We start from the raw sequence: 72,089 nt of genomic DNA, 5'->3' as shown, positions 1-72,089 counted from the left end.
CTTCCAGAACTGTCAATAAACAGAACACAAGGGAATTAACATGACTCATTCCAAAGCTTGGTTAAACTCTCTTCCTTCAGTGTGCTCATCAAGCTATGGCTCTAAACTGAGTTCACAAGCAAATAGAGAGGATTAGTCCCCTCTGAAGGTAAATCAGCATCAGACTTTCCTGCCCTGCCCTCATCCAGCCCTCCCTCCTGGAGTGGAGGACTGGATATGCTCACCTCATTAGCCTGCCATAAACTGAGCTGGATTTGTCTCTTCATTGTGTGCTGAGAACTCTTACGCGTCTGTTGCCTCATGTTGCATAGTGTGGGGTTTGTGTACCCCATCACAGATCTGCACTACTGCAAGCCATCTGTGTGGAGACCTTTGGCCTCCGCATTGGCTCCTGCATATCCCATGCCTCCAGCTCTCTGACATGGCTCCATGAGTCTTAGTCTTTCCATGGCTGACCCCAGACATGCCTCCAGGGTTCAAAGAATAGACAATATGGCCCTGATTCGCAAAAGCTCTTAACTTCCATTGAAAGCAGTGGAAGTTAGGAGCCTAAATATCTTTGAGGATCTGGGCCTACATCCCTAGGCGGCATTCTGTCTAACATCCACATGACCAAAAGTAGGGAGGACATATATCCCACTCCTGTCCCCGGCCCTCCCACTCTCCATCTCCTTCCCTGGCCTCAACCACAGAAGCCTTGGGGTGGCTGTGGTGGAATAGGGAAGATAAAGTGTTGTTGATCCCGAGGGTGGGGAGTGAGAGAGGTTATGCGTAAAAGGGTCCCTTCTGTGTGTGTGTGTGTGTGTGTGTGTGTGTGTGTGTGTGTGTGTGTGTGTGTGTGTGTGAGTGAGAGAGAGAGAGAGAGAAAGAAACACACACAGTGTTGGGAGGACTCCCACCAAGAGTTACTTATCTGTTGGTTTTCTATTTAGTCTCATTTACACTTCAGGAGAGAGGCATAAAAGAAAGAGGCTTTATTTAGGCCACAGTTCAATGAATCCTCATTAAAACAATGTAAAGAACAGTGCCAGGGTTTAAAAAAACAACAACAACTTGAAGTGCATAGTACCAAGGCACTATGCAGTATTTTATGTATTTCAGCGTTAGATCAGTGATATATGTGATATATGTACTTTAAGGATAACAGAAAGAAAAACAATACATGATACCATTACTGTATATCTATCTTTACAAGTGAACAAAGTGGACATTTAGGAGAAGAAATTGGAGTAGCTGGAATACAATTTTTTTTCCTTTTAAGTTCACTTGAAGAAAGGTCCCTGAGCACTGAAAAAAAATGCTAATATAATATCATTACTTGACCAGACCTAAGGGTACTCCAGAAAGCATAGATTGATTAGCTTCACATCAATTGTGAGAAAGTCTTACTTTATTTTAAAGGGTCAAAAGGAGTGAACTTGGAAAGACATCTTGATGAAGAGAGCAATGTGATTTTTTGAGGAAGTGAAGGTCATGTCTTACTAATTAGTAGGAATTCTGTGTCGAACTAGCTGCCAAAAATGATGATGAGAGGTGCAGTAGACATTGCATGCTAAGATATTTTAGACAGTACTTGTGACAGTCCACTTCAAAGGCTAATATATAATATGCTGAGTCATCTTCAGATAAGGAAAAGCTGACGTAGCACACTGCATATGAGCTAAAACAAAGGAAAAATATGTGTACTATGAATTGAACTACTTGGTCTAAGGATACTACAAGGATTCCAATTTCTAATTTATGAAAGTGATGCATACTGTAGTGTGTGTACTAACTTCAAAATTTCCAGTGTTGGATATAATAGATCATGATTAATTACAAGTAACAAAAAATCAAATAAAGATATATTGTTCATTGGTTGAATATCTGCTCTGAATTTATGTCAAAGGTTATAAAATTTATATAGTTGTCACAAAAAATGCAAAAATGACCCATTGCCAATAAAAACATAAAACCACAGAGAAAAAATGGAAATTAAGTCTCTTCTTCCAGTTTTTTTCACCTACTGATGATTCACAGAGAAAAAGCCTAAGAAACCAGGATGTAACTGAACAATTGATCCAGCTGAGATGGAGATGAGAATGCAAGATGCAGGGTTTCACTGGATTCACAGTGACCTGCTCTTGGATATGCTTTGTCCCTCTCTCAGGCTGAGCCTGCAGGCCAAACAATTGAAAAAAGATGTAGAAAAAGAACATGTCTTTCCTAAAGATAACAGCACTTTTCTCAGGGAGAGAGACCTCATCCCTTTCTCCTAAGCATTTGGGTTTTCTTTTCCTTCTTCCCTCCCCCCACCTCTCAATTGTATAGAGTTCATGGCAAATTCCTTTTTTCAAGTCCCACTAAACTGTTTGGGGAAGAGAGAAAAAAACATTCAAGAACTGAGCAGAAAGACTTGACAAAGTAAAACTCCAAGAATACATGAAGTTAGTGGAAATGGATTCTTTTTTTCAGACAGGAAGTGAAACATTTCCTGCATCTTCTAAAATACATATATCACAAGACCAACTCTGTTTGCTTTGCTCATGCATCCCTTGAATATCTCCTCTGTAGCCAGTGAGGTTACACTGTGGATGAATTTGACCATTGACACTACCTGAAGGAACAAAACAGGTGAGCATCTGAAGCAGAATGAAGAACTGCATATCACCTTTATGGCAGCTCGAAATTTTTACAATTGAATGTTTTTCTGTCACAAAAGGCTTATTTGACTAATTTGAAACATTCCTCAGGTATTTATTGATTTCTAGGGCTGTCAAGCAATTAAAAAAAATTAATTGTGATTAATCATGCTGTTAAACAACAATAGAAAACCATTTATTTTAAATATTTTTGGATGTTTACTACATTTTCAAATATATTCATTTCAATTACAGCACAGAATACAAAGTGTACAGTGCTTACTTTATATTTTTATTACAAATATTTGCACTGTAAAAACCAAAAATTATTTTTCAATTAACCTCATATAAGTACATTTTTTAATCACAAAAGTTGTACTTACAAACATAGAATTATGTACAAAAAACTGCATTCAAAAAGAAAACAGTGTAAAACTTTAGAGCTTACAAGTCCACTCAGTCCTACTTCTTGGTCAGCCAATTACTCAGACAAACAAGGTTGGTTACAATTTGCAGGAGATAATGCTGGCTACTTCTTGTTTACGTCACCTGAAAGCAAGAACAGGCATTCGCACGGCACTGTTGTAGCTGGCATTGCAAGATATTTACGTGCCAGATGCGCTAAAGATTCATATGTCCCTTCATGCTTCAACCACCATTCCAAAGGACATGTTTTCATGCTGATGATGGGTTCTGCTTAATAATGATCCAAAGCAGTGTGGACTGACACATGTTCATTTTCATCATCTGAGTCAGATGCCACCAGCAGAAGGTTGATTTTCTTTTTTGGTGGTTTAGGTTCTGTAGTTTTCGCATCAGAGTGTTGCTCTTTTCAGATTTCTAAAAGCATGTTCCACACCTCATCCCTCTCAGATTTTGGACAGCACTTCAAATTCTTAAACCTTGCATCAAGTGCTGTAGCTATTTTTAGAAATCTCAAGCAACCTTCTCTGCATTTTGTCAAATCTTCTGTGAAAGTGTTCTTAAAATGAACATGTGCTGGGTCACCATCCGAGACTGCTATAACATGAAATATATGCAGAATGCGGGTAAAACAGAGCAAGAGACATTCAATTCTCCCCCTAAGGTATACAGTCACACATTTAATTGACGCATTATTTTTTTAATGAGCATCATCAGCATGGAATGTCCTCTGGAATGGTGGCCAAAGCATGAATAGGCACGTGAATGTTTAGCATATCCGGCATGTAAATACCTTACAACGCCAGCTACAAAAGTGCCATTCAAACACCTGTTCTCACTTTCAGGTAACATTGTAAATAAGAAGCAGGCAGCAGTATCTCCCGTCAATGTAAACAAACTTGTTTGTCTTAGCGATTGGCAGAATAAGAAGTAGGACTGAGTTGACTTGTAGGCTCTAAAGCAGGGATCGGCAACCTTTGGCACGCAGCTCATCAGGGTAAGCACCCTGGTGGGCTGGGCCGGTTTGCTTATCTGCCGTGTCCACAGGTTTGGCCGATTGCGGCTCCCGCTGGCCACAGGTTGCTGCTTCAGGCCAATGGGGGCAGCGGGAAGTGGCGGCCAGCACATCCCTCAGCCCCATCCATGGCGGGCCATGTGCCAAAGGTTGCCGATCCCTGCTCTAAAGTTTTACACTGTTTTGTTTTTCAGTGCAGTTATGTAACCAAAAAAATAAATAAATCTGCATTTGTAAGTTAAACTTTCTCAATAAAGAGATTGCTCTTAAGTACTTGTATGAGGTGAATTGAAAAATACTATTTCTTTTGCTTATCATTTTTACAGTGCATATATTTCTAATACAAATAATAATATAAAGTGAGCACTGTGCCCTTTGTATTCTGTGTTGTAATTAAAATCAATAATCAATATTGAAAATGTAGAAAAACATCCAAAAATAGTTAATAAATTTCAATTGGCATTCTATTGTTATAAGTGCAATTAATTGCAATTAATTTTTTTAATCATGATTAATTTTTTTGAGTTAATTGTGTGAGTTAACTGTGATTAATTGACAGCCCTATTGATTTCATTTGAAAATTTCAACGAAAAATTATTGAAACATTTAGATAAAGTCAGAATGTTTCATTTCTACTTTATTGGTTTGACTTAATTCATATAATATAATTTAAGACCAAAACACTTCAACTGTTGTATCCTCTCATTTCATAATATATGTTAGATCATGTTGTATTGTATGGCATGATATGATGAGTTATTTTATTATCTAATTTGATTTATATATATACACTATATCAGTTACAGAACAAACAAGGTAGGTGAAAACATAAAATACTCTGTCAGAAAAGCTGAAAAGTAACACTATTTTATGTCTTAAAATCCAGAACCCTAACACACAAGAACCAAAAACAGAGCAGAGAAAGCAGGCTGCTCCTAAGGCATAAAGGCACAACTCCATCTTGCTGCAGGATAGCTTGTAGCAGAACTGTCTCTGCTCTGTACAGATTGCATGTGTCTCTGCACAGTCCCACAGTCCGCATATAGGACCAGGAAGAGCCTCTGAGCATTTAAAGTGATATCTTACAAATTTGTAATACAGTTTTCAATACACAATACAAATGTGTTACCGATTAGAATACTGCAATTACCAGTGAACAAACCAAGTATCTATTTCCAAACAAATTACTATAGTAAATACAAATTATTAGCAATGCCAATAATTTTTTTAAAAAAAGGTATATAAAATTAACCCTAATTTTCAACAAGCTATACAAGAGATTATAAATGTGAACTATATGTATGTAGTTTATTTTTAAACTATAAATGTAGATTGTTAAATATATCAACCACTAACATATTAATATAACAAAAGTAAAGATGATAAAGTCTAAATGAAAATTTTGATGTAATCAAAACTACTTTTTAATAAGGTCAAAGCTAAAGTGTTGTGTTGATTTTTTCTGAAATGGAATATTGGAGTTTCATTCTGCGGAAAATTTTGATTTTTCTTGCCAATACTGAACACCAAAATAGAGGGCAAGGTCCATGTTCTGACCCAGGGCTGGAAGAGTGGCTAGGAAAGAGCTCAGGACGTACCCTACCATCCTACACAGTTCCCTTCAAAGTACATTTAGTCTGGCTTTATAAGTGTGTGTAAGTGACTGTGAAGGGAATGTCCTTTACCTTATGCAAGTAAATGTAAAACAAAAGTTAATATGTAAATAAAGGGTCAAAAGGGAGAATTATTTACTGAAGTTGTAGCATACAGGAAAACAAATCTTTAGTGGAAGTGGACAGGGTTTAGACTGAGATGAAATGATAGAAAGTAGTATTTCTATGCAGGGTAACTTTTCATGTACAGTAATGCCTCACTTAACGTTGTAGTTATGTTCCTGAAAAATGCAACTTTAAGCGAAACGATGTTAAGTGAATACAATTTCCCCATAAGAATTAATGTAAATGAGGGGGTTAGGTTCCAGGGTTTTAAACAAACAATTTAATACTGGTACACAGTGATGATGATTGTGAAGCTTGGTTGAGGTGGAGGAGTCGGAGGGTGGGATATTTTCCAGGGAATGCCCTACTGCTAAATGATGAACTAGCAATTGGCTGAGCCCTCAAGGGTTAACTGTCACAGTCTACAAGGCAGCAGGAATGGAGGGAGGGGAGAGAGCATCGCAGACAGAGACAGAGGCACACACTGTGTGTGTGAGAGAGAGATACGCATTTCCCCTTTAAGTACACTGCTTTGTTAATTAGATCAGCTTGCTGAGACCACAGCTGCTGCTGCCAGCAAGTTCCCTCAGTCTTGAGCCTTGTCATGTGTCCCCTCGCTCTATGGAAGATGGGGTAAGCAGGGTGCAGGAGCAGGGGAGAAGAGGACACCCTGACATTAGCTCCCCACTTCCCCCTGCCCCCCCCCGCACAGCAAGCAGGAGTCTCGGGGAGCAGCTCCAAGGCAGAGGGCAGGAGCAGCACATGGCAGTGGGGGGAGGGACAGCTGCAATTGCTAGCCTGCTGGGCAGCTGCTGCACAGGGAACGTAGGGGAGCGGGGAGCTGATAGGGGGACTGCCGGTCCACTCTGGTTCCAAGCCCCCACCAGCTAGCTGCAACGGGCTGCTCTTCCTGCAAGCAGTGGACAAAGCAGGCGGCTGCCAAACGATGTTAGAAGGGAGCATTGCACAACTTTAAATGATCATGTTCCCTAATTGATCAGCAACGTAACAACGAAACAACGTTAACTGGGACGACTTTAAGTGAGGAGTTACTGTAGTAGGATCAGTCATCTGGAAAGAATTTTAAAGAAAATGGCCTGAAGTTGCCAGGTTATCCCTATCAGATAGGCCGCAATATTCAAGTAATCAGTTAAAGACCAGAAGAAAGGATGTGTGTCAGCTGTCTAAGCCTTTTTTTTTTTTTTTTTGCCTTAATCAGATATAGTTTTTCAAGCCTGTAGACTTACACAAACAGGATTTGGCCCTACAATGAAAATGATGGATAGTACAGTTTGAAACATAGGAACTTGCCATACTGGATCAGCCCCTGTCTCCAACAGGATCAGTATTAGATGCCTCAGAGGAAAATGCAAGATATGCATTAAATGACAAATATCTCAGATCACAAGGCTTTGTGATAATTGTTTCTTTACTTTTCTTTTCTGTTTTCTGGAGATTCAGAGTCTAACAATCTCCAAATTCAAACTGAAATTGAATCAAAACTCTTAAGTTTTACCCAGCACAATGAAAACAAGCCACACTCAGCATTTCACAGTTTTGCTGTAAAATAATAAATTGGTTTGCTGAAAATATTTGCAAACATAAGCGGAGTTTTCATTAATGCTGGGCTAAGTTACAAAATCTGAAGTCAGGTTAATTTCACAAGGTTTTGGGTTTCCTAACAAAAGCATCATACAACTCTAGCTATGTGGCATGATGATCAGTTGTGCCACCCTCCTTGAAAAATATAATAAATAAATAATAAAAATAAATAAATTAATTAATAGTGATAATGATAATAAAAGAGAGCTTGTGAGAACTCAGAAGCAGCAGCAATCTGTCCATGATAGAGGGACCTTTCAGAACAGTCCAGCTATAGAGGCACCTGGAGTTACAGAAATGAGGGATGGAAGACCAATTTCTTCTATCCACCTCATATCCAAGATGGTGTTCTCTCCATGGCTCATCAGATTCAGGGTTATGGTCTCAGACTTTTTACAATATTTTAGAAATGGTGGGCCTGATTCATCATTGAGTCCAGTTTTACACAAGTGCAATTGCATTAAAATCCTAACAGCATGAAATTGGAGCAACCGGATAAACTTCTTACAATCATCTTGCAATAGAAAGAAAATTCTGAAATTAGAAGTGTGCAAAATATTTCATGAGAAAAGCAGGACAAACATATTTGACATTTTAGAGCTCTACCATCCTTTTTAAAGTAAATTTATGATAAAGGACATCTTGATTGGCTGAATTAGCATTCCCAGTGTCATTTCCACCTCTGAGATGGACTGAATGTACTTACAGACAAGGGCAGTGGCACCTCACATAAGCCATTGTTCTTTTTCCTAATTGTATTTCTCAGACCACTTGCGAGTGAGCTCCGATCATAGTTGGTTTATGAGGCTTGTAATCCAGGTAAGTTACCTGTCCAGTTTTCTTAGGAACAGCTTTTTCAATCTGAGTTCCAACTCCCACTCTGACCTTAGGGACTGAAGTTCTGACATGCCTTTGGAAAGTGTGCACAAATGGAACCCTTATGTATTCAATTTATCTTTCACTCTTTCACAAAAGCTGGTCCAAACCTCATCTTTGTGTAAAGGTGAGAAAAAATAACAATTTTTCACCACTGTTTACAATTCTCTAGCTATTGCTCCATTTGCAGAGCTAAAAGCAGTTGAAGTCAGCACAAGTGAACTGTGCCTTTCACAGGATGGAGTGGAACAACTGGTCAGAGAGTTAATTCTATTTACTGTGAAATGTTTCCAGCATGAATTGTAACATATAACTACTCCATTATAGAACCCTTTGGGCAGCACTAGAATAAGAACGTTACCTCAGTCTCAGAACTTTTCTATTTACAGCCAGTTCTTACATTAAAACCCATTTTCTTTCTTGATAGTTACATTAACATTGTTGCAGATTTGATGAAGAAACCCACCCTATGTGAGCAAAACTCAAAATGGTACCAGAGTTACTAACCTTATTTTATTCCAGATTAAATTACATTTTTAAGCAGAGTGTTTTTATATGGTGGGTTTTTATATGGAGGAGAATACTGGAAGGAAAAAAAAAAAGCTGGGATAAGCCTGTAATTGACAACACACTGCATGCAATAAAAAATGACACACACACACTTTTCCTTAACTACAAGGTTTTTGGGGAAAGGTTTCTGGGTATATAATTGTATTCATAATATGTAAGTCTCCCCTTTGACTGTGGGAATTTTTAGCTTGCCCTTCAAACTCCAGACATCTTAAAATAGGCAGACTTTGACACTATGTAATAACATTGTTTTAATGAAGAGTTAGATCCTCATTTGAACAGATACAAAAAATAAAATTACCTATGTGTTTGGACACCTGAGGATGAGACACATTAGTATACATTTACAATTTCCAAGTTTCTTAGATCTAAAATGGAATTATAATCATAGTAACTGTTCTTATATTAATGTATAGCACAGATAAGTGTATTACTTTATGGCTTTCACAGTCTTGCTTACATATCTTTCAGTAGGGAGAAATTGGGAAAGCTCCAGCTAGAACTAAAAATTACTTTCACAATGAAATATAGAATTTCACATTATTCACTGCCCTTGCATTGAATTGGAGCCCCACTGAATTACATAAAAGATTAGACTGGATATTTCATCTTTCTGTCAAAGGTATAAAACTGGGGTAGATTCTGTTAGACAAATGAAGTAGGAATATATTAAAATAAAGTTATATTGGTTTAGCAAATCCAGGGATATTTCTTAAACTGTCAGAAAAAATATTGAACCAGATTCTGAGATAGCCTCACTTAGTCTTAATCCCTAAGAAGAATGGGAGAGCGTCACACAGCATTCAGTATTACTGGGATATGTAGTGGTGTGCAGCTGTGTTGGTCCCAGTACGTTAGAGAAACGAGGAAGGTGAGGCAATCTTTTTTATTGGATCAAATTCTGTTGGAGAGAGAGACAAGCTTTGGAGTTTACATAGAGCTCTTCTTATCACTAGGATAAAGTCTCTCTCTTCCCAAAGCAAAGGTATGTTTCTCAATGTGAAGGGTTGAGCTTAACACAGCAGGCTGAATTGTGAGAGCTCCCTGGAGTGCAGGAACAGCATTGCCACTGCACCACCATTGAAGAGGACTGACATCCCCTCAACTGTATGCCCAGCCAACTCTATTGCCAGTGGAAAGTGGGACATGGAACACGGCCCGTAGTCTTCTTGTCTTCCTGTAGTGCCTTTGCCCCATTGACGACGCTAAGGCTAATGGTGTAACTAGCCCTGTAGTGCAGTTTGCCTTATGGTCTGATCCAGGACCTATTGAAGTCAATGAGAAACTTTCTATTGACCTCAATGGGCTTTGCATCAAGCAGTAAGTACAAAGACTCCTATTTGCCCATCCATGTAGTGGGATGCAAGTGTGAAATTGGAGAGACAGATTTTTTGTGCCTTCTCCTTTTCCCTTGTGCACTCACTGAAGGACCAGCCATAATCTATCCTCAGAAGGAATATTGTGCACATTTCATAATGGAGATGAAATAGTAGCTAAATCCTTGAATGTATGAATCACTTATACTAGGAAAATTATACATGATGAAAATAAACAAGTACAGAACATTCTGGGTATTGTACTTCATTCATTTTATTATTAAAGACATATCCATTTGAAACCAAGGCATTATTTGAATCACAGGCACCCTGGGAGAAAACCTTTCAGAAACACTTTGAAGTTTCATCCCACTCATGTCAAAGGGACACTGTCAAATTACTTGGCTTAAAACTTTAAGTACTTTTAAAAGTTTTACAACTCTGATTAGTATTATTGTCAGGATTTTTTTTTTAAACGGAACATTTTTTTTTTTCTCAATTTTTTTGATTCAAACATCCTTTTGCGGTGTGGTAAAAAACCCAAGATACTGTATTTTGATTCAGCGTAGGCACTCAATGAGATTCAAGTAAACTCATATACATACCACCCAAGCTTCCACTACCTTCTCTTCTCCTTCAGACTGTCTCTAGGCTCCTTCTAATATTCTCCTCATGCCTGCACTGAATTTACCCACTCAGCTATTCAGTTACCTTTATATGCAATACAAAGCAAACCTAGAAGTATTATTGCCAATGAAGGAGCCAAAAGTAAAAGCTACCTCCATACAAAATATGACACTGGACAATTTAATTTCACATCCCTTCAGAGTGAAATGCAACAAGTGTAAATTAAAATATTATTTAAATCTGACAATTTTAATCAGTGGTTATTATGTTAGTATCCCACATTTCTGCTGTGCTTTTATCTTTAAAAAAATATGTTTCTATAATATTGATAGTATGCCTTTAAGTTACATTCTTGGTTTTGTTTAAAATCCTAGAAGTGCCATAACAAGAGTACTGGAATAGTCACCATAGATGGTGCACTGATGCTTGGGATGAAATACCATTTTGCCTTTACTCTAAACTTAGCACCCCTGCTGGCTTTTTTACAGAGCCAGCAGAGTGACTATCACTGCAAAGGACAGAGCTAGTATTCAAAGAAAAAAAGCAGAGGTAATACATTAAAGTTTTTAAACCCATTTAATAGTATAAAAATACACAGAAGTGATCTTTTTAAAAGTAAAGCTTTAAACAACAAGTAGGTATTTATATTTTACTCTCCTTTGATTATTTTTTAAATGGTTCCATGTAGGAAGGCTCTGTGATATGGAATAATGTTGGATGATACAGATAGTGGATATTTTCCCCTCAGTTTATCTCTATCTTCTGGTGCCCAAGGGAACTTTTAAAATATATAGATGCCAAATTGTTGTGCTTTGATGTCATTCCCAGATATCTGGGGACATGCCAAACTACAGTGCTACAATACCTTTTCCAAATACCTAAAGGCATGCCAAAGTGTTGTGCTTTGATAACATTCCCATATAGCAAAAATAAATTTAAAGCCCATAACTATGATGAACCCTATTAATAAGGAGTTATTCTCATCACCATTTCAGAACACTGAGAAATTAGTATTTAAAAAAGCACACAATTTTAAATGCTGTACCAATAGGTTTATATTACTGTAATGCACTGTATATAGTTGCATGTATTAATTATATAATTCAGTTAAAGATACACAGATGTTGCACTATTTTCTTATTACCTTCCTATAAGAAGCACCTAAACAACTGTATCATCTTGGCAGACCAACTTAATCTTCTCCCAGATTGTAAATGTTATTTGCAGCAAGGAGATTCGGCATCCCTATTTGCATATTTTAATCATTTAAAACTCGGTTATATGCTCAGAAGTATCATACATCTTAACCCCAAAATGAGGGGCACTTAATAGGATGGGAAGAGAAAGAGTCCCTTCATTGTAAATCTACAAGTGGTGCTACCAGATAAGAGACCATCATGCACAACCTCTTACCAGAAATTCAGGAATTTGATCTCCTCAACTGTATTTAGATACCCTATGTAAAACTTAGATTCTTCTGCTAACACTTACTACTATTAAAAGGAAACATGAAGACCTTTATGTTGACTCTTGTAAGCTGAGCTGCCTCTGCCTTTGGTTAATGTCAGCATCCATACACATTAATATCTCATTTTTAAACTGGTAGAGTGGATATTTGTAGGATACTTATCTGTTCCACATGAGGTTACACTGTGAGATTCAAAATCACCAATGTCAGTGTTCAGCTTCCTGTATGTCGGAATGCTAAATGAAGCAGCACATATCTTTCTGGTTTCAAAAAGAGCTGTTTAACTCAAGAGATGAAAAAGGAGAAAAGCAAGCATCACTTTATGAAACATACAGCTAATCTCTACTCCCCTTAATATGATAAGGATGTAAATACAAGACCTGTTTCACCGCTATATTTACTTCAGTTTCAGGCCAGTGTAACTCCATGGAAATCAACAGAGTTGCATCAGGAATAAATCAGTTGCCATGGTGAATCAGGCTTATACAGTTTTAAAGCCAGTATCTCAAACCAGATTCTCTAGCACTCTCTGGTTGTCTTGCACTACTGACTATGGTGACAAAGCAATCGTAAATCAGACAGGACTGTCCAGTTATGTTGGGTTTATAGCTGCTTTGTGATGTTGGAGCTGCACAAAGCAGCTAAATCGTGCCAGCAAGTCTAGTCCCCTCAATTGTGCTGAGATACTGTATGTAATAAACCAAAAACTCTCCCTGAGCTGATTGAACTCTCTCGTGGCTAGTGTTGTGCTCAATGAGGTAACAAGACATTGATCTAGGAGAGTTCAATATTGACACAGATTATCTTTTGGCCTGAGGTTTCATGACAAGTATTGGATTCCTCCTTGTGGTTTCTGTCCAACACATGTACAATATTACCCTCTGCATCTGTTAGCATGGAATTAAGTAGGGGAGATACAGGGATCACACATTTGTCAGTCAGATCACCTCCCCACTTTAGGCTGAGGTCAGGACCTTCAGGGTGGTGGATTGGTTTCAAATATCCATTCTCAGAGACTGATGGATACTCCTGAACTCAGCATTTTAAGGATTGATGTTGTCCAACCACAAGACTATTATAATCATCTTTTGTTCACCACAATCTATGCTCAGACATGCAGGGTGCTGGAGAATTCCTATCATCCCTCTTCCTGCATACATGAGAGGCCATTACTGCAGATTTTGACATGTTTGGGGATGTAGTGCCATCAATATGCAACATCAATTGTCACCGGATAGAGATTGTAAAGTCTTTGCTATCCCATTATATTTTATTTATTACTTGTGTGACCATGGTCCCAGTGGGGGCCAGCTGAGGTCACTCAATTAGGGTGAACTGCAAAGAATGGGGCACATAATCTCCAAAGATGGTAGATATTTTCAGTACTTAGATTTACCAAGCCAGCACAAAACCATTTCTTTATTACCTCACTGGTTGCCCCAAAACCAGCAACATAGTTCCCTTAAAGTAACCCAGCCCCAGGACTCCATCCACGTACCCAAGTCAAATATGATGAAAATTTCTGAAAATTATTATTTCATCATATAAAAGAGAAGGTTCTACCAATCCCAAAGGATCGGACACATTACTTCCAAGGTTATTGAATATTCCAGATTTTACCCAAATACACACTTACAGCCAATTATTATTAACTAAACTAAAATTTATTAAAAAAGAAAAAAAGAGAGAGTATGGTTAAAAGATCAATATACATACAGGCATGAGTTCAATTATTGAGGTTCAGATACATAGCAAAGATGGTGAGCTTTATAGTTGCAAAGAGTTCCTTTAGAATTTAGTCCATAGGTTATAGTTCAATGTCCAATATCACCTTCAGAGAGTATGAGCATAACTGGGATCTCAATTTGGCATCTCAAACTTCTCCTTATGAAGCTTAAGCAGATCTGAGATAAAAAGGATTGGGAACCCAGGGTCTTTTATACAATTTCAGGCCTTCTTTGACAAGTTGGAGTCCCTCAGGAAACAACAGATAATTAGGGCGACTTTCAAGTAGGTCCATCACCAGTACTTAGCTATATGAATTAACATAAGGCAATGGCCTGTTTCTCCACCATTCACAGATGATTTACTATACATTTCAAAGAGAGATTAATACAGCAATATCCTGTGTTTACAATTCATTTAAATGCTAGGATGTTCTTTTGATCTCTGATTTAACAGAATACAGCATAGACAGGGACTGTTGATTACATTGTTCACCACTACCCATATATATGTAAATACACAAAAACACAAACATTATCTCCCCATATGTCTTTAATGGTTGAATTTGAGTCATTCATCCAGCAGGATGTTTAACCCTTTCTGGCCATACGTCACAACTTGTATTTCCACTGGTTAACTGTAATATGGTTGTGGATGGATGTCATCTGAGTTAAACTACATTAAGATGGGAGGTGATGTTGGTTAGAAGACAGCTCATAAATAATTGGGTGGGATTCTGATTTCTCCATCCATTGAGAGGCAATGCCTATGTTGTATTTCACTGTCACAATGTCAAGACCTTGCTGGAAACTTTGCTGCTCTTGGGTTCTTATGTGACTGAATTTTTGGCTGGCCCACAGACTGCAAATTATCCTGACTGATACTGACTCTTTATTACCACCAGGTTGGATTATTGCAGGGTTCTACTTAAGTTTACCCTTGAAGGCCTGAGGAAGGTATAGCAAGGGGACATTTTAAGTGCAGGAAGCTGACATAATGCTCTGGACTGACTTCCCATGCAAGGTAGTGATCATCATCTATAAGGCCTTGAACTTTCTGGAAGTCACTTTACTCTTGGATTGATTGTTCACCCCTCCAGTCCATTGAGTGGTTGAGAACTGCTCACTTGAAATATTCAGAATATATGGTGCATGATAGCTCATGTAACCCCACTTGATATTTCTAAAAAACAAACTGTCATTCTATCATGGAATAAACAAACACCACATTTGTTTGAACTAAAAAAATGGGTGTTTTTCCCAATGAACAGCCATTCTTCAAACATTTCTGTGAACAAAATCCCATCCACATGAATGTTCATGAATAGCAAACAATGCAATTGCAGTATGGACATGGTTGAACTAAACAGCCATTGGGCATTTGAATGAATGTTTGTAAATATTTCTTTTGCAATACTTTGGTGGTGACAAAGGTTGGATGACTGTTGCTTATGGAAGGTTTTCAAAAATGCATTTAATTCATGATGGCTTGGGTTTATCACGGATTAGGCACACATCACTTTACTTCTGCTATGATACAATTCTCAGAATTATAGTAGAAAAAAATGTAGTATAACTATGTGTATATAGTGCACCCTTTAGTGTCTATAGTGGTAATGCTCATGTGTTAAAGAATGATGCCTTCGTCTGACTGTTTGTAAATAGCTTTAGAATGTAATATTGTAATATATTCCTTTAAAAACAGAAGTAATGGGCATCAAAATCTTGTTAATGCTGATATATGTAGGTGTGAATAAGATTTAGTATTTGCATCAAAGTTTAGTACTGTGTTCTGAATTCTAGTCCAATGTTTTTTTTAAATGACAGTCTTATGCAGAGCTGTTATACCCACAATTAAGGCACTATGCTATCCTGTCATTACACTAGCTCAGAGATGAATTAATGTTGTAAACCCAGCAACAGCTTTCACAGCCATGCAAAGTGACTTTTGGGCTTCAATGAATGGGGAATAGCTTTCCAAAGGGGAATGGAGAGATATATTAATAACACATCTTGTCTCCTTTTGGCTTCCTGTAGGAGCTGCCTTTAGAAACCTGTGGAATTTAGAAAACAAGGTTTCCTATGGACCAGACTAGTTTCTGCTGAACAGCTCAGCCTGAGGCAGATGGCAATTCTCAACCCTTCTCAACTTCCTCAGGCTTGTGTGCCACTGCAGATAGTGTGACATTTCTCCTTCAGAGACTTCTTAAATATATAGTGCTTTTGTAATGCATTAGAACTGAATTATGATAGTACAGGGTATTAATTATAGAGACAGTCATAATGGTCTCTCTTGCAAAAATAAAAAACAATTCAATGTGGCCTCAGAGGATGTTGTCTCACAGCAATTTAAACTTTGTTTTCATCTTAAAGATCACATTCATCTTAAACATTTGATTACTTTCCCTGCTCTTCAGGCTCAATACACTGCAGCAAAATGAAGTTGTTAATGCTTTGTTGTGAGATTATCCATAGAGACAGATTTTTAATACAGGCGCTTTTGGTGTATAATGGTAAAACATATTTTTCTTTCTTTTCTCTATTCCCCTGAAAAAAATCAGCTTGTAGGAGCCCAAGTTTCCTAGCCAGCAAAGTCTATTAACTTTCCCGAAAAGAGAAGTATTTCATTGGTGCCTCGGGAATCAATTTTTAAACATGTATCTTTAGTGATTGTGTATGATTCAAACTTTTTTTGTTCCCATGACCCACATTAAGTGGTAAGAATTTTGATTCACATTATTATACATGCAATTGCCTAGAAATGCTGAAATAATTGTATTAGTTTCAGATGTTTCCCTTTGCTGATCTTTCTTCTTCATTTTAAAGGAAGATGAGAGGGCAGGTGGTGGGATGACTGAAAAAATATATATAAACCATTTACTCTGTTATATACAAGTTTACCTATCCAACTACGATAGACCAACTTGTTATTTCTGTGTTACAAAAGTATAAAAACTTACCTCAGACTATTTTTGGCTCTATATTTGGAGGTGCTTATGTGCTGGACAGGTGTTTATCTACCCATGGTGCTTATTTCCTAGACTCAGCATGGGCAGATGGTAGACACCATACTCAGAAATCACAAGAACCAGACAGAAACCAGTGGTGCTGGGAGAATGGCACCAATGGATTTAATACAAATGTCTTAGTATTTGAAGGGAGATGTTTTAATAACAGCAGCCTGTGTTTGATTTTTTTTTCCTTGTTAAAAAATGGGTGTTGGTTAGCTTCAGCACCTCAAGGGCAGAGACATTAGGCTGAAGGGCAGGCAGTTATAGCTGATGTGTTTTTCTAGTATATCCAGTGTATATATACATTTCATACACTGGGTGAAAAACTCCCAACAATCCTAAAAGATTATTAATAAAGTTCCAAAATCAAGCACTCAACAGTTAGGAAGTGACAGAATTAATCCTGCCTGTTTAAGCTTTTCTCTCTAATCATGAAGACTAGAAACTCTGCCTTAATGGAAGCTCAGATTCTCACAAAGTCCCTTGCCTACAGGAGCTGGGGATTTATATAAAATATCAGATATCATGAGATTTTTAATAAAAAGACATAAATTGCCCACACTACATTTCCAGTAGAACTCTACCAACTAACATTTAAACCTACTAACAGAGAAGAACTTTTTCCCTTCACAGAGATTTTCATACAGATTGGGGTGGCTGCCTTGGGAGTCATTGTTTCAGTTAGAATTATAGATGAAAAAAAAACAGAAAATAAACCTCATTTAAGAAATAAAACAAACAAAGGCCTGATTTGGTTCTCATTCAATTACACATGGTTATCTGATCTCTCTCTAACGGTGGGTGCTTCCAGAAGTATTTAGTCTTCCTGGCTCTTTCCAGTGTACCAAAGATATGTGTAAAGTAGATACAATATGCTACTTAACATGAATAACCACATTGTTAAAAACATCACAGTGCACCTACAAATTCTTTAATACTAGCTGTCACGCCAAGTCAAGTACATGTACTATTCTACTGGTACTGTTCATTGTTACATACATAACAGTTGTGTGCGTGTGTATATATATGGTACTGTTACTTTCACCATCATTTGTGACACATTATAGACTTCTTCTGAAGATGTCTCTGCTATTGTCTCTCAGCCTACTCTTAAAATCACAGTTACGGAGAACAAATAAGAATTTACAGTAAAAAAACAGCTTTTTTCAGGCTTCTTCAATATTGTTTTGAGACAAGATAAAATGCACTTTTGTAAAAAAAAAAAAAAAAAAGTACAACTTTTTTAATGTTTAAAAGAGTTAAACATCCTATTCGCCATCCCCAGCCACTGCTGCAGACATTACAGTGGCTTTTGTGCTTTTCTTTGTTATCACCCACTGCTGTTTTCCCCTTAAGAAGAGCCTCTAAAAAGATGGAACTGTTAACGGAATGACAGAGTCACAGAAAGACACACAAAAAATCAAAAGCCTGCTTCTGGGGATCTGTTTCCCATTGCAATGAAGATAACAGAGCATACCAACGTCTGTGATAAAAATCACTGAAGACACTTGCAGGTTTGATTTATGAAGTTTCAAACTCTAACGGTATCTGTGTCTGTTCAGACACTACTGCAGAAAGCGTGGTGCAAAAAAGCTTCTGGAGAAGGTTGCAAAAAGTAAGATAATGTAATAAAGAACCATAAATTTCTCTAGCCATACACATGCAGATCACATTCAAGTCTTTCCACTCCTTCCTTCCACCATTTTCAACATCCAACCTTTTGTTTCAGTTCAAAGCATTACAGTTTTGCTCAGGTCCTCATTGCTTTTCTACACTACTACAACCTTCTCTCTGGCCTTTGGGGAACACACTTTGCTAATCATGTCCTTTCAAAATACTGCTGCTAAAACTACCATCTTACCCCTTCTCCCCCACCCCCTGCCTTTTGGATCCCTCCACTCTTGTGCTCATCTTGAAGACCCATAAACCTTTCTGCTTTTGTACCTTATCAAATTGCCCCATCACATCTTCTGCATTCTCCACTCAACATCTGATGTCAAGTATCAGAGGGGTAGCCGTGTTAGTTTGGAACTGTAAAAAGCAACAGAGAGTCCTGTGGCACCTTTAAGACTAACAGATGTATTGGAACATAAGCTTTCGTGGGTGCATCCGACGAAGTGGGCATTCACCCACGAAAGCTTATGTTCCAATACATCTGTTAGTCTTAAAGGTGCCACAGGACTCAACATCTGATGTTACTCCCAGTTGCCTATTTGTCTACTCCTACAAGTGCCTTCATTCATTTGTCCAGGACATCTTTTCTGAACAGAACACTACCCTATTCTCCAAAAAATATTTCCTCAATATTTGCTCCTGATTTGATGCATTCAAGAAACTACCAGCAGATAACAACTAGGTAGGTGGCCAGTAGGGGTATAATTTATTTTATTCTTAGTTAAAAAAAAAAACAAAGATGGGGAATGGTTTTCCTGTCCAATCAACATTTTCAAGATTTCAGAAACTGAGAGTGTGGGAAATGGAGAGGTGGTACCAATAGCCTGGTGGTTATGGAATTCATCTGGGTTATAGTAGATCCAGGCCCAAGTCCCTTCCCTGACTGATTCAGATCAAGAACTTCAGCTTTGATCTCCAACATCCTACATGAATGCCCCACACCACCAGGCCATTTGGCCCCCTACCAGTGCCGCCTCTTGCACTGCACTCTCACAGAGCTCTGCATGGGCACAGCAGCCTGTTTGCATGCTACATATTGCAGGATTAGAGTTTTTGATTGTAAAGTCCTTGGAGCAGGGACTGTCTCTTACTCTGTACTTTGCTTAGCAAAATGAGACCCTGATCCTGAGAGGGAACCACTGAATGTTACTATACTTGTAGCCAGGACAAGAGTAGTACCACACCTTAAGTTTGCCTGACACTTTCCATTATAAGACTGCTTTCACTGGTATATAACTTATTAGACTTCAACCATTTGGGCTGAAATGTTCCCTGCCTGGTATCTACCACCGGCTGAAGGTTTTTGGAAAATTTCAGCCAAATGAGTTCAGCTGTTTTTGAGAGGAAGGAGGTTAGGGGAAAATGCATTGTTTTGCCCTGATTAAAAAATTCTGGTGGCCTTTTTATAAAAAGCTGTAGCACCTACACATTTTTGTTCAGAGACTTTACATTTGGTGGGGTGATTGACTTTGTATCAGGAATGTGGCTTTTGCTGTTGCTGTGAAAATATGCCTAAATTTGGCCAAGATTTCCCATCGAAAAATCTCAGTTTGCACATGCTCAATAGCAGCATCTTAGATTTTACCGACTAAAATGTCTGAACATCCCATCCTTACTGAGGATACTTGAGCCTCTCTTACCGCCTAGTGCTACTCAGACTCCACATGCACCATCCCTACAGAGCAACTGAGCATGCTCCCTACAACCCAGGGATACAGAGTTAAAGCAGGACTTTCATGTAATTGCTGCTCTGGGTCAGGCTGCGGCCAGGCAGTCCCTGGATCTGAGTGAAGGTGGCTAGCCTGAGCCACTGCCCAGGCGGCACTGTCCATACTATATTTAGTGTACTAGCTTGAACCAAACCAAGCTAGTGCAAGTTTATCTATCCAGTCTGGGACTCACATCTTCCAGGTGCAGTGCAGACATATCCATAGTGACCACACTACTGATGCCTAGACAGCAAAGACATCACTGGCTAGACAACATAATAGAGAGGAAAACCTTTTTATGGGGTACACATCATCCAGCTTGTTGAGAGTTAAACATCACATAGCCATCAACCACCATTGCCTCCAGCAAAAGTTTCAGAGTTGCTGGATTTCTCCCCTTCTCCCCAGGCTATCTCTTACCACCTTCCACCAGAATGCTACACCCCAGTAGCCTCACTTTGGCTCCTAGTACCACCCAGAAGGAGAAAAGGCCTTTAATTTCAGAGACTTCTCCCCACAGTTCTACTCCACATACAGCCATCTCCTCCCTCCAGCACATGGTAAAGGACAAACCACATTCTTCCAAGAATATTAACACAAACTGGGCAAATAAGTGATTTTTTCCATTCAATGGCAATTTGGGGGGAACGGGAGAAAAAAAAATCAAGAAAAGATTTCAGTTTGGCTCAAACCAGATATGATTTTTTTCCAGAATTTTGGGTGAATTGAAAAAGTAAATTTCAGATCGCTTCTAGAGAGAGGATTTGAACTGGGGACTCCTACATCTCAGGTAAGTACCCTAAGCACTGAATTAAAGGGAATAAGGTGGTGCACACCACCTCCTTTTCTGGCCATTTTGTGAATGTATGAAACCATTAGTGTCAAACTAGAGAATTGTTTCAGTTTGGCCAAAACTGCTGCACTTTTAATCGAATAAAGTATTAATCTGAAAAATTTCACCCATCCCTAGTTTCCACATTTCCTCCCCCTTTTAATTTCCACAAATGACCGTCTTTTTTTAGTACATTCAAACTACTTCTCCATAAACCCATCTTTTCCCTCTGCTTCTTTTCTTATCTTATCCTGCTTTTCTCCTAAATTCTACTGTTCTCCTATAGCTTCTTTATTGTAAATCCCTTTGTCTCCTTCACCCACCACTGCCTTTTCACTTCCTATTAGCCTTTCCTCTACACACGCTATAGCCTCAGTCAGTGCAGGCCAGGTCCCTGCCTTCTCCTCCATAGGGAAAAAAAAAGTCACATGTTCAAAAACACATTCTATGTTCCACCTGATCCAAAGCATATTTGAAATTGATGGAAAGATCAGATTGATTTCAATGGACTTTGGATCATGCCCCAAGAGCTTGCACCATTACTAGATATGTTGTGAATGCTTTATAGTTTGTTGTTCTGGGTCCAGACAGTTGATTGCCCTCCAGGGCTTGTTATCTCTTTGGCAGAGCTCACCTACTGTACAGAACCTCGTTTGCTTACAGTGCTCTATTAACAATGATAATTAAATACTGGTGTAGCATCATCAACTATGCAAGCCTTCATTTTAGCCACAGGGCTCAACATATCTCTATGTATATAGGCCGCTGTGCTTCTGTACCCTTAAATAAATCTGACATGAACTGAATAGCATTACGAGAGTTAGACTATGTTTAATAACCTGAAAGAGTCCACTCTGTTTACACTGTACATTCACAATCAGTCTGGCACCTGCCTTCCATCCTCCGTAAAGAGTCTGGTCCACAAACTCAGAACTCTGTAAGTAGACAAAACAAGGCTCTGACATTATAACTATAATCAATGCTTGCAAGGTGGCAATTTTTCAACATAAAAACCCTTTACATGTGCAGTAGAGCTGTACAAGGCACATAAATGCCATTTGTAATGTTCAGATATATATGTCATGAAAGGAGGCAAGGTAGGCATCTGGGGAGAGCAGTGTTGAAATTAAACACTGAAAAAATAGTGGATAAATTGCACAAAGGACAAATTGCTAAAGTTGAAGGAAAGTGACCAGGAAGCTGAGAAAGGGGGGGAAGTCAAAAGCACAAATACTTGTTTTTAAATCAGTGGGAGAATATGCCACACAGATGCTACCACCTATGTATGGGCTGAAGACTTTACTTATTTTACAGGTTTCAGAGTGGAGCCGTGTTAGTCTGTATCAGCAAAAACAACGAGGAATCCTTGTGGCACCTTAGAGACTAACAAATTTATTTGGGCATAAGCTTTCATTTGGTATCCTACTGTTAATTGAATTGTCTTGTTAGACTGACCTCACACTTGGTAAGGAAACTCCCATGTTTTCATATATTTATACCTACTCCTGTATTTTCCACTCCATGCATCTGATGAAGTGGGTTTCACAAAAGCTTATGCCCAAATAAATTTGTTAGTCTCTAAGGTGCCAAAAGGACTCCTCGTTGTTTTTACTTATTTTACAGTTTCTTTCACATAGGATACAACAGAGCTCCTTACACAGTAATGTGAGTGAAGGATAAAACATTATTACAGCACAGGGCCATGACATGGCATTTATAAGAACTAGAAGTGAAAGCTAAAAGGTTAGTTTTCCATCTAGATTTATAAAAACAAAATATAGAACGAGCTCTTCACACTTGATGCAGATTCAACTTTCGCAGATCCAACACCGAAGCAAACCTTGCAAAGCTGATACCCTTTCTTTTCTGCCCAGCTCCAAAGGGATATGAGGTGTATGAATATCAGTGAAATGTGGTAGACTAAAATTCTCCAGTGCCTTAAAACATTAAAATAATGGTAGGTGCGAGTAACTTCACCGAGACACCAGAAGGCAATTCTATCAAATAGACTGCATTTACTCTTGTGTCACACCGGTCTACAATTTTTGAGAAGTCGTCTGCTTCAGAGATAAAATGTGCTATTTATTATGTATTTTGATGTACTGAATTCAAATATGACAATTAAAACAACTGATTGGCTACTGTTTCTAAGATATTTAAGTTTTTACATTTTATGTCTATATATATTGTGTAGATAGTAGAGTTTTAATCAGAAATTGCAAACCTAGGTCTTTTCATGTGTTTACGGTTGCTTTACATGATAATATTTCACCTGTCCTGTTTATGTAACACTTTAAAAATCAGCAAAAGGGTTATATAAATAAAATTTATTATGAAACAAAAGGCAAAAAACTATTATGTACATAGTTTAGTCCTATTCAGTGTGTACTCGGCGCTTCTTGGCTTGTCTCTTGTATTCATTAAGTGGAGCATCTCTTGTCACTGTCTAGCAATAGTCTGCAAGCATTGATGGGCTCAATTTGCCCTGATAGCGTTTCTCCATTGTTGCAATGTCCTGGTGAAATCGCTCACCGTGCTCGTCGCTCACTGCTTCGCAGTTCGGTGGAAAAAAATCTAGATGAGAGTGCAAAAAATTTAGTGACATGTTGCAACCAAGGCTTTTGTATGCCTTGAGGAGGTTTTCCACCAACAACCTGTAGTTGTCTGCCTTGTTGTTTCCGAGAAAATTTATTGCCACTAACTGGAAGGCTTTCCATGCCGTCTTTTCCTTGCCACACAGTGCATGTTCAAATGCATCATCTCAAAGAAGTTCACGAATCTGAGGACCAACAAAGACACCTTCCTTTATCTTAGCTTCACTTAACCTTGGAAATTTTCCACGGAAGTACTTGTGTTTTGTCAATGGCCTTGACAAAGTTCTTCATCAGACCCAGCTTGATGTGTAAGTGTTGTAACAAAATCTTCCTTGATTCAACAAGTGGTGGATGCTGAACACTTTTCCTCCCAGGCTCCAATGACTGTCGGAGTGGCCAATCTTTCTTGATGTAGTGGGAATCTCTTGCACGACTATCCCATTTGCAGAGAAAACATCAGTACTTTGTGTATCCAATCTGCAGACCAAGCAAGAGAGCAACAACCTTCAAATCGCCACAAAGCTGCCACTGATGTTGGTCATAGTTTATGCACCTCAAAAGTTGTTTCATGTTGTCATTTGTTTCCTTCATATGGACTGCATGACCAACTGGAATTGATGGCAAAACATTGCCATTATGCAGAAAAACAGCTTTAAGACTCGTCTTCGATGAATCAATGAACAGTCTCCACTCATCTGGATCGTGAACGATGTTGAGGGCTGCCATCACACCATCGATGTTGTTGCAGGCTACAAGATCACCTTTCATGAAGAAGAATGGGACAAGATCCTTTTGATGGTCACGGAACATGGAAACCCTAACATCACCTGCCAGGAGATTCCACTGCTGTAGTCTGGAGCCCAACAGCTCTGCCTTACTCTTGGGTAGTTCCAAATCCCTGACAAGGTCATTCAGTTCACCTTGTGTTATGAGGTGTGGTTCAGAGGAGGAGGAGGGGAGAAAACGTGGGTCCTGTGACATTGATGGTTCAGGACCAGAAGTTTCATCCTCTTCCTCTTCCTCGTGTGACTCAAGTGAGAATGATTCTGGTGCATCAGGAACTGGCAGTCCTTCTCCGTGGGGTACTGGGCGTATAGCTGATGGAATGTTTGGATAATGCACAGTCCACTTTTTCTTCTTTGACACACCTTTCCCAACTGGAGGCACCATGCAGAAGTAACAATTGCTGGTATGATCTGTTGGCTCTCTCCAAATCATTGGCACTGAAAAGGCATAGATTTCCTTTTCCTGTTCAACCACTGGCGAAGATTGGTTGCACAAGTGTTGCAGCATATGTGTGGGGCCCACCTCTTGTCCTGATCTCCAATTTTGCAGCCAAAATAAAGGTGATAGGCTTTCTTAACCATAGTGGTTATACTGCGCTTTTGTGATGCAAAAGTCACTTCACCACAAACATAGCAGAAGTTATCTGCACTGTTCACACAAGTACAAGGCATCTCTGCTCACTTTGTCTAAACAGAAATGTGTCCCTTTGCAAAGTCAAACACTGACAAATAAGAGAGCAAGACACTGTATGATTTCTAGAGCTGATATAGGGCAATTTGTTCAGCAGAGTGATGTAAGCTTCGTTATGATTGCATCATCCATGACTTCTAGGAATAACATGATGCAATTCATATCATGTATGACGCAATAGCAGCTTCAGATTGCATCATTCATTGTTTTGCCTAAAAAGCAAGTACTGTCCAAACCCAGTCATAGATTTATTCATAGATCCAGTCAAAGATGTATTTTAGTCATTTCTGGTTTAAATTGAGATCCCTTCCCTTTATAACTCACTTATCCTCCGCCATTCCCAAGTCAAGGGTCGTATATACTGACCCAATAGCATATCTTGAAAACTAGAGCCAATCAACAATTTTAAGCATCATTTTCGTTTTTTGACTACATTTATTTCAGAAGCATTTTGGCTGTAGTGCAGAGTATTAGGAAAAACTTTTTCACTAGGAGGGTGGTGAAGCACTGGAATGGGTTACCTAGGTAGGTGGTGGTATCTCCTTCCTTAGAGGTTTTTAAGGTCAGGCTTGACAAAGCCATGGCTGGTATGATTTAGTTGGGAATTGGTCCTGCTTTGAGCAGGGGGTTGGACTAGATGGCCTCCTGAGGTCTCTTCCAACCTTGATATTCTATGATATGGAGATATACCTATCTCATAGAACTGGAAGGGTCCCTGAAAGGTCATTGAGTCCAGCCTCCTGCTTTCACTAGCAGGACCAAGTACTGATTTTGCCCCAGATCCCTAAGTGGCCCTCTCAAGGATTGAACTTACAACCATGGGTGTAGTAGGCCAATACTCAAACCACTGAGCTATCCCTCCCCTTGCAGAAGGGCTGAAAAGCTCTGACACATTTGAACAACATTTTTGGCCACTGGGCAGCAAGGAGTAAATAAGCAAATAATGTCCTCAGGTCTGAGGGAAGTGCGGTGATGGAGACCCCTGTTTGTTGTGAGGTCCCCATATTCTAAGCCATGTGCTTGGAGTGAAGAACCCCCATTGCCTTCCACTAGGCCCCAAAAGCTTGGTTCCCTTCAATAGCCCTTGAGGAAGGAGGAATTCACTCCAGAAATAAATACTGTACTCCGAGATGATGCCAATGACTTTGTCTGAGCAGTGACAAATGCTTGATTTGCACAAGGAACTATTCAGGGATCCCTGTGATGAGTGACACATACACTCACACCCCTAGCAATAGCACAATGTATTGAGTCCCCAACTCCTAAATATATAGACTGCTGCTACCACCTAACTCAATTAAGAATATAACCTGAAACTTTGCTTAAGTCCTTCAGTCCCAGAATAGGGACTCCTTTTCCTTGCAATGTTGCTGCTGTGCCTACTGGTGGAGTAGGCTCAAACACAACCTGGACCCAGGGCTAGAACACTGGGCCAAGAAGCAGGCAAGGGCAGGGGACAGCTGCAATCAGGCTGGAGGAGTGCTTTATACCAGTGGCGGAGCCCTGACCAGCACAGCAACCACCGAAAAGCCAAAGACACCAGGGAAATGCAGCAGGCTAGGACTCACCGCTCTGTACTCTCACTGCACCTGAGCATTAGTGAGTATTGTATGAGGCCACATAGTGGAGACTATGCATTTTTATTTGTTTTGTTCTCTCCCTCTCTCTCTCCTCCCTTATCTCCTACTTATCTCTCTCTCCTTGCCTTCCCCCCTTTTTCCTTCTCTTCTCTTTTCTTTATTGTTTTTAGTTGCAGTTGTGTGGAAGCTAAATTAAAAAAGTGAATGTTATGCTTGGTTCTGAGATTAGGTTTTTGGCCATTCTTATCCCCTCAAGGAATAAATGTAAAACCCTTTGCCATGTTGTTGAGAAAGCCCTGCCTTCTGCTTTCACAGATTTAACCCTTGGGGTTGACAGTTTTGTTGATGATAACTGCCAATGGAGATCATTGCAGCTATGTGAGAAGCGTTTTCTCTCTTTAGCCATTTCCATTCAGAGACTTGAAGGTTAACACTGAGATCTGGAAACTTACCTTAAGATTTTTCTTTGAGTGCAAGGTGCATAGGCATTCTATGTGCCAGAATCCAGAAGATGTTTCATTATCAGTGTCTGTTAGTCCACCCCTGCATCCCTCTCCTCATACTCTGAATTGAAGGCATAAGGGGCAGTGTGGACCGACCACCTCTCCAATTCCTTTCTACCACCTGTGGTCTGAGATGGAACTTCTCCAGTGTTCATAGGTTTAGGTAATGTTCTTGATTTATTAGTGCAAATAATTTTAGCTTTAGTGAGTTTTTAAGTATCTGGGACACCTCTAATACACCCCTAGGTCCCTAAACAGGGTGCCTAGCATGCTTAAGCTTCCAGGATTCATGTTCTATGGTCTTTGCTCCCAGGCTTCCCAGTCAGAAATAGCTATGACACTTGTCCGTATTGCCTTGAAGAAGCTCATATCCCTTTCAAGTATAGTAGCTGCTGGTCCTTCCCTCAGTAAATCCATCAACCCTATGAGTTCAAACCTCCCATCAAGTCTACCTCACTCAGATTTTCCAACTCTTTTTGGTGGCCACTTCACTCACTTGTATTCAGTGTGGCACCATATAACATCAGACAGGTGGGTATTGGAAATTATCATCACCACCTACACAGTGGAGTTCCTGTCAATCCCCCTCCCAAACCCCTTTCACCATCCATCTCAGAGATCCCTCTCATGGCAGAACTCATCTCAGCTTCAAGTGAGCCCACAGACAACAGTTCGGTCCTGTGTCATCCTTCTAGGCCACATGGCCTCATGTACATATCTGATGCCCTTTGTGAGTCTTTATCTGCAATATCTACAGACATGGTTGCAGACAGTCTATACACCAAGCAAGCACAGTCTGGACAAACTGATCTTGCTCCCTCACAGAGTCTTGACCTCAGCCACTTGGTCGGGGAACAGGGAAATAGAAGGCTGTAGTAAATAAGGCCCCAAATTGAGTTTTGACTATTTAAGAAAGGCCTCTTAGAAAAGATAGAACAGAGGGCTAAGGGAATAAAGGTCTAACAACTAGATTTCTTCAATAAACTGAGGAAACTCAGTTTGGGGCAAGAGTGTGCTGCTGATGCAGTTAAAGAGACTTCCTCTTTTTCCTTGCCTGTGAATTAATTAAAAAATAAATTAATATCAAACTTTGATATTATATGATGTGCCAGATACAGTAGTAAAATAGGGAACCTAAATGGGATCCAATATTACAATTAAAATGTGTGTAAAAGGTAAGTCAACTATAAGTGACTCTAGAGTTTTTTATCTTTAGTTAAGCAACTGAAATTAAAAGAACCTTAAAAAAGGTGGTATGGCTGATAAGTTAAGCAGTTGCTTAATGAAGGTTTGTTTAATACCCTACCATTTTTACAGTGCATAGAGGTTCCCTTTGATCAAAAGGAATGATTACAGATCCCTCCCTGATATGTTTGGGAGTGCTCCCAATGAACACATAGCACAAAGTACTTTGACCCTGCAGGAGACCTGCTTATACATAAGACTATTGGAGTTGCATGCAGTACAAGAGGCTTTCAGATGGGTCCTGCCATTTACTCAGAACCTTCATGTTCAAGTCATGTCAGGCAACATGACAACAGTTTATATCAACAAGCAAGGAGGAACATAATGCCCCCCTTCATGCATAGAGGCTGTCAATTTTTGAAATTGGCGCATCTGTCACAATGCCACCCTCTTCACAGTGCACCTATCAGGGGTGCAGAACACACTTTCTGACCGTCTTAGCAGACATTTCCCCAAAGACCACGTGGGAACTACATGACTTGGTCAAATGGAGCATCTTTCACCAATGGGGGATCTCGTTATGGGATCTCTTTGCACCTCACAAGAAGAAGAAATGCCCAGCCTGGGGCCACAACTCCAGAGAGGATGCAATTCTAGTCCATTGGTCAGAACCGCTAATGTATGTGTTTCTGCCCATCTGTCTCTTATCACAGGTCCTGAGGAAAATCACAGAAGATGAACCAATGCTGAGCCTCATGTCTCCCATGTGGACAAGATAGTTCTGGTTCATTAACATTCTCCAGATGGTCTTGTATTCATGCATTTGCTTTCCATTCCTGCCATACCTCTTGACCCAGGACACAGGCAAGGTCCTTCATCCCAACCTAGAATCTCTCCATCTGGGAGCTTAGTATTTAAATAGCCAACAAACTTAGAGAGATCATGTGTGGTGGCTGTATAATTCATCCTTAGGAACAGCAGAAAAGACTCCACAAGGAAATGGCATACAGCAAAATGAAAGAGATTCTCTTGTTGTCAACATCATCAGCTACCCCCACCAATCTCTGAGATTCCAATCATAGTGGACTATCTCCTCTGTCTAAAAATGTCAGCGTTGTCTCCCAGATCCTTCAGAGTGTGTTTGACAGCTATGATGGCCATTCACCCCTACAAATGGATTATTACATATCCTCTACCCATCTACTTACATTAAGTTTTCTGAAGAGCTTTGTCAGAACCTTAACTCATCTCTCTATGAAAGTTGCCTTTCTGGTTGTAATCACTTCAGAAGGAAGAGTAGGAAACCTTAGGGGCCTCTTTGGCCTACAGTTTATATATAGAGATAAAGTTTTGATAATGTTACATCTTAAGTTCATTCTGAAGGTGATCTCAGAACCAGGTCATCCACTTACCTGTCTTCTACCCAAAGTCCTATCCATGCCACCAGGGAGGACAGGAAGCTCCATTCTCCGAATATCCAAAGAGTCTTGGCCTTCTACCTATTGAAGGCAAAAACTTTGGAAAATCCATTAAACTATTTGTCTTCTTTGCTGAATATATGAAAGAAGAAGTAAACTCCTCACAGACTTTCTAAGTGGATTCTGGGTTCATCCTGCTTTGCTATGAATTGATGGCAACCCTTACCCCATAAAATGTGAGAGATTATTCAACTAAATCCCAGGCTGCCTTCATAGCTTCACTTTAAGAAATCCCTTTTCTGGAGATCTGTAGGATGGCAACATGGGGCTTTGTGCATGCCTTGAAGAGACATTACACCCTGGTACAAGTTTCTAGAACATCCTCTTCCTTTAGCAGAGCCGTCCTCTAATCAGTGATACAGCAGTGATCCTCACAATCTCCTACTCAACAAATATTGCTTGAGTCACCTTAAGTTAAATACACACAGGTACTATCACTCAAAGAAATATTACATTCCAATACAGTAACTGGATGTCTTTGAGACATGTGGTCCTTATGTGTATTCTACTACTTGCCTTCCTTCATCTCTGCTTTGGATCCTAAGTTATTTGCAGTAGAGAAGGACTGGAAAGGCTTTAAATCTACATCACCTCTTATTTCCTTGGTTCGGAGCAGACACTGACCATAGGACATTGCTAACAAAAAATCTGGTCTCAGGCACCTGGAGCACATGTACACCTTGGGTGGATTACCCATAGGAACCGCACATCTCAAAGAACTCCAGTTACTGTACAAGGTAAGCAACCAGTATTGGTGTGTGGAGTCATTGTAGTCAGTGGAACACTTGAGTGATATGCTTTTGGTTGAAAAGTGTGTGTGTGTGTGTGTGTGTGTGTGTGTGTGTGTGTGTGTGTGTGTGTGTGTGTGTGTGTGTGTGCTGGGAGAGGTGCCACATTTCAGATTAGATATAAAATTGTGAGTCAGACTTCTTGTGGTAAGTATAGAGCCGCTCATGTTTTTTTAAAGAACAGGGGTGCTAGCCTCAGTGTCTTGATCATATTATAATATGTATACATTCATTCTGCCTATCTAAATTCTCTCAGCGGATTAAAGTGGATGAGAGATTCCTCACTTCCTGTCCAAGATTTTGAGTAGTGGTGCTATGAGCTGTTGAAAACCTGCTCTGTTTCACCACATACTAAAGAATATTCATTATTCTTACTATTTTCAAAGATGTGATTTTTATTCCTTCTCTGCATTTTATCTTTTACCAACAATATTCTCTCTCATACCTTTTTCTTCATTTTTACCTTCATTTTTCATAGATGCACATTTCTACTTCAGCAAGTTTAGTATAAAAATAGTTGCTGTTCCTTCCTTATAGAATTTTCTCTTTTCTTTTCTCTGACGTCTCCTTTCTTTTTATTGAACACTTTTTGTATTCTCTCATCTTTTTTGGTCATTTTTTCTGCTTTCTTTTACATTGAGGCCACTCTTTTGAAAGCTAATGCAACATCCCCTTGTGCATATTAATCATCACTCTTAGCTATGAAAGTGATCTTAGCTCTGCATCCTCACCTGAAATATGAACTTGCTCCAAAGCCCTTTGAAGTCAATGAGAGTTGATTTCAATGGAATTTGGTTCAGGCCCTCCCTTTTTTAAAGAGAGGTCTGGCCACTTGAAGAGCCAAGCAGGATTGCTGAAACATGCCATTTTGGAATTGCAAATTTCAGGCTTTTCAATGTGTCTTGTATTTCAGTAACAAGAAATTAGGGGATGAGTCTTCCATGAACTGAAAGTATCTCAAAGGTATAAATGTGCTAAAAATCTTCAGTGCATATTACAAATTTAATTTGCCAATAATATCTTAATTCTCTTAATATGTGTGAATGGCTTTAAAGAAAGGGAATGGCTTGCTGAAATCACTATGTGTACATACATTCATCTTTTTATTCATAATATGTCATCTCTAATTTATTATAAGCAAAGTATGGTCATTGAGCATTATAGCAATTCTGTTAATTCTGTTCTAGTTAAAATAATTTTCAGGGACATCTAACTGCCATAAATATTTGATCCAAAATTGAAATGTAGAATAAATACTACAATTGAAGGAGGATGGAGATGACTGGAGGCTATGGGCATTTTGACTAGTAAGAGGATATATTGGGTTAAAAATCACTGCTGAAACTAACAAAGGGTTAAACATGAAGGGCAAATGGATGAGAGGTGGGATACATAGGGTCATAGGGTTAGTAATAATGACAAAGAAATGCTGGAAATAAGAGAAGGCTAATTTTGAGAGCTAGTTGGAAATATTGCATACAAAGGGCTAAAACAATAGAAGGGAGAAAAGCACAACATGTCCCTAACTCTACTCTTTTGTTTGAATGTTGTCAATTAAGGCCCCAGTCCTACAATTTATTGTGTGTAAGAGCAGAAGTGCTGTTAATATCCATGGGACTCCCTGTGAGCATAGGGTGCATGTGTGTGCATTCAACGGCAGGACCACATGTTCCCTTAGATGGATGCTGCATGCTGGCCCTTTCATGCATGTCTGGCAGTTGTGGAAGGAAGGTGAGGCCATGGTCCCAACTTCTATCTGTCTGCTTTAAGTCCATTATCCCAACTTCGCCTATCTGCTTCAACAAGGAACTAGAAGGAATCAGTCTCTACACTGAAGAGTGTTCAGGGATTGTAATTTTACCTGGACCCTTTCCAGGAGGGCTCAAGTTTGGGGAGTTGTACTCTTCCTAACCTTGCCCACCAATGCAAAGACCAGACATAGTCTGGCTTTATATGGTACCTAATATCTTATAATGTAGCAAATCTCAGTTTAAGATGGATTACTATGCATATGCAGTTGTCACTACAACCAACAAATAGTGAAAATTGTATAAAGCCTTTATCAGGATGACTCATCACATCTATGTATTGATACTTTAATGCAAAATAATTTTGAAGGAGTTTATCTGGTCATTTATAGGTAAAATGGAAGGTCTCTAAATCTTAGTATAAGGATCTTTAATGGCTCTATCTTGCTAAAATTAATAGCTTTCTAATTATGATTGCCATATTGTAAAAAGATTGCAAATATATCTTGATTATATATATTTTGTTGATAATGGACCATCATGAACTATTTGCCAAATACTTAACATTATGGTCTTTAAAATGCCTATGGATTTGAAAATAAATTGAAATAAAATTATTGTAAAGAGATGCAATATACTGTGGTGTACATATATCTTTAATGGAAGTGCATGTAATTCTGGATGCTCTGTATAGTAACAGGGTCCTCAAATCACATTTGTTCTCAGCTTTTACCAGTTCACAAAAAGGAAAAGAGTGAAACTTTCTTGGCTGGTGATTGCCCTGCTGCTTTCTAGATGTGAAGATATTGCATAGTAATCTGCATCATATTTTATGAACTCTTACATATCTTCCTTTTCTGGGGTAACGGTGAGACATTTATTATATCCTTTTTTCCTCAACAAAGGAAATTATATATATATATATATATATTTCCAGTAGGTAACAAAGGCCCTGATTTAAACATGCAGCATCTGGGTTGTAACATTTATGTACAGTGACTAGTATAAAAAAAGCCTGATTCCCTAGGTACTACTATAATAATAATAATAATAAAATCAGAGAGTTAAGGCTAAAATTCAGAGTTGGTCTTGCTATATTTTATTTTTTTCTCCTTAAGATTAGTGAAGTATATTATTTGGAGTTGAATTTGTATAACCCTACAATCTTTATTATTTTATAATGATGCCTATAAATTTAAAACAGTACAATAAAGTTAAATCACACTGCATATTCCCTAAACTTGATCACTTCAAAAATAACACTTTTATAAAGTGCTTCGATAATTCTAAATTGCCATGTATTGCAAAGAGGAATTTAGAGTTACTGGAGCACTTCTTTCTTTCTTTCTTTCTTTCTTTATTTATTTATTTTTAAATGTAGTTCTTCAGTTTGGAAATTTGTAGGTGTTCAGATCTGAATAAACAGTAAAGTAAATGACTTCAAATGCAGTCAAGGAGATGATTCATTGCAAGATGATAGATGGAAGCCAACAGATAACTCAAGAAGTGCCAGGCAGGCTGTAATGGTATATGCTGTACCTGTCAATGTTTTGTAAAAATCAATGTAGTAAGCAGTGCTGTGCAAATGTGGCAAAAAGGTTTCTGAAGAGAGTAGTAAAAGATTCACACTCCCTCTTTCTGGTGTATTTAATGCCCCGGATCTTTCTGAGCAATTTAGCTGATCCAGACTTTTTTGCAACCAAGCCATTTTCACACACACATTTGCGCAAGGCATTTAAGGCACACATTACAGGATGCACAATGACAGAGGCAGTGTTTTTTTTCCATACAAAAAGTGCACATATTGTTTCAGCTTAAACTGAGTTTAATGCAGGTTTAGTGCAGGTTTTTTTTTCTTGAATACTGTTGTCTGGTGAACAAATAAGACAGGTCAGACAAAGGATAATGGAATCAATTCATCAAGGGGAATAAAAAAGACAATAAACTTTAGATAGATCCCTGTCTGTGTTGTAAAAGGGGTGGGGTGGGAGAGAATTATACAAGACAATGCCCTAACCTTCCTTTGTTCTTATTTGTAAATCAGGCCTCAATCACATAACAGATGCTATGCCTGTAATAAACTAGGCCTACTATTGGGCTTGATCAAGGAAAGTCATGTTTCCGTTGTACTAACCAACGCTGCCAAAGTGTCTCTCTGCTGAGACATAGGGTCTCTTAAACGTGTCAGGAATTTTGCTTCAGCTATAATGAGAAAAACTTAGTTTTTATTTTTTTCATAAAAGAAGATCCTAAATCTGGAATAAAAAAAAAATTGGAAAACTGAACTTTTTCAAGATGATAAATTTTATCTTACTGAGAGTTTACCCTGGCAGAAGTGTCAGAATCAGTGCATGTCGATTTTTAAATCATAGCCTGTTTTTTTTTTAAATTATCAAAGATTAGTACAAAAAGCCATTTAAAGCTAGCAAGCTTTTTTCCCCTAAACTCATAACTTAAAAAATAGACACACATGATTAGCATGCCAAGGTTTAGTCCAGAGCAAAATTTCATGGATAAATTATACAGCCCTGAAAAACTGGGTTTATAATGGGAGCAGTGAAATGTCTCTAAGTACAGCAGCACAAACACTGACCAATTACTATACAATTTCTCTACTTTAGAAAAAATACCCTAAAACTATTTAATTTAAAAATGCCAAGGCAGAGGACTATGAATCTAAATACAGCCTTTGTGTAATGATGTAAGCTTTAAAGCTCTTTCCTTAATTGTGATAATTTGGAACAAATTAGAGAGTCTTGCAGTGAGCCATAGTCCAGTCATTCACACAGCTCTTAAAGTGCTAAATCAAAAATGCAAACTAAACCTGCTGAGTATGACCTTCTGTTCTCTATCATATTGTTGAAGCACTTGGGAAGCAGTCAGCCCTAAAATTACCATTTCAAACTCAATACATTATCAGCAAAGCCCTCTGTTGACCAAGGACTATCCTGTTTCTCAGTTAGCAACAAATGGTAGCAGCTTAATAAGCAAATTATAATAAACAATGCAAAACGTAGCAATTAGTGTGTACAAATTGAAGACTCTGTATCTGTCTAATTACAAGGAAATTAATGCTTTAAGATCATGAAGAAGGCCACTGCTACATAAATAGAGTGGCTACTATGAGTTACCCGCTTCATAACATTAATTACACTGCTCTACAGCCAAAATGCTTCTGAAATAAATGTAGTCAAACTTTACTAATTCTGGGTCACTGAGAACGAAAATGATGCTTAAAATTGTTGATTGGCTCTAGTTTTCAAGATATGCTATTGGGTCAGTATATACGACCCTTGACTTGGGAATGGCGGAGGATAAGTGAGTTATAAAGGGAAGGGATCTCAATTTAAACCAGAAATGACTAAAATACATCTTTGACTGGATCTATGAATAAATCTATGACTGGGTTTGGACAGTACTTGCTTTTTAGGCAAAACAATGAATGATGCAATCTGAAGCTGGTATTGCGTCATACATGAAATGAATTGCATCATGTTATTCCTAGAAGTCATGGATGATGCAATCATAACGAAGCTTACATCACTCTGCTGAACAAATTGCCCTATATCAGCTCTAGAAATCATACAGTGTCGTGCTCTCTTATTTGTCAGTGTTTGATTTTGCAAAGGGACACATTTCTGTTTAGCCAAAGTGATCAGAGATGCCTTGTACTTGTGTGAACAGTGCAGATAACTTCTGCTATGTTTGTGGTGAAGTGACTTTTGCATCACAAAAGCGCAGTATAACCACTATGGTTAAAAAAGCCTATCACCTTTATTTTGGCTGCAAAATTGGAGATCAGGACAAGAGGTGGGCCCCACACATATGCTGCAACACTTGTGCAACCAATCTTCGCCAGTGGTTGAACAGGAAAAGGAAATCTATGCCTTTTGCAGTGCCAATGATTTGGAGAGAGCCAACAGATCATACCAGCAATTGTTACTTCTGCATGGTGCCTCCAGTTGGGAAAGGTGTGTCAAAGAAGAAAAAGTGGACTGTGCATTATCCAAACATTCCATCAGCTATACGCCCAGTACCCCACGGAGAAGGACTGCCGGTTCCTGATGCACCAGAATCATTCTCACTTGAGTCAGACGAGGAAGAGGAAGAGGATGAAACTTCTGGTCCTGAACCATCAATGTCACAGGACCCACATTTTCTCCCCTCCTCCTCCTCTGAACCACACCTCATAACACAAGGTGAACTGAATGACCTTGTCAGGGATTTGGAACTACCCAAGAGTAAGGCAGAGCTGTTGGGCTCCAGACTACAGCAGTGGAATCTCCTGGCAGGTGATGTTAGGGTTTCCATGTTCCCTGACCATCAAAAGGATCTTGTCCCATTCTTCTTCATGGAAGGTGATCTTGTAGCCTGCAACAACATCGATGGTGTGATGGCAGCCCTCAACATCGTTCACGATCCAGATGAGTGGAGACTGTTCATTGATTCATCGAAGACGAGTCTTAAAGCTGTTTTACTGCATAATGGCAATGTTTTGCCATCAATTCCAGTTGGTCATGCAGTCCATATGAAGGAAACCTATGACAACATGAAACAACTTTTGAGGTGCATAAACTATGACCAACATCAGTGGCAGCTTTGTGGGGATTTGAAGGTTGTTGCTCTCTTGCTTGGTCTGCAGACTGGATACACAAAGTACTGCTGTTTTCTCTGTGAATGGGATAGTCGTGCAAGAGATTCCCACTACATCAAGAAAGATTGGCCACTCCGACAGTCATTGGAGCCTGGGAGGAAAAGTGTTCAGCATCCACCACTTGTTGAATCAAGGAAGATTTTGTTACCACCCTTACACATCAAGCTGGGTCTGATGAAGAACTTTGTCAAGGCCATTGATAAAACACAAGCTGCTTTCAAGTACCTCCGTGGAAAATTTCCAAGGTTAAGTGAAGCTAAGATAAAGGAAGGTGTCTTTGTTGGTCCTCAGATTCGTGAACTTCTTCGAGATGATGCATTTGACCATGCACTGCGTGGCAAGGAAAAGACGGCATGGAAAGCCTTCCAGTTAGTGGCAATAAATTTTCTCGGAAACAACAAGGCAGACAACTACAGGTTGTTGTTGGAAAACCTCCTCAAGGCATACAAAAGCCTTGGTTGCAACATGTCACTAAAGATACATTTTTTGCACTCTCATCTAGATTTTTTTCCACCGAACTGCGAAGCAGTGAGCGACAAGCACGGCGAGCGATTTCACCAGGACATTGCAACAATGGAGAAATGCTATCAGGGCAAATGGAGCCCATCAATGCTTGCAGACTATTGCTGGACAGTGACAAGAGATGCTCCATTTAATGAATACAAGAGACAAGCCAAGAAGCGCCGAGTAGACACTGAATAGGACTAAACTATGTACATAATAGTTTTTTGCCTTTTGTTTCATAATAAATTTTATTTATATAACCCTTTTGCTGATTTTTAAAGTGTTACATAAACAGGACAGGTGAAATATTATCATGTAAAGCAACCATAAACACATGAAAAGACCTAGGTTTACAATTTATGATTAAAACTCTACTATCTACACAATATACATAGACATAAAATGTATAAACTTAAATATCTTAGAAACAGTAGCCAATCAGTTGTTTTAATTGTCATATTTGAATTCAGCACATCAAAATACATAATAAATAGCACATTTTATCTCTGAAGCAGACGACTTCTCAAAAATTGTAGACCAGTGTTATGGGTCAATTCTCTTTTACCAATATTTGTCTTCTGCAACCAGTGATAGACTGGATATTTTATATTATTTTTTTCCCATTGTATTTGCAGCTGAGAACAAAGATTCTCTGGAGTGACACTGGGGAGAAGGAAGTGCTGCTGGTGGTTGTTTTGTTATTTATCCTGTGGTGATTCCCAAAGACACCAGTCCAGACCAAGGCCCCTTTGTGCTAGGCACTGCACAAATGCAGTCCTTCCTTGAAGAGCCTACAGTTCAAAAATAAATGTATTAAGACATAAAACTGGTGTGGTAAAGAAGTACAGCATAAGTAAAGTGATCAGGGCGATTCTCTACTTATTCATTTTTACATATGCCATTATTTTTACGTGTATTGTAGTAGTGCCTAGCAGCCCCATTATGTTAGGTGCTGTACAAATACAGAACAAAAGACCTTTCCTGTTGTATGGGTTATTTGGATGCTATTTTCCACCGTCTATCACACTGTTGAATTTGTGGGGGGAAGGAGGCATAAAGGTGGAATATTTTAAACATAGTCTAAGGATGAATTTCTCAGCATTGTGATGTAAACCTGCTTTGTTAACCTAATTGTACAAGGAATTGATTTTTGTCCTTAAATTATGGAAATGTTAACATGGCTGCCAAGAACATACTCAGCTTATTGAAAGAGCTGTTGATTTGTTAAGTTAGTTTCTCTAACCAAACAGACAGGTAAACACAAAACAAGAGAATGAAGGAAAACAGGAAAAGAAGCAGGGAAGCAGCTGTTACAGTATATCATTGTGATGTTGCTACTTTGGGCCAAAGCACTGTCACCTCATTCAGGAATCTGGGAGCAGTGGACCGCTGGTCAGGTGAGGCTGGAAATCTGATGCTAGGATTAGGTCCAGCTGTTTGATGCAGTTTCCTTCTCTTTCCTCATGGCAGGAACCAGTGGATCCAAGGTTAGATTAACAGAAAAAAGCAAATCCAATATACCTAGGAGGATATATTGTTAAAGTACAAGAAATACCATAGCCTCAGGTTCAGTAGGATTGACACATATTAATCTGTAATTTACAGCAGAAGATAAGAAAAAAATGAAGGAAGAGAGAGAGACACCAAAGCACCAATAAAACATATAAACAAAAGCCAGCACTCCCTTGCGAGATTCTAGTGTTTCTGTATTGTCTTAGTCCGTGGAAAATTTCTCAGCTCTCCATAGTCCTTTCAGAATTTTCCAGCAGGCTTTTAATCTCAAAACATATAGTATATAAACAAAAGACCAGTTCTTCTCATAGCAAAAACAAACTAGTCTCTACAGACCTTGAATCTTTTACAGTCTCTCTCCTGGAGGTAGGACCTGTTAGTTGTTTCCATTGCCAAGGCATGTAGCAGGGCTGGGTGAGGGGGAGTGGCAGGAGGGGAGAGTAATAGGAGCAGGAGAGAAGTGAAAAGGTGGAGAGGAAAGAATGAAGGATGAATGGGAGCACAGAGGGCATGGGAGTAAAGCTGACATCAGAGGGATGCTAAGGAAGAAGGATGAATGCTTTTTTTATAGTTAGTATTTGAACATCTTCCAAGTCATTATAGTGGTGAGGGCCATCTAAGTACCTGGACTGATGGAGAGTTAAATAAGTAAGTTAGGGAAAACATCCAATGAACATATAGAAAACAGAGGTTAAACTGTAAAAGAAGAGACTGCTCTTATCAACGGCATCCAGAGCCTATAAAGATGGGAATGGGATTGAGGGTCCCTGGCTGGATCTTGGTCAGCCCGACTGTTTATTATATGTTGAGAAAATGCTTTCTGCTACCCAGGGCAAGCTCCAACCCTTCTCTGCTTCCCCCAGTCCATGTAAAGGAGGGCTGCTGAGGCCTGGTGACCCCAAAGGAGAAGTCCTCCCATCTAGAGTCTACGCAGGGCCAGCTCTAGGTTTTTTGCCACCCCAATCAAAAAAAATTTTGGCTGCCCCCCACCCCAGCCCTGGGCTCTCCCCCCCACCCGCACCCCCTGCCGCCCCAGAGCTGGGCTCTCCCCCCACCCTCTGCCACCCCAACCCTGGGCTCTCCCCCCCACCCCACGTGCACCCCCTGCCACCCCAACTTTGGGCTCTCCCCCCCACTGCACCCTCACTCCCTGCTGCCCCAGCCCTGGGCTTCCCCCCACCAGTGCTGACTCCACCCGCTCCCCCCTCGCCTCCAGCCGGTCCGGCGCTGGCAGGGTCGGGGTAAGCAGCTGGGCTCCCGGGCCGTGCCTCAGCTCAGGGTCCCTCCAGCCGGGGCTCCCGCCTCCAGGACCAGCCGGGACCCAGGAGGGCAGAGCCAGAGGACCGCCCGGCAGAGGGCTGAGGAGCCGGGGCAGGGCAGCCCCAGAGGGAGTGGAGCCCCGGAGAGCGGGACGCGGGCCCTGCATGGCAGCACCCGGGCACCGGTCCCCACTATGGCCCTGCTGCTGCTGCTCCTGGCCACCCTGCCGCAGTCCCTGGACAGCTCGGGCCACTTTGCCCAGCCCTGGCTGCGGCGCTGGGGGCGGCCACCCTGTGGCACCCACAGGCAGCTCCATGCGCCCCGCGGGGCAGCCCCCAGCCTGAGTGTCCCGCGTTCGGAGCCTGCCCGGCCATAAGGTGTGGGCACTGCTTGTGACGTTGTGCAGTCTACATGGTTTTATAAAAACATGATAATAAGTGAATATAATGTAACTGGGATAGTTTTATAAAAAATTTGATAAGTGACTATAATGCAAATGGGATATGCTTTGTGCAAAAGGTCTCTTGTAAGGTATCATTACAAAGCTCATAAGCTACTGAGTGTGATCATCCTATTTGTAGAAATGTACCACTCTTGTATCTAAAACTAGAAATATAAAATGTAACTCTGAGGGCCTATTGTAATTATGTAAAGTGTGGGCCATTAATGATGGTTTGGAATCTTGATGACTCCCATTGTCTGCAGATGGCTGTTTACCTGTGAGTCTCCCTGTATATGTGTGTGCTGGCAAGTGAGTAATGAAGTCTTGCAGTGACATGTGATCATGACATGTGATCATGTCACCTGAACTGGAATCCATCTTTAACCTGGTGCTTTTCCAGTGAGGGGAGGGGGTGGAAACCCAGAGGAACAAAGGGTTCCCGCCTTATGCAAAAGATATATAAAGGGGTGGAAGAGAACTGAGAGAGTGAGAGGAGCCATCATGGAGAATCCCCTAGATAACACCTAAGCTGGAACAAAAGCTGTACCAGGGGAAAGAATTGTGCCCAGGCCTGGAAGGTGTCCAGTCTGAGAAAAACTTACTGAAGCATCTCTGAGGGTGAGATTATCTGTATTTAGTTTGATTAGGCATAGATTTGCGCATTTTATTTTATTTTGCTTGTGACTTACTTTGTTCTGTCTGTTACTACTTTGAACCACTTAAATCCTACTGTCGGTATTTAATAAAATCACTTTTTATTTAGTAATTTACTTAGAGTATGTATTAATACCTGGGGGAGCAAACAACTGTGCATATCTCTCTATCAGTGTTATAGAGGGCGAACAATTTATGAGTTTGCCCTGCATAAACTTTATGCAGGGTAAAACGGATTTATCTGGGTTTAGACCCCATTGGGAGTTGGGCATCTGAGTGCTAAAGACAAGCACACTCCTGTGAGCTGGTTTTCAGGTAAACTTGCAGCTTTGGAACAAGTGATTCAGACCCTGAGTCTTTGTTAAAGCAGACTGGAGTGTCTGGCTCAGCAAAACAGGGTGCTGGAGTCCTAAGCTGGCAGGGAAAACAGAAGCAGGGGTAGTCTTTGCACATTAGGTGGCAGCTCCCAAGGGGGTTTCTGTGATCCAACCCGTCACACTGCTCCCTGACGCGAACCACAGCGGCCCCAGGGCACCCCCCCCCCCCCCCCCGTGCAGGATGCGCTGCTTTTGCTGCCAGGGCTGGCTCTAGGCTTTTGCCGCCCCAAGCAACAAAAAAAAAAAAAGTCTGGCTGGAATGCCGCCCCTGAAAATGTGCCGCCCCAAGCACATGCTTGGATTGCTGGTGCCTGGAGCCGGCCCAGAGTCTACGGAAGGGAGACCTGACTGGGCCTCTCCCTCTCTGGCTGCTCCTCGTGCTGGAGTAATCCCTGCTGTCCCTGGGGAGGAAGGACTAGTTCCATCCCGCAGTATGTTCATCACATCCTGATTTGTCTGAATAGTCCGGCTCTTTGAACACCCATATAGAATATGTCTCTGTTTATAAAAAATAAGATACCCTTAAAATAATATGCTTAATGTTAAATAATAAATCTCCCAAATCCACTGGAATATTTCATAATTTAAAAATTTAAAAATTATCCGAACTTTCACTCTTAAATGTGTTGTTGTTGATTATACAATGTGGGACCACAAGCATTCCATTGTAATTTGATTTGTTATTTATTTTAATAACAAGTAAAAAATCTACTAAACAGCAGTAGCTGAAATTATGTTGTTAGCAGGTTGTGATTGGATGGTGTTTAACACAATCAGTGTATAATCAGAAACAAGTTTTGCAAGGGAAGGAGGAACGATTATGTGATCCATGGGGTAAATTTGTTCTCTAAAGTGTATGTGTTTGTTTGTGATGTGCTTGCTGCTTGACTGAAACATACCATGTGGTCTGTTCATTTGGGGGACTGTGTGCTAACTGTGAGTGTGCTAAGCCTAGCAGCCTGCTAGGCAAGGCTGAGAGCTTCTTAATGAGGCTTTGATCCCTAAAACCTTTAGCATCCATCAACCCTTAACCAGGGGGTGGGGCTACTCAGGAAGATCAGCGCTTTAAGAAATCCGCTCCTAAGCGACCAGAGGAACTAGCAAACAGGAGCAGCTAACAGGAGTTTTTCAAGGGAGATGAGAGGGGGGACATGTGTGTGGGGCTAGATACACTTATCATTCTTTAAACTTCTTTAAACTTAAAGCCTAAAACACCGACCGATAAAAACAAAACAACAACACAGGAACAAGCTTCAGGAGTAAAACGAGAGTGCAGGCAGAAGTCCACCAACAGAGTGGGGGTTATCCAGTTTATTGCACCCAATGCAGCATGTATGATTACCTGCCCTATTGGCAGGTGCCATATGTGTGCATTAGGTATAAGGAGCTCCTGGCCCTCAAAGACAGTGTACGGGCTTTGGAGACCAGAGTGACTGGAGGAACACAGAGAGGTACATAGATGAGACTTTCCAGGACACACTAAAATGGCTCCCAGCCTCGTTCTGACAGCCTCTGTACTGTTTAGAAGGATGAAAGTCTCAGGGAAGGAGAACATCCAACTGGAGCAGAGGGAAATGATCCCTTAGTTGGGACCCTCCTTCCAGATGAAGTTGTGGTATCATCTTGCATTGAGGATTCCTCTCCAGGCTAGGGAACTTCAGTTTTTAGGAAGAGATGGGTATTAGTAATGGGCAATTTCATCATTAGAAACATAGCTGGGTTTGCGATAACAAGGAGAACTACATGCTGTCTTGCCTGCCCGGTACGAAGGTTCTAGATCTCTCGAGACATCTAGATAGACTTATGTGTAGTGCTGGGGAAGAGCCGGTTGTCATGATACATGTAGGTACCAATGACATAGGAAAGGATAAGAGAGAGGTCCTGGAGGCCAAATTTAGGTTGCTAGGTAAGAGATTGAAGTCCAGGACCTCCATGGTAGCATTCTCTGAAATGCTTCCAGTTCCACACGCAGGGCCAGTTAGAGAGGAAGAACTGCAGGGTCTCAATGCATGGATGAGACGATGGTGTAGGGAGGAGGGGTTTAGATTTATTAGGAACTGGGGAAACTTTGGGGAAAGGGGGAGCCTATTCAGGAAAGATGGGCTCCATCTAAACCAAAATGGAACCAGATTGCTGGCGCTTAAAATTAAAAAGGTTGTAGAGCAGTTTTTAAACTAAGGGCTGGGGGAAAGCCGACAGGAGCGGAGGAGCATGTGTTTCGGACAGAGGCAGCTCTTAGGGGAGGATCTATTAATGGAGATTCTCTATGTCCTAGTAAGGAGGAGAGGATGGAAGATGATAAAATACAGGTAGGATCTGATGAGAAACAGTCAAATGAAAAAAGTCCCATTCAATTACATCCGGTAATGGCAGACAGCTAAAAAGTGACAAGTTTTTAAAGTGCTTATATACAAATGCTAGACGTCTAAATAATAAGATGCATGAACTATAGTGCCTCATATTAAATTAGGATATGATATAATAGGCATCACAGAAACTTGGTGGAATGAGGATAATCAATAGGACACAGTAATACCAGCGTACAAAATATATTGGAAGTATAGAACAGGTCATGCTGGTGGGGGAGTGGAACGATATGTGAAAGAAAGCGTAGAATCAAATAAAGTAAAAATCTTAAATGAACCAAACTGTACCATAGAATCTCTCTGGGTAATAATTTCATGCTCTAATAATAAGAATATAGCAGTAGGGATATATTACCGACCACTTGACCAGGATGGTGATAGTGACTGTGAAATGCTCAGGGAGATTAGAGAAGCTATTAAAATAAAAAACTCAGTAATAATGGGGGATTTCAACTATCCCCGTATTGACTGGATATATGTCACCTCAGGACTGGATGCAGAGATAAAGTTTCTTGACACCTTAAATGACCGCTTCTTGGAGAAACTAGTCCTGGAACCCACTAGAGGAGAGGCAATTCTTGATTTAGTCCTAAGTGGAACACAGTATCTGATCCAAGAGATGAATATAGCTGGACCGCTTGGTAATAGTGACGATAATATAATTAAATTTAACATACATCCCAGTAGCGGGGGAAACACCACAGCAGCCCAACCATGTACCATTTAATTTCAGAAAGGGGGACTACACAAAAATGAAGAAATTAGTTAAACAGAAATAAAAGGTACAGTGCAAAAAGTGAAATCCCTACAAGCTGCATGGAAACTTTTTAAAGACACCATACTAGAGGCTCAACTTAAATGTATACCCCAAATTAAAACACATAGTAAGATAACCAAAAAAGTGCTACCGTGGCTAAACAACAAAGTAAAAGAAGCAGTGAGGGGCAAAAAGGTGTGAGTTAAATCCTACTGAGGAAAATAGGAGCATAAACTTGGCAAATGAAGTGTCAAATATAATTAGGAAGGCCAAAAAAGAATTTGAAGAACAGCTAGCCAAAGACTCAAAAAGTAATAGCAAAAAAAAAAAAAAAAAAAGGTACATGAGAAGCAGGAAGCCTGCTAAACAACCAGTGGACGATTGGGATGCTAAAGGAGCACTCAAGGATGATAAGGCCATTGCATAGAAACTTAATAAATTCTTTGCATCGGTCTTCACGGCTGAGGATGTGAGGGAGATTCCCAAACCCAAGCCATTCTTTTTAGGTGACAAATGTGAGGAACTGTCCCAGATTGAGGTGTCATTAAAGGAGGTTTTGGAACAAATTTATAAACTACACAATAATAAGTCACCAGGACCAGCTGGTATTCACTCAAGAATTATGAAGGAACTCAAATGTGAAATTGCAAAACTACTAACTGTAGTCTGTAACCTATCATATAAATTAACTTCTGTACCAAATGACCGGAGGATAGCTAATGTGACACCAATTTTTAAAAATGGCTCCAGAGGTGATCCCAGCAATTACAGGCCGGTAAGGCTGACTTCAGTACCGGGAAACTGGTTGAAACTATAGTAATGGTCTCAGACGCCATCCGATGGTCCAGGGACATCTACATTGAGCACATCACCGGCCACAGACAGTACCAGGAGGCGTGAGCCAGAGTGACATCGTTCTCCCACTACGAGAAAGGGACCAAGTTACCTTCTCCGTTGGATCATATGAACTGGAACCATAAACTCCCTGAACATTAAATCTCACCAAATGAGGGTCAATCCATCCTCATCATCATATCCACTCATTATTACCCACACCCGAACATAGCCACTTTATGAACTTCATACCCTCATATCTCAATGTCTGTACTTTGACCCATCAACCTTTTACCCCCAATCGGGGATATTGCAGATTATGTATTCCTCATGCCACTTTATCTTAAACCAAACTTTGCACCCTCGATAATCTGTATGTTATTCCCTGATAACCAGAAACTTCTATGCTCAAACTCTGTTCACTATTTTTTTTAACATCATCTTAATAAGATGTTTAAATCTGTAAAAGAACAAAATTGTCAGACACATAGATGAACATAATTTGTTGAGAAAGAGTCAACATGGTTTTTGTAAGGGGAAATCATGCCTCACCAATCTACTAGAATTGTTTGAGGGGGTCAACAAGCATGTGGACACGGGTGATCCAGTGGATACAGTGTACTTAGATTTTCAGAAAGCCTTTGACAAGGTCCCTCAACAAAAGCTCTTAAGCAAAGTAAGCTGTCATGGGATAAGAGGGAAGATCATCTCATGGATTGGTAACTGTTTAAAAGATAGGAAACAAAGGGTTGAAATAAATGGTCAGTTTTCAGAATGCAGAGAGTTAAATAGTGGTGTCCCCCAGGAGTCTATACTGGGACCAGTCCTATTCAACATATTCATAAATGATCTGGAAAAAGCGGGAAACAGTGAAGTGGCCAAATTTGCAGATGATAAAAACTGCTCAAGATAGTTAAGTCCCAGGCAGACTGCGAAGAGCTACAAAAGTATCTCTCAAAACTGGGTGACTGGGCAACAAAATGGCAGATGAAATTCATGTTCATAAATGCACAGCAATGCACATTCAAAAGCATAATTCCAACTATATGTATAAAATGATGGGGTCTAAATTAGCTGTTACCACTCAAGAAAGAGATCTTGGAGTCATTGTGGATAGTTCTCCGAAAACATCCACTAAATGTGCAGTGGCAGTCAAAAAAGCAAACAGAATATTGGGCATCATTAATAAAGGGATAGAAAATAATACTGAAAATATCATATTGCCTCTATATAAATGCATGGTATGCCCACATCTTGAATACTGTGTGCAGATGTGGTCGCCCCATCTCAAAAAAGATATATTGGAACTGGAAAAGGTTCAGAAAAGGGCAACAACCATGATTAGGGGTATGAAATGGTTTCCGTATGAGGAGAGATTAATAAGACTGGACTTTTCAGCTCGGAAAAGAGATGATTAAGGGGAGATGTGACTGAGGTCTATAAAATCATGACTGGTGTGGAGAAAGTAAATAAGGAAGCGTTATTTACTCCATCTCATAACACAAGAACTAGCGGTCACCAAATTAAATTAATAGGCAGGAGGTTTAAAACAAACAAAAAGAAGTATTTCTTCACACAACACACAGTCAACCTGTGGAACTCTTTGCCAGAGGATGTTGTGAAGGCCAAGACTATAACAGAGTTCAAAAAAGAACTAGATAAATTCATGGAGGATAGGTCCATCAATGGCAGGGCAGGACAGAATAGGGATGGTTTCCCTAGCTTCTGTTTGCCAGAGCCTGGGAATGAGTGACAGGGAATGGATCACCTGATGACTGCCTCTTCTGTTCATTCCCTCTGGGACACCTGGCATTGACCACTGTCGGAGGACAGGATGCTGGACTGGATGGACGTATGGCCTGACCCAGTATTACCATTCTTATGTTCTTATGTTAAACCAAAAATGTATAGTGAAAATGTTCAATTTTTAACTGTTAACATTATTGCAATGCCTATTAAAAATGAAGCCACAAATTCTCTCCCCAGGACAGAGCCCAAGAAGATGGGTTTGGGATTGGTGAGTTCTTTGGGAACTAGAGCTGTGGGAGGAGGAGCTCATAGGTTGCAGAGAAGCAGTGGACCTGCTCTGGGACCTACTACTCCAGTTGCATGGCTATAATTGCCTCCTTACAGAGCCTGTGGCCTCTCTCTTCAGGAGGAATAAACTGTGGATATTCATAGCTGTGGGTTGACTGGTGTCCTTGTTACCCGGGGTTCTTTCAACCCAAAGCTCTTGGTAACTTTTACTCTGTGTGAGGTGGTGTCAGGAAATAAATCAGGGGAGACACGGCCGTCTGACCGATAGATGGCTGCCACAAACAGGACAACAGAAGAGTGCTTTCACTGAAAGCTAAACTTTACTTAGTCTCAAGCGCTTACGCAACAGGTTAGTAAAACACCCTGAACCCTTGATAATTACCAAAGCTGACTGTGGCTCTCTAGTGACACAGGGACAGGCTTCCGGTGGCCAAATCTTACCTCTGCCGGTGGGGACCGGAAGATGCAGCCGGGGGAGAGTCCAAAAGAGTCCAACTACCTCAAACTTTTCCCCCTTATTTAAACATTAGTAATAAAATGACATGTCCCTTAAAGAAAACTTGTTAAGTAAGCAGTTTCAATAGTCAAGCAAGAGGTTCCCTCTGATTATTGATTAACCAGGTGTGGGTTTTTCCAGAGTTTGCAGCCTTGAGGCCCCAATAAACATTCCTGGGGCACATCCTGCTCTTCTAAAATGCATGTTTCAGCAACTTTAACACAATTCTTATCAGGAAGGATGCAGAGTCAAGCTGCCCTTTCTGTGGCACCCAAAACCCCCTCCCCTCCTGCCTGGGTCAAGCTGCATGGCCACTTTACAGCCTGCTGACTTCGCTACTTTTAGCAATAAGCCATAGTGGTTTCAGGCACTTTACTGATTTACCAAAATCTCCCCGTACATCCTCTGCCCTCTCCCTCCCTGATCCCATTCTCTGTCCCTATACCTTCCTCCTTCCCCTTTGCACCTGTTAATGGAAGGGGAGCAGGGAGTAGAAAGTCCTTCAGGATTTAGTTTTATATTATTTTTAAAATTGTTTGGTCTCTGATGAAAGGAGAAGTGGTTGATGATGATAATAAAGCAGCAGGTGTTTTTTCATTGTTTGAAGGTTCTGGATTGCTTTTATGTGGTTCTGCTTTTCCCCTCAGAGAGGTCTAAAAGGGTAGTGTTAAACGCATTGGCTTAAGGACTCTCATGACGTTGGAAGGTGTTTTATTCATGTATGGCCACTATTGGTAATTGAGATTTTCTGAACTTCTAAGCCATATGCAACATTACAACTACATTGTTTTGACTGCACACAGATGGAGTCCTCTCTATGCTTCCTTTGTTCTTAAGAGATATTGGGATTCGGAAAGATCAGCTTGGTTGGGATTCCAGAAAAAGAGAAAGTGATGCAAGAAGGAAGAGAAAGCAAATGAAATAGGTAACTGCCCTGTGTTGGAGAGAGACACCTGCCTTTTGTTACGGAAAGTCATTGGCATGTTTTTGAATCCTTGACTATTCTTGGAATCCCCGGTGGTATCAGTGACCCAAAGAGCATTTTTTCCCTCTCAATTGGATTAATGCAATGCAATACAAAGATAAAATGGAAGCTTCACTTATCGAAATATGGTGTGGCTTGCTTGTTTAGCAGCGTCAGTTGTGGAGAATATATAATTTCTGTTCTCTGGCGACTGCACTAGCTGTTGCTTCCCAAGAGACCTCTTCCTCCCATGCGAGCTGACATAGCAATAGAGGGCAGCTGAGACACCCCAATGAACATTTTTTAGATTAAAATATTTGGGGAGCTGCCAACAATACATTTTTGGTGGAGCTATCACACTTTGGAACTTTTTCAAGTTGTTGATGATCACCCCATTAATTAGAACTTTTGTTGGCAGTTTTATAATGGAGGCCATGGATTGAGTGCCATTGGGACTGAACCACCCTCTTCTCCCTACAAATATTTCCTCAAAATCAGGGTTTGCTTTCGGGCTGGGCTAGCTTTTTCTGACAGAACAGTATTCTATCGAAAATGATGATTTAATGGAACCAAAACATTCTGCAGGAATATGCCAATTCTAATGAAACTTCTGGTGAGGCTCCTAGACTCCCTGGTGACCCACCTAGTGGTCTGCTGTAGAACCACATCTCCCCTGGTTCCCAGACTGCCTGGCATCTTGGGTGGTAATTCCCCATTCTGGCCTGCTCCCCAGTATTCCCAGCAGCCTGCTTTTTGGCTGGATAGCTCCTAGGGTGCCCTAGGCTGCCTGGTTTCCTGGGCAGTCAGTTACCTGGGCTGCATGGCTCCCTGACTGGCCAGATCCATGGAACCAGGCAACCCACCTGCCCACCCAACTAGTTGGCAGCCAGCTGGTCAGAATCTTTTTCCTTTTTGGTTCTTCTGAAATGAAATATTCTGTGTCATCCTTCCTGTGGAAAAAAAAATGAGTTTGACTATTCATCATGATTTAGGACAAAAGAGTCTTCAAATCTTGGGGTTTTTTTGCTGAAAAAAAAAATCTATTTTATAGCCACGTCTAGACTGGGCCAAGTGGGGAAGCTTGAACTTCTGCTTCTTATTTTGTGGATAAAGAGACAAATCCATTGTCCAATGACTTCAACCCAGGATCTTTTGAAACTGCTAAATGCACTTAAGGCTTTCTATTTCTCCATTTGTTGTCTTGGATTAGCTCCAGTTTCTATTAAAAGCTATTTGACATAAAGCTAAAATACTTGGTACTGAGCCAAAAAAGACGGCCTATCTCTTTATCACATTTTTACGCATGTGAAGAAGAATCATCACAACTGTCCAAATGAAAAAGAAAGGAATGTTAACTAACATAGGGAAAGGTGTTTCTGCAGCAAATCATCTTATGTTGGGTAGTACTTTGAGCAGGAACAAATCACTATATCAATTATTCACCTGTTACTTCTATTAAATGTTTCTTTTACACTACTTTTTAAAGCAATTTTGATTAAAATTGCACTGTAACTTTAAAACTATAATGACTTGTCTATTCTCATAAGAAGCACAAGAAAAACTCTGACAGCTGGCATATTTTTAGCCACCACTTAGAGAAATGTCCATTGTATTCATATATGGCCTAATCCAAAGACGGTTGAAGTCAATGGACGTCTTCTTTTATTACCAGAGACATTAGCATAGTCACTCCCATATGAATAACATTGTGGTATTTACATTCTCCCTATTAAGTACTTTAATTCTGCTAAGTCAAAACTTTTGACTTTGAAGTAGTATAGCACAACTAGCCAGTAGACTTTGAAATAATTTTCAAAGTTTACTAATTAGATGTATTTCAGTTCTGTATGTATAAAGACTTCCCCTCCCTCCCTCCTGCCCCCGGACATGGTTGATAACACACCTCAATCCAGGCTAATTATATTGTGGCTTCTGCTAGTAACTACTTGGATTTGGTGAGTCTGGTGTCTAACGTTTCTCTGCCATTGATACAGATTTTATTTTTTTTTCTTTATCTGCCATGTAAGGAATCCAGCTTTCAACTTTACTGTACCAACAGAATGTTATATTTCAGATCCGTCAAGTACATCTTGTCAGTTTTTCCAGTAGCTCAGATTGTCTATTTCCACAGTAATATTAGCTATTTTTAACTGTTCTCAGGAGGACTAGTAGCCTAGATGTCTATTTGGACAATTATTTTTCTTGTCTACCATAGACAAACATTTTTCCATTTTATTTTCTTCTAGTTGTATTTGTAGATGTTGTATTTACTTAGCTTTGAGTGACAACCCTTCTATTGGTATATTTGTAAGATACAACATGGCTAAACATAGATCTTTGTCACATTAAAAATAAGTTTCTTAAGAACTGTGTTACTGTCTCAACAGCTATCTTGACCATTCTATAACTTTAGGTATATTTTGGCAGGGAAGTTGTGTGCTCACACTAGCATGTTTTAGTCAACTCTTGAAATTTTGCATTTCAGAAATGTGATCTATAATTAACATTCCTGGCATTTCATGACTTACAAACTCTGATGTTATGTGTGACTGTCACTTCATAGTTTTTGTTAGTTTTGATATCTAATGAATTCAGAACAGTATTCAATTAACAGTAAATATATTTCTGTGCTTCAGTCAAATAAGCCATCTCCAATTTTTTGCTATATCTTCTCTTGAATATCATGATCCTGTGGTGACTATTGGTGTTCTGCAGAAGCCATTACAAGCACAATATTGAACTATGACATGTTATCTAGATACCCAGGTCAGAAAAAAACTATTTTTGCTAACATTTCTCAATACCTAGATCCTGCTATGTACTTTTGGAAGAATTTCTTTTCTGTCAGGATAACCTATTTCTCCTTTTAGAAAAAAGGACACTTTCTCACAAACTTCTCTAAATAGTCAATAACATCTTAGTTTGGCATTGAGCTCTGTTTCTTTAGAACTTCCTTGTAAAATCATTGATATCAATTTATTCAAGATTATCCCTATGAAGTAAGTGCTTCTTTAGAAATAGTAAATTTAGAAATAGTAATAGACACATGCCTCACTACATGATTTTCTTACTCATTCACATCACTTTCAGAAGACTTTTAACAGTTTAGTACCCTATGATGTATATTGCCCAATGATGTATATCCACTATATGTACTTTCTTACCTTATTTATTGTCCATATGAAGAGTACAAACAGGTTAAACTGAATCATGCTTCATAATGTTTGTAAACAAATTTTTCATTATTCAACCAATTTTTTTAAGAGGCTTAATACAGGCAATAACACAGTCACTCCCATATTTACCTTTTACATAACAGGATTTAATGGCATCTGTGTGTGGATGCGCACACCCACACATACACACTTGTATCCAGCCATAAATGTTAAGAGAAGTCAACTTGCCATAGCATATTGTATATTTCCTAGGTCCTTAGTTTTTATTTTTTTAAAAGCACTTTTCCCCCTAGAACATAAAAGCCTATAGATCCCAATATCTGTTGTCTCAGGCTATGTCTACACTTATTGTGGCATATAGAGTACAGACGCAGCAAGTCCCCTAATACAGGTATAAATATCATAGAATCATAGAATATCGGGGTTGGAAGGGACCTCAGGAGGTCATCTACTCCAACCCCCTGCTCAAAACAGGACCAATTCCCAACTAAATCATCCCAGCCAGGGCTTTGTCAAGCCGGGCCTTAAAAACCTCCAAGGAAGGAGATTCCACCACCTCCCTAGGTAACCCATTCCAGTGCTTCACCACCCTCCTAGTGAAATAGAGTTTCCCAATATCCAACCTAGACCTCCCCCACTGCAACTTGAGACCATTGCTCCTTGTTCTGTCATCTGCCACCACTGAGAACAGCCGAGGTCCATCCTCTTTGGAACCCCCTTTCAGGTAGTTGAAAGTAGCTATCAGATCCCCCCTCATTCTTCTCTTCTGGAGACTAAACAATCCCAGTTCCCTCAGCCTCTCCTCATAAGTCATGTGCTCCAGACCCCTAATCATTTTTGTTGCCCTCTGCTGGACTCTTTCCAATATTTCCAAATCCTTCTTCTAGTGTGGGGCCCAAAACTGGACAGAGTACTCCAGATGAGGCATCACCAATGTCGAATAAAGGGGAATGATCACGTTCCTCGATCTGCTGGCAATGCCCCTTCTTATACAGCCCAAAATGCCATTAGCCTTCTTGGCAACAAGAGGACACTGTTGACTCATATCCAGCTTCTTGTCCACTGTGACCCTTAGGTCCTTTTCTGCAGAACTGCTACCTAGCCATTCGGTCCCTAGACTGTAGCAATGCATAGGATTCTTCCGTCCTAAGTGCAGAACTCTGCACTTGTCCTTGTTGTACCTCATCAGGGTTTTTTTTGGCCCAATCCTCTAATTTGTCTAGGTCCCTCTGTATCTGATCCCTACCCTCCAGTTTATCTACCACGCCTCCCAGTTTAGTGTCATCTGCAAACTTGCTGACAGTGTAGTCCACACCATCCTCCAGATCATTAATAAAGATATTAAACAAAACTGGCCCCAGGACCGACCCTTGGGGCACTCCACTTGAAACCGGCTGCCAACTAGACATGGAGCCATTGATCACTACCCGTTGAGCCCGACGATCTAGCCAGCTTTCTATCCACCTTACAGTCCATTCATCCAGCCCATACTTCTTTAACTTGGCGGCAAGAATACTGTGGGAGACCGTATCAAAAGCTTTGCTAAAGTCAAGGAATAACACATCCACTGCTTTCCCCTCATCCACAGAGCCAGTTATCTCATCATAGAAGGCAATTAGGTTAGTCAGGCACGACTTCCCCTTGGTGAATCCATGCTGACTGTTCCTGATCACTTTCCTCTCCTCTAAGTGTTTCATAATTGATTCCTTGAGGACCAGCTGCATGATTTTTCCAGGGACTGAGGTGAGGCTGACTGCCCTGTAGTTTCCCGGATCCTCCTTCTTCCCTTTTTTAAAGATGGACACTGCATTAGCCTTTTTCCAATCATCCGGGACCTCCCCCGATCGCCATGAGTTTTCAAAGATGATGGCCAATGGCTCGGCAATCACATCCGCCAACTCCTTTAGCACCCTCGGATGCAGTGCATCCGGCCCCATGGATTTGTGCTCATCCAGTTTTTCTAAATAGTCCCGAACCACTTCTTTCTCCACAGAGGGCTGGTCACCTCCTCCCCATACTGTGCTTCCCAGTCCAGCAGTCTGGGAGCTGACCTTGTTTGTGAAGACAGAGGCAAAAAAAGCATTGAGTACATTAGCTTTTTCCACATCCTCTGTCACTAGGTTGCCTCCCTCATTCAGTAAGGGTCCCACACTTTCCTTGACTTTCTTCTTGTTGCTAACATACCTGAAGAAACCCTTCTTGTTACTCTTAACATCTCTTGCTAGCTGCAACTCCAAGTGCGATTTGGCCTTCCTGATTTCACTCTTGCATGCCTGAGCAATATTTTTATACTCCTCCCTGGACATTTGTCCAATCTTCCACTTCTTGTAAGCTTGTTTTTTTGCATTTAAGGTCAGCAAGGATTTCACTGTTAAGCCAAGCTGGTCGCCTGCCATATTTACTATTCTTTCTACACATCGGGATGGTTTGTTCCTGGAACCGCAATAAGGATTCTTTAAAATACAGCCAGCTCTCCTGGACTCCTTTGCCCTTCATGTTATTCTCCCAGGGGATCCTGCCCATCTGTTCCCTGAGGGAGTCAAAGTCTGCTTTTCTGAAGTCCAGGGTCCGTATTCTGCTGTTCTCCTTTCTTCCTTGTGTCAGGATCCTGAACTCTACCATCTCATGGTCACTGCCTCCCAGGTTCCCATCCACTTTTGCTTCCCCTACTAATTCTTCCCTGTTTGTGAGCAGCAAGTCATGAAAAGCTCTGCCCCTAGTTGGTTCCTCCAGCACTTGCACCAGGAAATTGTCCCCTACACTTTCCAAAAACTTCCTGGATTGTCTGTGCACCGCTGTATTGCTCTCCCAGCAGATATCAGGGTGATTAAAGTCTCCCATGAGAACCAGGGTCTGCGATCTAGCAACTTCTGTTAGTTGCTGGAAGAAAGCCTCGTCCACCTAGCTGATGAGGTGGTATATAGGCAAGCAGAGTACAGATGTGCCAGAACCTTAGGATATATACCCTACAAAGCTCTGTGCACCCTGAAGGAGTGTCTCCCTGTCTACACTGCTGTTTTTAGCAGGTTAGTGGCCTGCTGCCTCACCCTTGTCAGATCCTTTCACTGCTACCGGTAGCTAAACACCGCAGTGTGGACACGGCCTGTTTTTCACCGTGGCATGTACCTACACCTACCCTACACAATGCTACAAGTATAAACAAGGCCTTACAGTTTTGTTTCAGAATGATGCTGTTGATACATCATAAAAGATGAGGTATACACAAAATATAGTAGGAAGTTCAAATGTAGCACTTAAAGTCCAAAAATATATTCTGAAGAGGTCTTTCACACTTATCATATATCCCTAATGTATATCTTAGATATGTAGATGCATTCCTTGGACGTTACTTATTCTAATAAGTCAGCACCTAAAGTTAAACTCTGCCCGATGACACATACAACGTCCATAGAAACCAATAAGTTGTGTGTGCATTTTTTCAAGCAGAATTTAGCACCGAGCCATCTCTAGCTTTCTAAGGGCTCTTGAATGCCTTTGTGGTTTTATTAGTTTGCTGGTAAAATCAACCAACAAGTAATTTCTGTTCATCAGACAAGGAAGGTATATTGTACATAAAAGTAAATATTGTGACTGTTTATTTTGAGACCTAAAGCTAAATTGTGACAAGGAGCTGTTGTGGCCAAGAACTTAGCAAGATTCAAAGAAGAATCGGATATTTATATGGATATCAAGAATATCCTGAATTACCATAATTAATTATAACAATTTCAGAATGGATATTAAACCACATGCTTCAGGGTTTGAGCCAATTTATCACCTTTAGTGACCAGGATGAGAGTGTGGAGCAGGGCAGATTCTGCCTACTGTGGGGTTCTTCCAGGATGGAGCATCCAGAACTAGCCATTGTCAGAGACATAAAACTGTACTAGATGGACCTTGGATTGGATCCAGTCTGGCAGTTCCTATGTTCCTATATTAATATACAAATTAGATGCAGACATCAGCCAGCCTGACAAGGTGCTAAGTGGGTGTGGGTGTTGTGAAGTTTGGGCATCTGTGATAGAAGGCAATGACAGCTATGCAACACAGAGAGTCTATCCTGATTGCAACAATCTGTGCCACCATTTTGTTACTATTGAGAGTACAAGACGTGATGCCGGGTTACAAGAAGATATGTAAATTCTTAATTGTTGATCATTTTCTAGCAAAAGAGTTATTTTATAAAGCATATTTGATTTTTTCTTGTTTAATTGTGTGTGTGCCTATGTCTTCCCTGGGTTTGGTAAGACTGGCATTGTCTATGAGCTCTGCATAAAAATCTGTATCCTGAATCGTGTGTGGGAGGGTGGGGGGATGAGTTGGAGAGGGATGGTTGAAAGCCTGACCCTGGCCTTCTTTTAATATATATTTTATGATGATAGAATATTGCTTCTAAAAATACAGAGGACTGAGAGCGACTGTACCTCCTACAGTGAAGCATGTTATAAAATATATTTTACAGTTACCATAGAGGAAGCCAGAATATGTTAACTATGCAACAATGATTTCAATGAGTTTTATATTGAAGATATATGTTCTGATGACAAACATTTTATTTTAAAAGGTAAATGTGAAACAAACCTCAGCTATATTTAGTTAAAATATGTTATCATTCCTCCAGTCCCTTTTTGAAACTCTTACTAATGTATGAAGATGCTGAAATGCTAACTGCCATAAAATAGTGAACGATATTAGGAATTTCAATAAGTTCTTATTGGGATATTTTTCTTGGATTGATACTTAAAATTTGAGCTGAATAAAAACATTGGCTACCTGTCATAATGTGCACCCTCTTGGATTGACTGTATGTACAATGGAGAAAAAACATTACCACTGTCAACCAAAATTGCAGTGATGGTAATAAGGAGTCTGGGGATAATATAAACTAACATAATGATATAAACAATGTCAACAAAATTTGTTAGAATAAGATACAAAAATTATCCACAGAAACCAATTTCAGTCCTTTAGAGAAATTGAAATAATGATGCTAGTTAAGCTCCAGCAGTTCATGCTTTGTTACAAGGGGCTTTGTGTTTTAAAGTATCAAATATAATGGTTGACTAGTCAGTGTGCATTAGTGCACTTGATTGCTAAGTGTAGGAGCAGACCCTCATCTCTAGAGTGCCTCTCTGTGTCCAGGTGCAACACTGCAGGAGTCCTTTCAATCTCACACTCCCTCCAGCCCTTCTGGAGCTTGGCCAGTCTTTAGTCTTATGTGATCTAGCTCTTGGCTAAAGCACTGCTCAGTCTATTCCCTTTTGTGGTTAACGGATGAGTCCAGAAATAAGGAACTCAAGTCCAACTATCTTTGAGTCTCTCCTTCAGCCTCTGTCTAACACTTTTAGTCCCTGACCATTTTTCCTCTTCCTTCTTAGTCTGGGAAAGAGATAGGGGAATCCAAGATCTTTCACTGCACTGGGTTCCAGCTCAGAGCCCTTGTTCAGAACAGCCAGAATTGACCCTTCTCCAGTCCCTTGCTGGTCCCTGAGCTGCTTGCTACCTTTGTGTGCTTTCCAGCATCTTGTTTGGTTTCTCTCTCCCTAGAGTATTGGCTTCTATGGCATCTTCTCACAAACTTATTGACAGGAGCTTCTCTGCACAGTCCTTCTGCCTCTCAAGGAGCCACCCCAGGCACCTGCTTTACAGCCCTTTAATCCTCCTAGCTGCTGTGAGGCTGCCAATCAGCTCTGGCTGAGCAGGCATGCAGTTTCCATGTTAACCTTTTGTTTTCCACACCAGCTTCGGGTGTATAGACCCTGTGACACAAAGGTACACTGTGATCCCATATTTGAATTGTTTGCAAATTAAAGCTCTGATCCTGTAATGGTCTAGTGTCAGGGGGGGAAAAAACATGTAAAATCCTGGCCCTATTAACATCAATACCAAAAGTCCTATTGACTACAATGGGGTGAGGATTTCACCCCTTATTATTTTAGGTCCAGTGTTGCAGACATTTGGGGGAAATTGTGCACATGCTTATGTGCGTTCTCCCACTAAAGTCCATGAGTCTATTAAAGTAAGCGAAGTTATGCACATGCTTCATTTTTGCAGGGCTAGAGCCCATAACCTGAGTTACTTTGTTTTGGTTGGTTTTTATTTTATTTTATTTTATTTTTTATTTCTATGCTATAACTTTATCCATTTCTTCACTGAAGCGACTTTCATCACCATTACATTCTATTAGTTTCAGGCTTATCTCAATTTTGTTCAGATGTGTCCCTGCCTTTTCATGGCAATAATGCAATATCTTTAAAACTTTTGTATTTCGATAACTGTAAATGAGACATAGAGGCCCATTGGTGCCAGCTGGCAAAAGGTTCACTACTCAGTGTCAGCAATTCCTAAAAGACCTGAAAAAAGAACAGGATATATAATAAATAAAATATTAAAGATAAATAAAATAAAGAACAGTCTTTATTTAATCCTGTGTTGACCAATGGGATGAGCTGAGCCATTACAAACATTGAATCTATCTCCCCTTGTAAGTATTTTCACACTTGCTTCTTATCAAACTGTCTGTACTGAGCCATCTTGATTATCACTTCAAAAGTTTTTTTTCTCTTACTTAATTGGCCTCTCAGAGTTGGTAAGACAACTCCCACCTGTTCATGCTCTCTGTATGTGTGTGTATATATATCTCCCCAATATATGTTTCACTCTATATGAATCCGAAGAAGTGGGTTGTAGCCCACGAAAGCTTATGCTCTAATAAATTTGTTAGTCTCTAAGGTGCCACAAGTACTCCTGTTCTTTTTGCGGATACAGACTAACACGGCTGCTACTCTGAAACCTAAAAGACCTGACAAACTCACTACACCCAACATAATGCTTTCATACTATTTATCCAAAGATGGTTAAGTGAGATACCTAGTAAAAAGTCTGTCATATAGATCCATCTAATCACTGTGTAATGTATGTACAGGTTATATTTAAGGAGTTGAGTATATGTTCTGAAAATACGTTTTGAAATCTGTGTCCCAGGCAGCGATGACAAACAGGATTAGTCAGACAAAAGGATGCAAATTCACCTGTCTGAGGTTCAGCTCCAATATACATTCACAGCACTGAGATAAAATTATAGTGAAAGCAATCATGATTTTTTTTATCAAAGAATAAGGTTTATGAGATAAGTGAGTAATGATAATGGAAACAGAAATGGTTACACATAATACAAACCATAAAACACAAACTTGGATGTACACTTATCAATGGTTATCTTTCCTATAGAATAGAGTAGATGTTCCCCAAGGATTCAATCTTTTACAGAGCTGCTAGTTTTCAGTCAAAGTCAGAATCTAAATATTCATTTCCCCCTCCCACCTCCCACTCTTCAAGGGGTTTCCTCAGTGAATGGATAACAAAATGTCTCCTTACATTCTATTTGTATTCTTCAAAATTTGTTCCCCTCCCCCGCAGAGACAAGACAGCCCTTTGTGGTTTTATTTCTGGTGCCTTCCCATTCTCTGTTTATTCCATATGCAAAATGGGGCTTTGATTGTGTTGGCTTACAGTGCTTAATCAATACATGAACCAAGATGATGACTGACACACCAGGGTCCCCCAGCCAGAGATGTGAGGTGTGAGTGATAGCAGTCATAGAGCTAAACACTTTACACTATTCCTCTATCTGCTATTGTAACTTAGTGTTTCTGTGATTATTTAGCTGCTTAGTAGATTTGTTAATAAAGGGATTTGTGATAAACTGCAATTGTTTCTTATGTGCTTCCAGGGTCTTTCATTCTAATGATGCTGATAATATTCTGGTACTGTAGCCCTCATAAAATCAAAACTTTTATTAACCTCTGTGGTGTAAGAGATTAATCAATAATCAATATTTATTAATCAATTCACCAATACATCAATAAGGCTACACCTGGAAGTCAGTGCTTGTGGTAAGAGGCTGCTGGTTTCAGGGAGTTGAGCCACAGCAGGCATAGACAAGATGGGGTCACACTAAGGACAAGAAGTGCTGAGGTGCCTCACAACCCTGAGTACCCCTAAGAAGACTGTGAGAGTGGCATAGTTGTGGCATAATTTACACAGAGATTGCGGGTTAGCTAAGGATCACATTACAACCATGGAAAAATAGATTCTGAAATAGTCACAAGTGTTGAGGCTGGGAACAAACATTTTTTCAACCATGTTGCTTATATCTCACTATAGCCTCTGAGTGTTGTGCCTTTCTCCAATGTTTGAAGTTTTATCTTGGACACAAAGTAAAGGAAACAGTCTTTCTTTGTGTAGCCTCATATTTGTTCTACTATGACTTAGCTAATATTTTGGCAATCTACTGTTGTTTACCCAATTTAAAATCTCAAGCAGAACAGCTCTATCAGCATAGTCCTGAACAACTTACTCAGGCAAAACTCCCATTAGCTTTAATGGTAGTTTTGTTTGAGCAAGGAGTTCTGCTTTGGACCATATAAAAGCCCTGTGCTGAAGCACTACTATAAATTTTTACACAATCATGTATTCTTAAAAGTCCCCATATGTACACATGACAAATAGCCTGTCATTTGTTTTTGGAATGGGCTTTATTTATTTGTTATTACTAACTTTGCTTTTAGGAATAAAGTACTAAAATGTGGCCAGAATTGGAAAGCTTATGGGACATCTGTTCAACAGCTAGATCAGTGTTTTACAACCTAGGAGTGTGTTTGCACAGTGTATTTTTCCAAATGACCACTTTTCATGACACTTGTTGTTAGGTAGGCTATTTTAAATTGCTTTCTTTCATGGTAAACTGCATTTTTTCCTTGTTCCATTTTTATCTCACAGTATTTTGTATATAGTGTTAACTATATCAAGCTCTGTGCTTGTTTTTGGACACCTGTAAAATGGTAGCCAAGAATAAATGTACATTCCATAAATAACAAACAAGCATGCTGTGAGGTGCATGAGAATCCTGATCATGTAGGGTTAGGGAAACTGAAGATGTTGGGGCAGATTCTGCTGGTACACCAGTGTAAATTAGATGTACCTTCACTGAAGTCAGTGAACGAACATCAGTATAAAGCTGAGGTAAATGAGATTATAATCAGATCTATTATTTTTTAATGAAAGAAATCTCTTTTAAATGTTATTATAAAAATAGCCTGGTAGCTTAAACATGAAGTACTATGTACTGAAGAAAATTAAGCAATAGATTTAGGGCTGTGTTTCTCATCACTACCTCATGGAATTTAAAACTCATTGTAAAGATTGAAACATAATGTGCAGACTCTTTAGAAGAGTTGCTTATTTCACTTAGTTGCAATTCCAGAAGTTGTTCACTGGCATCAATCCCTAAGAGAACAGTACATATCCACAAAGGAAAGGAGGTGCAGAAAAGGAAGTGGAAAGTGTTACTATCGGAGATAGTATCCATAAATACCGTAAGAATTACAATGAATCATATATTTCATACTTAACTGACTATTCTGTTTCAGTTACTTTTTTTAATTTCAAGCATGCTCTCTAATTCAGACTTTGTAAATTTCACTTCTCCCAGATAAATGTATTAAATTATTAAAACACTTCCAAGAGTAAGATAGGGAAACCATCTACTATTTTCAGAAATGAAAAAAGAGTGATGATAAGAAATGTGACAGGAATTTGTCATTTCCAAAATTAAAAATTATATTGATTAATGTGATCCTTCTGTGCCTTTACAGCCATGATGGGAAATTATATTGGACATTTGAGTGGCAGGCCCAAAACCTCATATGTTGAGATAGAAAAGCAGTTTTGATGTGTCCATAAAAAGTAAACTAAAATGTTGAGTCATGGAAATGAAAATTATATTACTGAAGCAACTTACATTTTGAAAATGCAAAGATAAAGCAATGGTTTTTTTTTAATTTATTCAAGCTTTACTTTACCACCTCAGTAACTGAAGGAAAATAAAGATTTCTGATGACATAACATCACAACAATAAATACATAAAATGCATCCAGCTAATGGTGAAAAATATCAGCCACTCATGCTAGTAAGCAGAATAGAGCAGGGAAATGTCTCCATCCTAATAAGGTTTGCCTGCTGATAATGTAAAGGTATATTCTGTATAGATGTAGGGAATAATGTGTGTAACTCTGGTTATCATTAGTGAGCACTACAAATACCACACACACCTGCAAATTAAGATGAGAATATGGTTCTTTCCTTCCTCTTCTTCTTTAATGCCAAGTTCTGTGCTTACTGGCATGGAAAGAATTCCTGTCGAGCTTCACGTAGTTACAAAAGTGCATCCAGGAAAACATTTAGGACCTAGTATTGATTTTTTTGTATGTTCAAAATGTTGCAGAATGAATACAGGAATTAAAATTATTTTCCAATCTCTCATTCTAAGTTTTTGTTTTCATGTGTCTGCATACTAAATGCTAAACAAAAGCCCCTGTCATGACAGACATGTCTGTATTGTCTTTGAAAAAAATAGGAACACAAAATAAAGAGGTTTATTCTAGAGAGAACAAAATGACAACTAAAGAGAAGGGCTTCACTTCAACATATGAAACTCCATTCATTTCAATTGAATCTAAACTGACCCATTCAATCTCAATGAGTTCAGCCTCCAACAATAATTAGTTGATACAGACACCACAGTTACTTATGATTTAGTTTCAGAGGGGTAGCCATGTTAGTCTGTATCAGCAAAAACAATGAGGAGGTGAGGGGATTGCTTTATTGCCACTTCTGCACTGCTGCTGGCAGGGTGCTGCCTTCAGAGCTTTTTATACAGTGTTTTAGCATCCACTTGACAACACAGTCCTGGTTAAACAATAGGCTTTTGATGTAACCTTTTGCTTTCTAAACACCACCAACAATTAGTTACACAAATTAACATACGACAATTTATCCATTAGGTAGTCTATCACAAACTTCAAAGAGGCATATAGCTCTTTATTCGGGTTTCAGAGTGGCAGCCATGTTCATCTGTATCAGCAAAAACAATGAGGAGTCCTTGTGGCATTTTAGAGACTAACAAATGTATTTGGGCATAAGCTTTTGTGGGCTAGAACCCACTTCATCAGATGCATGGAGTGGAAAATATAGGAGCAGGTATAAATACATGAACAGATGTGAGTTGCCTTACCAAGTGTTAGGTCAGTCTAACGAGACAATTCAATTGACAGCAGGATACCAAGGGAGGAAAAATAACTTTTGAAGTGGTAATGAGAGTGGCCCATTTCAGACAGTTGACAAGAAGGTGTGAGTAACAGTAGGGGGAAATTAGTATTGGGGAAATTAGGTTTAGGTTTTGTAATGACCCAACCACTTCCAGTCTTTATTCAGGCCGAATCTGATGGTGTCCAGTTTGCAAATTAATTCCAGTTCTGCAGTTTCATGTTGGAGTCTGTTTTTGAAGTTTTTTGTTGAAGAATTGCCACTTTTAGGTCTGTTCTTGAGTGACCAGGGACGTGAAACTGCAGAACTGGAATTAATTTGCACTCAAAATGTGTTAGGAACTGTACAAAAATATAGGAAAGCACAGTTTCTGCCCTGAAGAGTTTACAAACTAATAACCAGATAAACATTGAGGGAATGGGATAGAACATATCAACAAAGTTGTCAGGCTGAAATATGTTAAAATATATTTGTCACTCTGTCCACCCATGTACTAATGATATAGTATCTCAGAGTTTTTTGTATTTGATGCTATAATAATGAGCACTACAGAAAACCCTATGATGACAGATTCTTCAGAGGGACTGAAGAGAACAGAGCAATTATCAAGTGATCTATCCTGTGTCATCCAGTCCCAGCTGTGTCATCCAGTCCACAACATCTGGAGCATGGTGTTGTGTCCCTGGTCATCTTAGCTAATATCCACTGATGGACCTATCCCCCATGAATGTATCTAATTATTTTTGACTCTACTTACATTTTTGGCATTCAGAATATCCCATGGCAATGGTTGACTGCATTCGGTGACAAAGTACCTATTTATGTTTGTTTTAAAATTACTCACTATTAATTTAATCAGGTGACTCCTAGTTCTTGTGTATGTGAAGGGGTAAATAACACTTCCCTATTCACTTTCTCCGTATCATATGTGATTTTATAGACCTTATCATTACCTCCCCTTTGTTGTCTGTTTTCTAAAATGAACAGTCCCAGTCTGTAATCTCCTCATAAGGAAGCTGTTCCATATCCCACATATATATATATATATTGCCCTTATCTGTATAATTGCCAGGATTGCCTCTGAGCCATTTTTAAAAATAGGCATTATATTAGCTACAGGGCCGCCCAGAGGATTCAGGGGGCCTGGGGCAAAGTGGAGGAGTGGACATAAAAAAAGGCTCCACCTGCTGCGGCGCTTGTGCTCACCGGGCAATGCTCCGAGTCTGCGGCGGCGGCGGGTCCTTCAGTCACTCCGTGTCTTCGGCAGCACTGAAGGACCTGCCGCCAAAATGCCGCTGAAGACCCGGAGCAACTGAAGGGCCTGCCGCTGAAGACCCAGACCGCCGCCGGGTGAGTAGCCAGGGAAGGGATTCTTGGCCAGGGCTTGCGGGGCCCCCGTGGGGGCCTGGGGCAAATTGCCCCACTTGTCCCCCCCTCTGGGCGGCCCTGATTAGCTATGCTCCAGTGATCTGGCACAGAGGCTGATTAAAGTGATAGTTTACATACCACTGTCACTTGACTTGCCAGAGTTTATGCTCCTTTCTATTTTCCTCGTTAGGACTTGACTTTCAATTTTTAAGGGCTGCCTTTTGGCCTCTAACCACCTCTTTTACTCTGATTTTTAGACATGGTGGCAGTTTTTTGTCCTCTTTTTCTTTCTTTTTTATTATTTATTTGTGGTATACATTTAGTTTGAGCTTTTATTGTGGTGTTTTTAAACAGTCTCCACACAGTTTGCAGGCATTTCACCTTTGTGACTATTCCTTTTAATTTATTTAACTAGCTTCCTAATTTTTGTGTACTTCCCTTTTGAAGTTAAATGCCACTGTGTTGGCTTTCTTTGGCATTTTCCCCTTACAAGGATGTTAAATGTAATTACTTTTTGGTCACTATTACTGAGAGATTCAGCTATATTCATCTCACGGACTAGATTCTATGCAACACTTAGGATATTGTATCTCTTCTTGTGGGATCCTGGACTAGCTGCTTCAAGAAGCAGTCATTTGTGGTATCTAGAAATTTTTTCTTTGTATCCCTTACTGAGTTGACATATACCCAATCGATATGAAGATAGTTGAAATCCCCCATTATTATTGCATTTTCTGGCTTTATAGCTTCTCTTATAGCCTTATGCATTTCACAATCAATGACACCATCCTGGTCAAGTGGTAGGTAGTATATTCCTGCTGCTGTACCATTATTGTTCAGACAAGGAATTTCTATCCATAGAGATTATATGATTAGGCCCTACCAAATTCCCAGTCCATTTTAGTCTATTTCATGGTCATAGGATTTTAAAAATCATAAATTTCATGATTTCAGATATTTAAATTTGAAATGTCATGATGTTGTAACAGTAGGAGTCCTAACCCAAGACCGGGTTGTGGGGGGGTGTTGCAAGGTTATTGTAGGCAAGGTTGCAGTATTGCCACTCTTACTACTTGCAGAGACCCTGCCTTCAGAGCTGGGCCACCGAAGAGCAGTAGCTGCTGGCCAGTAGCCGAGCTCTGAAGGCAGCGCCACTGCCAGCAGCAGTGCAGAAGTAAGGATGGCATGGTATAGTATTACCACCCTTATTTCTGTGCTGCTGCCTTCAGAGCTGGCCATTGGCCAACAGCCGCCACTCTCCGGCCACCAAGCTCTGAAGGCAGCAGTGCAGAAGTAAGTGTGGATGGGATGGTATTGCTACCCTCACTTCTGCACTGCTACTGGCAGGCTGCTGCCTTCAGAGCTGAGTGATTGGCCAGCAGCCGCCATTCTCTGGCCTCCAGGTTCTGAAGGCAGTGCAGAAATAAGGGTGGCAGTACTGCGACCTCCCCCCCCCCCCCACAACCTCTTTTGGGGTCGGGACCTCCAGTTTTAGAAACACTGGTCTACGCTGTGAAATCTGTATAGTATGGGTAAAAGTACACAAAGACCATATTTCATGGGAGAGACCAGATTTCATGGTCTGTGATGCGTTTTTCATGGCTGTGAATTTGGTAGGGCCCTATCTATGATACAGCTTGATTCATTTAAGATTTTTTTGCTTTATTTGAATCTATGCTTTCTTTCACATATAATGCCATTCCCCCACCAACACAACCTACTCTGACAATATTCAGTCACATGCCTTCATATGCTATATTTAAATAGGTATTTTTTATGTTTCACTTCCTCACCTGCTCCTACCTGTACTTTACCAATTTCTTTCCTTTCCTCTTTAATAAATTAATCCATCCCTAAGGGATGTCTCCAGGCATAAAAAATACACGGGTTATGTCCTGGTTAAGGATTTATCCTGAGAGCAGAAAACATGGACTAAGGTTAATGAATGAAGCTTGGGCCTAGCAAAAAGGAGAGAGGAGAAAGTCTTCTGTCTAAGGGTCCTGTTTTGCTCTGAGTTCCCCCTCTGGAGATCCTGGATGGATGTATCTGTGGAATGAGGCCTACCTGGACTGGGGGCATTAGTAGAAGAGCACAGCTGAAACCACAGTGAAGTCAGATCAAACTGGCAGCGCCAATACTGAGCTGACTTTGAAGCATCTGGGATCATCCAGCTGGTGTAACTGCATCAAGTAGCTGCACTTTGGAAGAGGACTTGGTGAAACAATTCTATCAATACAGGAGCAGATCAGCAGTGGAGAGCTACCCCAGGATTCTCTGGGGCTACTCCTGAGACTGACTCCACCTGTGAGTAGGGTTTCTGGGTTTGTAGAGAGATATTGGCTTTCCATCAACCACACATTTATTATTTGAGATAAGGAGCTGACTCCTAATGTGTTAATTTTAGGTTGGTCTATTTCTTACATGAATATATTTTTAAATGGGTTTTCCACACATTTCTTTCAACTGTGTTCCTGTCTCTCCCCAGCTTCTTGAGTTTCATGTTTCCAAAGGTACTGAGAGCTTGAGAGTGAGGAAAAAACACATGCAAAGGTGACCAGGGAAGTTGGATTTTTATTTCCCAGACGTAGAAATGAGAGTACTGCCCTGGGTGGGGGTTTGAGCCATTGTTCTATTTATTTTTCAGGAAGGACCCCAGAACACTTTGAACCCAGCTACTTTATTGCCATTTGCATCTGTCAGAAAGGTTACCTAATTATACAACTAATAATCAAAAAAGACTAATTTTGCTTTATTTAAAGAGCCTAGATGTGGAGATTTTGATTTTGTTTACTTAAAGTGTTTGCTGGACTTGAACATTAGAGAAATGTTATAAGGAAATCGTTATATATAAGTATAAGGAAATTGTTAGTGAATAGATAATCATCTCGTGATCTAGACCTCATTAACTGTGTGTAAAGATGCCTGATATGAAACAGTTGGAATATACTGTAGATCTTAAAATGTGGTCTTGTTAAATGATTGCACCCCTACCTCATTTGTATACTCAGCTGAACTGCATGGAAATAACTGTTCCCATTTCTCTTTGAACAGGATAATGAAATACAGGATTAACCAACCTGCTGTTCAATTTTCTGTAGCACTGTGCAGAATAATGGTTATATATTGGATAGGAAAACTGCATGTCATAAATTAATTGACTCTGTTGGTTCCTGAATAATCTTGAGTCTATCATCTACTAGAGAGATGTCCCTTCACAATGTTCCCATTGCTATCTTTCTTACTCTTATCTCTGTTTGACAAGATACAATTGATCAGTCAGTTTTACATGACAGAAGCACAACAATGATGGGTAAGCTCTCTCTTCCCTCCTCTTCTAGATTAGGTGTTTTGTGACTGAGCAACACAGACTGGAAACAGGAGAGCTAACATTTGTCTTGAAGGACTTTCTTTACTGGATGTTTTTGAAGCTGTTTTCTTCAATGCAATATTTTGATGTTACTCCTGTTTCCTTCTGGGTCACTTCTTATTTAATTTGTTAGACCTCATGTGCAAAATGTCTGTAGATGAAATTTATGTTTATCTTCTGTTGTGGTTCAGATAGATCTTCATTATGTTTGTAAAGGTGTAGATCAAAGCTAACAGTGTATGATTCTTCTCAGCACACGAGTAGTTAAAGTTAATGAGAAAAATTTGTCTCAAAAGATGTTGCTTGAACAATCTTGACAATCCTCCACATACATATCTACTGCTAATGGTAGCTTCAGAACAGGTTCAACATCCACACCACTAGTTACCTCCTTCCTAATAAATAAATTATAAATAACTGTAAGCCAGTGATCTATTGATGAACTGGAGGAAAAGACCTTGTGAGCACACTTTATTTGCATAGACATACCTACTTTTCCAAGGTGATCAACTTTGGTTGTTTTGTGTTAAAATTAAACTTAAGTAGGGATAATGAAATGTTTTTATCCTTATTGTATGACTAAGGGGCAGCCAGACTATACTAATATGCCCTCATTGAGGGGTGAGCAAAATGTACAGCTAACTCACTGTGTGGGGTAGTGAGCCAAATCCAAGTAAAAGAGAGAGAGTGAGAGCAGGTGGGGAAAGGTGTTCCTACTTGGTGGTGAGAATTCTGTTTCAGATCCCTAGATGTCATTTAACTCTCCCATTCCAGTGTTTAAAGAAAGAGCTTAATAGACTCAGTTCAGAATCCTTGTCTCTTCTCAGTGACAACTAGAGTTGAAATCACTGATAAATTTTTCTAGGGGCTGAGCTTTAGATCTGGTTCGGAGACCATGCTGCGATGAAAGCTCAGAGAAAGCAGTGCCAATGTGGTTCTCCACTACCCAGTGTGTGATATAACTAGAGCTGAAATCACTAAGCACTAGGCTAGATGGGGGAACCTCAGAACATGGCATGGTAGTGAAAGACAGCCTGGTGAGAGTTGGAGCATCAAAGGCACGCCCTACCCAGGAAATCCTAGAACTGTAATTACTAATAGCTGGATGAGGTGGTTGTGGCACTGTTGGACTGGTCTGGATTGGACTAGACAAAAGACACAGAAGAGCAGTGGTAGCAATGAGGCAGCAGCAATAGCAAAGAACCACTCGTGCCAACCGCCCCTTCTCCCCTCCCCCCGGTTCTAGAGGTGAATCCACCTGATTGTAACCCTGGACTCTGGGACTTGGACAACAAACTATGAGCTGGGTACAGCTGAGGGAAAGGGGGAATGGTGTGTTAAAGGCCATTTGTCCATTGGGCTTTCACCCCTCACGGTGGGAAACTGAGGCAAAGGACTATTGCCCAAGATACCGTGGAATGGGTGTTTTGCTTACATACTTTTGAGTCATTGTTGCAGTGTTCTCTGAAATTAATACTGAGTTTCCTTTCCCCTTAATAAATTGGGGGGTTGGTGTGGGTTTTTTTGTTTAATTTTTGTTTTTGTTTTTGTTTTTTTTTGTTATTCACAAACTTAGTGCTTGCAAATGGAGAGGTATTGTCTTTTAGAGGTACCCAGAAGAGGCATGTAGTTTTTCCCTATTTCTGAATGGGGGCTCAAGCCAGTCTTGTTTTGTAATTATAAGAGTAACCCCTAGCTATTGAACCTGGTCCTTGTTGTTTCCCACCTGCCTGGCAGAATGGTTACACAACAAATAGCCAGTTTGAATTGCTAATATTTGATCTTGGAGGTCCCTTCCAACCCTGATATTCTATGATTCTATGATTCTATGATAAATAAAGAAACATTTGGCACTGTTAAATAAATGTAGCCAGTTTGGGGGGGGGGGGGGGGTTCTTACAGGGTTTGTGTTATATAACTCAGTGAATCATCACAGAGTTTGAATACCTGTAGTAAATATTTTTATGCAGATCCACTGTGAACATTTGCAGAGTATTTTAAAAGCTCTCAGAAGGCCTCATTTGCTCCTGTTGTTAAGACAGATTGCTACAAATTGTCATTTGAAAAAGTCATCCTTTAATTGCTAATGTAGGTTCAAATTGACAAGCCTTTCAGGCTGAACAGTGGCTCTTTGATCTTGAAAGGCTTACGAAGGTGTGGCATCCTGTGCAAAAATTCTCATACCTACAAGTCAGGTGAATGGAGTCTCAATGATAAGTGTAGGCCTGGGACTTATCTCACTCCCATACTAAACTAGCTGTGACCAGCCTTGGTTGAAACTCAGGGATTTCACCACTGAAATTAAGAAAAAATGCACTGCTGCTGCTAAGGTGCACACACACACACACACACACACGCACCCCACCTCAGGAATGCCTCTAACAAAAATTATAATACAAAGGGTGGTAAAGTAGAGATACCCAGGCACTGGAAAGTTTTAGGGAGGATACAGAGAGACCCAAACAAATGGTAACATAGATAAGATAAGCTCTGACCAATGAACTTTTATGCTGACCATCTGCACCAACAAAAAAGACATAAATAAGTAACAATTTGGGCATGAAAGATAAAATGTAAAAAAAAAAAAAAAAAAGACTTGAGCAGGGAGGAGGAAACATAGGTGCCAGGGTGTGATTTGTTAAATTTTGTTATCTAGGGGTATTGAATAATGTGATTGGATTAGCAGAGTTAAAGGAGGTAGCTAGTTTTGTCTATATAATGTACATGGAAAAACAAAGCTCTTTGGGGACCATCTCCGGACTGCAGTCCATCATCAAGCTGCTAGAACTCTTATCCCTCTGCATGACCTTGATGTGCAGCGGCAGAGCCGGAAACCCCCAGACGAGTGGATCCTGACTGGCCATCGGGTGAAATTTGTCTGTATATTGGGAGTGATGAGCATAAGATATTTGCTTGGCATATACATTCTCTGTGTGTTGCTAATAAATAGATGTTTAGAGCACAGCTGTGTAAGGTTCTTTTACGGTGAAAATATCCCGCAGACCTTTAGAGCTGTGAGCTCTGTGGGTAAGGCCAGGTACATAAATTAACCAGGTTTCTCCCAGAGCCCCATGGGTAGGTGCTTTACACCCCAAGCCCTCAGTAGGGAAAGGGTGAGGGTACCAAAATTAACCAGGTCATGCCTTGACCCCGTGGTAGGGTATAGGTGGAGTGCCCTAGATTGTGGGGGTGATAATAGGACTTTGTCTAAATGATTTCTGTTACAAATGACTTGGAAAATATCAGTTCAGGTGTTTTAAGTGTTCTCAGGCAAAAGTCATGATATGAACCAATTTGATTAATTGCCAAACAGTGGAAAGCTCCTTGAAAGTGTCTTTAAAAGTGACAGTCAAAAAGTTTAAGATTGAAGAGAAAAACATGGCTAGATTCACAAAGAGACATAGGCACTTAACTGGCACTTGAAGCACTTAAGTCCAACATTTTGGCACTATTGGCATTGAGAAAACCCCACTCAGATGTCACCTAACCCTGGAGATACCTACATTTCTTTGGTTAAAGGCCCCAAGGTGCCTACATTTCAGCAGATGAGCATGCATATAGTAGTCTAGGTTGTGATAGTACCTAAGTCCCACCAGGATTCACAAAGTAATCATCGCCCCACCTATCTTGCCTGTGGGGACCAATCTAGTAGACATGTCACACAAAACAGCTGCGG

The sequence above is a fragment of the Emys orbicularis genome, chromosome 1 (genome assembly GCF_028017835.1).
Source record: "Emys orbicularis isolate rEmyOrb1 chromosome 1, rEmyOrb1.hap1, whole genome shotgun sequence".
Classification (NCBI taxonomy): domain Eukaryota; kingdom Metazoa; phylum Chordata; order Testudines; family Emydidae; genus Emys; species Emys orbicularis.
The sequence above is the reverse complement of the archived record's forward strand: the minus strand, read 5'-3'. Positions refer to the sequence as shown.